This window comes from Helianthus annuus, chromosome 5 (assembly GCF_002127325.2).
Source record: "Helianthus annuus cultivar XRQ/B chromosome 5, HanXRQr2.0-SUNRISE, whole genome shotgun sequence".
NCBI classification, from domain to species: domain Eukaryota; kingdom Viridiplantae; phylum Streptophyta; class Magnoliopsida; order Asterales; family Asteraceae; genus Helianthus; species Helianthus annuus.
In genome coordinates, this window is record NC_035437.2 from 2,376,569 (window position 1) to 2,448,657 (window position 72,089).

The following is a 72,089-nucleotide window of genomic DNA, read 5'->3' on the forward strand; positions in this document are numbered from 1 at the left end:
CGCCTGTCTCTCTTTTCTTGGCAGGTAAGTGGGGTTCGTTGTCCGGATGACGACATGGTCTGCAACAGACATCGTCACGAGACTCAACACAACGAAATCGAATCTCACCTCACACGTCTACTACTATCTAAAGCTTAGAATCACGTCGAAATACATATCACGTAAACACATAAGCACATAACCACAGATACACGTAATCACAGAAGCACATAAGCACAGAGTCACATAAACACAAAATCACAGAGGCAGTCAGAAAACAGAAACCTATCTTTCAAAGCTCGCGTGTCGCTCGAATAGCGTACCGAATAGCATCGTATAGTATAGCCTATCTTAGTCGTATAGCATATCATATCGTAATATCGTCTAGTTTGCAGCAACTGGAGATCGATTAGGGATAGAATAACAGTGCGAGTCGTGTGTGTCGATTGAAGTGGTAGCAAAATCGAATAACATCCCAAAATATAAACACAAAACAGAGAAAACACACATAAACACATAAAAATCAACGAGTCATCAGAGTACGCGGTTGCGGTTCTCAGAATCGAAACACATAAAATCGAGAGATAGATTGTCTGCGGCTACTAGACATCGACTACCCAAGGCAGCTCGACTATTCACAGTAGACTTGTCGTCACTTTCGACCTTAAGGGTCGTGTTTCTGCCTCGATTCTCGGGCATTCAACACTTATTCCTTAGGTCATACTTGTGAGTTCAGGTCGTTGGAGTCCGTCGAATGCCTTGGTGAGATAAATAAAGTCCAGAACAAACTGCCAAGGTCAGGGTTTCACCCCTTGGCTTAGCAATTTCTTCCTTGTTTTAAGAAAATTTAAGGAGAATTTTCGTCAAAATGAGGGTTTCACTCCTGATTTGGTATAATTCTCCTTATATGTAATTGGAAATATTAGGTTAAGCATGAGTAAATGGATAAAATCGTCATAAGTCAGTCAATTTAGTCGGGAGTTTGCGGTTTTCACACCTATTCCTGACTGAATCTTCTGACTTTAATTGAAAATTCGAGTGCAGTGATAGTGAAGGATTGCAGAATAAGCACATAAACTGGGTCTGTTAGTTCCTAACTATAGTCTAGGTCTCTAAGACAGCAACCCGGACTAGGTCGTGTCTAACCTAATTCCCTATAGTTATGGCTCTGATACCAATCTGTCACACCCCAACCGATGGCGGAATCATCGGGGCGCGGCACTGAGCGAAACAGATTGTTCAAAGAAATTCCATAACAACTATTATTACCGAATAGTTTAAATATCACGTCCCATGCCGTGACCCATAAGATAAATTTAGTTATTACAGACATAAATATCCTTTAAACAAAACATGTTCCGACAACTCAGATTTAAACATATAAATATAAATTGTCTTGGTTTCTAGACTCTTTCCTAGCCTCGATTTCACAGCAGAGAAAGCAAGTAAGCATCCTAAACACCTGTCACATACGTTAAAATAAAGTCAATACATATAATGTAAAGGTGAGCATACAAGTTTGATATTAGCATATAGAGTTCGAATAGTTTACGCATAACCAGCACGTACACCGAGGGAAAATGATGCACGTTAATTATCGACATGGACCTATCAATACCAACGACTGCGGGTTGACTGTCCGAGACAGTTTGCAATACATGATCACCACCGTAAATCATGCAAGTAATTGTCCTTAACAACCCCCGTGTGAACGGGTGCTGAGTCCAAACTATAGTACTACGTTGCTAAGGCAGGTAGACAGCATTCTACGTGTAAACATAACAACAGGCATACATTTAATCACGTAATACATGCAATCGGTTAGCGTTCAAATAGTTTGAATAGTGTGCTCGATTGTGATTTTGATAAGTAACGTATGTAACACCCAAAAGTGCTAAAGCAAAAAGGGTTCGAGTATATTCACAGTGATTGATTATGGATTGAAGGGAGCGCTGAGAGTAGGGTTAGCCTGAATAGTTCGATAGCACAACAATGAGTAACGTGGAAATGCAAACAAATGTGAATGGATCGAATAGACTGGTCGATCGAACGGCAGGTTCGATCGAACGGTCTGTTCGATCGGCTGGTATATCCGATTGGACAGTCCTGTTCGATCGGCCGGTAGGCTCGATCGGCTGGGCCATTCGAGTGGATTGTTTCTTCCTCTGGTGTGTTTGTGTTTGAGGATTTGAACTTTTGAAGTTTTCGTTGTAGTATATGAGAACACTAAAATGTCCTTACCTTTCAGGTCGATCGATCGAACGGTCCGTTCGATCGGCCGGCTTAACCGATCGGCTGGGAACTTTTGAAGTGGTTCTCAACAGGATGTCGCTCGATCGAACAGACTGTTCGATCGGCTGGCATTCCCTACCACGAACGAGTTGTGGAAACGATTAAGTGTTGAAGCATAGTATCTCATAATCCGAAGAGTAATGTTTACCAATCGAGTAGCGTATTCGATCGAACATCACTTCGTCAATAGCATACTTCCTAAAATTTAAAAAGTGTGGGACCATGTGCTAGCTGATCGGCTGGGATCGGCTGGTATGTCCGATCGGCTGGGCTGTTTGAACAGCCTAGCCGTTCAGCCAGCATTTCTGAGCTGGTCGGCCTTTCGTCTAACACTTGGCTGTTTGTTCACTTGTTGCCATATCGAGGTAGTTTGATAACGAGTTGAACTATGATATCCTCCGTTCCTACTCGTTTCTTCGGCTCGGACAAGAATCACCCAAGTCCGGCCGGTGAACGGTTCGGAACGTCGGTTTAGAGTTTAACCCATCGTCGGTGAACCTTGTATATAGAATCCGAATCTTGAACCCCTTAACTGTTAGAATGATTAGTTAGCCGGTCCAAGCTCTGTTTCTACCGGTTTTAGGGTTTTGAGTGTAAAAGGTTGAAGAAAGTTGGAAATTATTCGTAAAAATGTTAAGATTCTTACAAATCTTAGTTTGTTTATGTGGAAACCGGTCAGATCTAAGCTATTCATGGCTGAATGAGGCCAAAGTTTGGTGTTCTTCAAGAACACCATGATGACATCACCCAAGAACACTTAGATCTTGGTGATTTCACGGTTAGAAATCGAGTTTTGAAAGATAGAAAGGTGTAGAATCATGCGATGATCAAAATCGTACAAGAATTAGAGTGAGAACTTACCGGAGTTGAGAGAAATCTGAGAAAAGGTGAAGAAGAAGGCTGGTTCGGTCAGAGCTTTCCAAAAATGGAAAGTGTGACAATGACAGCCCTATTTATAGGCTCCAAAAGAGGAAAGTGGCAGTCGATCGGCCAGGAGCTCCGATCGAATGGGCTGCTCGATCGGCTAGGAAGATGCTAGCCGATCGGCTGGCCTGTTCGATCAGGATGCCTCCTGTTCGATCCGCGACCCACTTTGAGTATTTCGCGACGATTTTCGATGTTTCGATTTCGATGGACGATGATACGAGTACGATAGAGTTCCTAGTCTAATTACTTTCAGTCCCAACTACTATATCTAACATACAATCTTCTATAATTCACGTTTCGATGTCGGTTTCGATTGAGTTCGATTGCTTTTCGAGTTTCGATTCGATTTTCGATTGATCCACTTGAATACCACACCAAACATATAAGTAAGCACGCACAAGTAACACATAAGGCACACACACACGTATAATAACACCAGAGTTCGCATAATTCGAGTCTCGAGTTCGATTGATTGATCGATTAGCTTGATTATTGATTGATTAATTTTATCGCATTGTTACTTCCTACTATTCACAGTCGTAATTCGGTCGCATTGATTAAACATTCGATCATTTCATTTACACAACACTTACTCCACATAATACAAAAGTAAAAAGAACATTAACAGTCAAAGAAGTCAAAGCTGACTTGGACTTTGACTTTGACTTTGACTTTGACATTCGAAAACACGGGGTGTTACAGTAAGGATCTCGACGTGATGAAAGTCGCTTTAAAGGAATTTAAAGATAGATATCCGAACGGTTTTCAACATGTCGAGGCGTGGGAGGTCGTTCGAAAACACGACAAATGGGCCCAAGTCCCATTGTTGGGTGAGGAAGGTGAAGGTTCGGCACATAAAAGAAAGCCCGTTGACGTGGACCCTTCGATACCGGATATGAACGAAGACCCCTCGCCACAAAGAACACAACGGCGAGACAAGCGTCAAGCGACATCATCCGAGGGAAGCTCGGCCGAATTGGCGGCACAATTCAAAGAGTACACCGCCATGAAAGAAGCGAAGCACGCGATGGAATTGTAGGCGATCGAATTGAGGAAGAAAAGAGAGTCGGAGGCTCGCGAGCTCATATCGGAACAACGCGAGACGATGAAAAACTACAATTACGATCGAGATATGAAAACATTCCTCAAGCCGCACGACGATGCTCCGCCAAATATGTTGCCGTTCATCCTCGCCCGAAAGCGCGACATCGCTAACAAGTACGGGTGGCCATACGATTTCTAAAATTTTTATTTTCTAGTTTTAATGTAATTTTTATTTTCTAGTTTGAATGTAATTTTAATTTTCTAGTTTGAATTTAATTTTTATTTTCTACTTTGAAATGTCTTTTATTAAATTTTATTTAATTTTTATTAATATTTTTTTATAAACATGCATAATTTCAACAAATAAAAAAACAAAAATAAAATAATAAAAAACCAAGTCACCTAAGAGGGGAGTGCCGCCATCAATTTAGGGTGTTAGGGGAGTTTAAGAGGGGAGTTGACGTGGCACACGAGGATTGGTGGTGCGTAAGAGAGGGGAGTGCCCCTTACACCCTTAGTATAGAAAGAAAAGATTATTATTTCAATTAATGTTTTAATTATTATTTTTCATAACGGTACTGAACAGAATATAGCAAGCACAAGGTAACTAATCTTGTGGATATTGTCATATTGTGTACGTGAATGGGGATCAGAGGTTATTGGTCTATGAATACATGACAAACGGTTCATTGCAAGAACATTTGTTTGGTCATATTATATTAATTCATTTCAACCAGAGCAAATATTTTTGTATCATTTGACTTGGAATTTCTTTTTAACTTTTCCTAAGATTTGGATGAGAAGAAGATGCCGTTGGATTGGCGTACGAGGATGACGATAGCTAAAGGAGTGGCCAAAGGACTCCCAACACTTGCATGATGTGGCCGACCCTCCAATCATCTATCAACACCTAAGATCGTTAAACGTATCACTTGACGATGACATGAATCCTAAGATCTTGGAATTTGGTCCAACTAAGTTTGGCCGAAAAAAGGAGATGATCATATCTCGACTAGAGTGGTAGAGACTTAAGGTTATTCTTCTCCTGAATATGCGATCACTGGAGAATTAACAACAAAATCAGATGTTTATAGCTTTGCGGTTGTATCCCTAGAGTTGATCTCTGGAAGAAGAGTGATGGATAACACAAGACTTACCGAAGAGCAAAACCTTATTACATGGGTAAGTTTTTTATTAAAACAATACGACATACATGTGGAGCCCACTAAATATGACTCGTATGGTTTTCTCGATTGTAGGCAAGACCCTTGTTTAAAGAACATAGAAAGATCCCAATGGTGGTTGATCCTTTGCTAAATGGTAATTACACGATAAAGTGTTTACATCAAGCCGTTACGATAGCATCAATGCGTCTACAAGAAGCTGTCACGAGGCCATACATGAGGGATGTCGTTGTGGCTCTTGAGTACCTAGCCACGGCTCAAGATGAAGCCGAACCAAGTAACGTTGATGAATAAAGCACACTTTTGATGCATAAAGCACACTTTAGTGTAGCATACAGCTAATTTTGTTTCCTGTGTGGCAAAGAATGAGCATATAAAAGATAAGGGCATATATTCATATTCTTTACAAGGTGAATATTTGCAAACATAGATTTTAAAACCAAAAATAAATGTGTGGCATGTCACATTGTGCCATCTCTTTCTAAAACATTGATTGATTAAACCTCGACTTGGTTAATGTCATCTTTAAGGTTCCGGTAACTGAAGCTAGGAATCTTGGTCAGCCTATGGTGGCGGCTGTCAGCAACATCTACCATGGTGCACATTCTAGGCAAAAATCTACCACTTTCGCCGCCCTTCCTCTTCCCCCTCCGCCATGTAATGGTCAAGAAACCGAAAGCAGGCCAAAATTTAGAACCGACACCATCTCCACGATGCTTCTTGTCAGGATTTACGGAGTTTTTGATCGAACATTTGCCTTGATCACTAGTTCCGGACTCAAGTCTTGTGAAGTACTCTATCTCCTTCATCACGAGGTTTCCGACCGTACCGCGCGTCCCTATCTCAATTGGAAGAGGATCACCAGCAGCCACCTTTGTCGGCAAGATGGTGGTGGTGTTCATGGTGGTTCTGTAGGTGTGGGAAAAGGTTGCTTTTGGTGGTGTATGCTTTGGACATGAGATGCAATATATTCCATTCCATTTCTATTATTATTAAAGTTGATAAAGTGCATAATGAGATGGTTTTTCCCTTTTGGCATAATTTCTTCACTTTTCAACTATGTTCACGGAAAGACTTTTCACAAAGTATGAAAACATTTTGTATAAAAAAAGTTTTTTTTTTTTTTATTTCAACTTAAAAGCATAAAAAAATGCAAAGGGTATTCACGGTCTAGATTTTTAGGTTGAACCGACCAAACAAAAAAAAATGACAAAATGGTCTGAGTTTGGTCACTTCAGTCCAAAAATAATTTTTTTTGTATATAGTTTTCTAAGGTTTCACTTTTATTGTCATTTTCCTCCAATTAGCAAACTAAATTAGAATTTTCTGTTAACTTCTCTTTTTTTTTTGTCGTTTTACTCATTTAAATGAAAGGTATAATCGTCATTTATGTCATAATATGTTTTAATTAAATGAGGAAAACGACAAATAGGGGAGAAGATAACAAAAATTATAACCCAGTTTGCCAAATGGATGAAAATAGCCACATTAATGAAACCTTAGGGAGCCAGATACAAAAAGTTTAATTTTTTACTAGAAGTGGCAAAAGTGGCCTAAACTCTTGAGAATTTCCAAAATCTAAAGAACTAATTTAAAACAACCCTAAAGCCAACAGGATGAACGGTTTAGACGATTTCAAACCAAACCATAAACACCGGTAATAAAATAGAAGGCAACTAGAGAATACCAGTGACCTGTTGATCTATTATTCTTATAGATGTAATACTCTAGTTTGTAAGCGATAATATTACTAAAAAAGTCAAATGAGATAATCAGAAGGGTAGTTAGGGATTGCCAAAAGTGATGTTTATGCAAAAAATACTTAATCATGAAACTGCTTTTAATCATGACAATCAATTCTCTGCCATACCTTTTCTCATGTTTTGATAATTAACTTATGTGGAAAGTAAATTGACTACTAATTTATGTCAAACTCCAATCAAAACCAATATACTAACTACAAAAAAGAAACTGAATCATAGTCACAGGAAACGTAGATCCCCCCTCGAATCTCGAATCGGTTCGGCCGTACCAGAATCGGGTACAGAATCGTACCATTCGGCCTGGGTTCGCGAACCAGATCGGAAAAAAGACCGTACCCGATTAACACAATACTCGTTCCGAATCACTGAAAAACGTGTTTCCGATTGAAAAAATCGCCGTTTCGGAACGATTCGATTCGCGTACCAGGCTATAGATGCACGAATTGCAAACCTGTGTAGACATCTTTCCCGCCTTTTTAATGCAACCTATACGCCGACCTATAATAATGTAACTGATTGCATTATTTTAGGAGATATATTTGTATTTGATATTATTATTTAGAAGATATATCTGACAGATTTTAGAATAGGTATTAGGGATTATAATTATACACTATATATTATTATTAATATATATTGTAAACTATATTGTAATAATTGTTTTGTATACGATACGACGTACCAAACTATATGGTACGCCATACCGCGTACCGAATTGGCGTTCCGAATGAACCTACCCCCCTCGTACCGAATTTTAAAATTTCACGAACTACGTACCCGTTTTCGTTCCCCGTACCGGACCGAACCGCGATCCATGTGACTATGAACTGAATATTAGGCAAGTGTGTGTGTGTGTTAATACAAGTGACCAAAATGTAAACATCAAGTACAATTCATTATGCATGGGGTATTACTATCTTAAAGAAAATACACCTTTAAAGGTGTATATAAACAAGATGAGTATATAAGTTTACAACTAACATCTTCAGTATAATTATAACCCTCAAAATTGCAGTGTACCTCTTCATTATTCTATTCTCTACATACTCAGAGCCACAAAAACAGTCTCTTTGAAAATCTCATGGCCAATCCTTTTATCTATATAGTTCCTGTTGTGTAATCTTCTTTTTTCTAAACTTATGTCTTGTATTTGTATTACAAGGTTAAGGTACAGCAGGGAAATGACATGAATACCGTATGCTCGGGTGAGATGCAAGAGCTTGTTGTAAAGCAACATTAACTCGAGCTCCACTCATAAATATCAAATCGTACAGCTGGCACACGAATCTTGACAGTTCATCTTCGTCATCATCCCAAACTAACATCCCTTTATCAGTGTTTTTATCGGTCTCACTATCTTCCCAGTCGCTTGCTGGGCTGGCAGGTTCTGTATATTCATCGTCTCCTTCATCTACCCCAATTTCAAACTTCCCGTTTTCCAGATCGTTGAAGTCAGTTGACCCATTAAACGTGGTCAACTGCATTTCTTGGGGTTCTGATGATGGACATATGACGGCTTTAGCACCAGAGTCTAGGAATGCCTTTATTAGAGCCGGTGAAGGACCGTATAAACATGTGCATATTATTATCCTATCCCTCCAAGCACCAACCTGCAAAAATTCCAGCAATAAAACAAACAAATATAAGTAAATTAAGCCAGCTTAGACCTAAACTTTTTTTTAAAAAAAATCAAGTATGATTATTTAAAAACATACCATCCAACGCACGTCTTCAGGAGTTAAGTGCATAGAAGGAACTGTCCTACGGAACATGTAGGCCCCGATTTCTTGGTCGTCTTCCATCACCTGCATATTTAATTGACACAAAACAGTTGCTGAATCATATTGACATTAAATTATTAAAACAGGTAAATAAACAACCATAAGCTACATAAGCATACTTGGGTCTGGCGTCCTATATAACGATGTACGACACCGCCTATTTGAAAATAAGGCCGACATGCAACCAAATCAGAAACGCTAGAGATGTTGGTAATTGCTGACGTGTACTTTCTACGTCGGCCTTTTAACAACGATAGCAGACTATATTTGACACTCTGTAGAAACTTCTCAGCCAATTCTCCTGGTTCCGCCACTACAAATACATCATTTTGCCAACTATAACAGAAAAAACACAGCAACTTAGAACCAAGACTTAATTAAAAGTTAAAAACAATACTCAAAATAAGCAATTGCAAAATCTTTCTTAAGTGCCAAATTGGGCAGGTTGGGTAATGCATCTGGGTCAACATGGATATTTTAGGTTTGGGTCGGGTTGGGTTGACCTGAAACACTTTTTATCCATTTTAAAAATAAAAATCTGTTAATAAATGCGTTAAATATAATTTATATTATTAAAATAAGAGTAAAATGCACGGATAGTCCCTGTGGTTTGGTGAAATTTCACCTTTAGTCCCCAACTTTTCAGAATTACACTCTTAGTCCCTGTGGGTTGACAAGTTGTTACTCAGATAGTCCTTAAAGCGGATGAAGGTTACTCGGATAGTCCCTGTGGTTTGACAAGTTGTTACTCAAATAGTCCCTGTGGTTTGACAAGTTGTTACTCGTATGGTCCTTGTCATTTCACACCCACTTAACCAGAAAAACTAACCTCCATCCGCTTTGGGGACTATCCGAGTAATAACTTGTCAAACCACAGGGACTAAGAGTGTAATTTTGAAAAGTTGGGGACTAAAGGTGAAATTTCATCAAACCATAGGGACTATCCGTGCATTTTACTCTTAAAATAATAATCTACATTTCTTAAAGAGACAATTTAGGAAGTTGTAAGCCTTGAATACACCATGGGCAATTTCAACCCGTTTGAATCATTTGACCCGTTTTCTTTTAAGCTTTATCCAATGCACATTGGAGATAAAAAGATAAATTAACTCGTTTACAAGTAAGACGGTTTATGGGCAATCTTCAACCCGTCTGAATCATTTGACCCGTTTTCATTTAAGCTTTACCCATTGACCATTGGAGACAAAAAGATAAACCAAATCAACTCGTTTACAAGTAAGACAGTTGAAATTGCCACTTCGAGTTTTCTAAAAGGAAAATCTTTTTTTTGCAAACTATTTGGAAAAACATGTTTCTAATACTTATAGCTAATTAGACCTGGCAAACGGGTCGGGTCGGGTCATGGGTCAAAACGGGTTCGGGTCAGAACGGGTTCGGGTCAAAACGGGTCAATTAAAAAAAGGGTTGTTTTGGTTCGGGTTGGAACGGGTTCGGGTCGGAACGGGTTCGGGTCAGAACGGGTTCGGGTTGAAATGGGTCCGGGTCAGAACGGGTTTCGGGTCGGGTCGGGTCAGTTTTGTTAAAAAAATGCTTTTTTTTTTTTAAAAAAAAGAGAGAGATTGTACATCAAGGGGCAATTTTATCGGGTTGAAACTTATTCAAGAATATGTTATAGCATTAACCCCGAGTAACAATGGCACCAACTGATGGTCCTTCAAGAAAAAAGGAAAACGAACACCAACGGAAAAAAGACCCCAAAAACAACTCCCATCTTTCCTGCTCTAACAACTGCAGAAGCATCAAACTGCTCCTATAGTTGTATTAACTCTATACTAACATCATCTTGAAAAAGTTTCACTAAACCCATATAGCATTAGCCCCGAGTAACAATGGCACCAACTGACCCTTCAAATGAAGTGCCATTATCTCGTTGGCCCCACCAATCAGCTTCTGTCCTATGAACACAGCGGGACACTAGGCTTAAACCCTAACCCCTTGAGTTCTTTCTCTATCTGATGCCCCTTTGGATGCTCATCTAACTCATAAACAGTGGGATTTGCTCCAAAACTGCTTATCAAGAGATTGTACATCCTGTATAAGTTATAGTTAACAAAGTTGAATGTTCTTTTTACATGGTTTCAGAAAGATCGATCCCGAAAGATGGGAATTCGCGAACTAAGAATTTATAAAAGAAAAAAAGAACCTTCTGAAGAACATTCATCGTAGAAAACCGATTCATCGCGAAACGGTAATGGTCGAAACGGTACGGGTCGAAACGGTACGCGTCGAAACGGTTTGCGTCGAAACGGTTCGCGTCGAAACGGTTCGATTCGAAACGGTACTGGTTGAAACGGTACGGGTCGAAACGGTACTGGTTGAAACGGCACGGGTCGAAACGGTTTGATTCGAAACGGTACTGGTCGAAACGGTTCCCGTGGAAACGGTTCGATTCGAAACGGTACTGGTCGAAACGGTACGGGTCGAAACGGTACGGGTCGAAACGGTACGGGTCGAAACGGTTCGTGTCGAAACGGTACCGGTCGAAACGGTTCGTGTCGAAACGGTACCGGTCGAAACGGCACGGGTCGAAACGGTACGGGTCAAAACGGTACGCGTCGAAACGGTACGAAACTCGTCCCGACCCGAAACTCGTCTCGTGCGGAAACTCGTGCCGGCCCAAAACCTGTTGCGATCCGAAACCCGTCCGTGCAGAAACCCGTGTCGGCCCAAAACCCGACCCGAACCGACCCGTTTCTTTAAGACACTAACCCACATCGACCCATTTCTTTAATGTTGTCGACCCGCTTTGACCCGAAAATAACAAGATGGAATTTCAAGTGACCCATTATGACCCAATTAGTTAAAATATCTTACCCAAATCAACCCATATAATTTTAAAAGCAACCCAAATTGACCCATTTGGAAGGCTTTGGGTCAAGATTGCCCCCTCTATAGCTAATAATTTTCATTAGGGCTGTAAACGAACACGAACAAGGCCATGTTCTTGTTCGTTCGTTAAGGAAATTAACATGTTCGCGAACTGTTCACGAACGCATACCGAACATAAGTTTATGTTCATGTTCGTTCGTTAAGGAAATTCAGTTGTTCACGAACAGTTCGTGAACGCTGGTCTTGAACACAAACGAACACAAGCAAATAACATAGAACGCAAACGAACATTTAACTTGAAAAAAAATATATTATTATCCTTAAACATTAGATATAAATAGTTAAATACAACCATCAAATGATAAATCAAAACAAATACCACCAAATGATGAATCAACTTTAACTAACTTAAACATAATTATCCCCAAAAATGTCTTAGCATATTCAAATTTTAGCTAACTCAGAAATAATAGGGTTTCAAATTTTCAATATGTTTACATAGAAGGTTTATTATTTGTAATTTTTTAATATAATCAAACGAACACGGACGAATGTAACCGAACATATTACCGAACGTTCACGAACGCAGTCGAACGAACGAGACCTATGTTCGTGTCCGTTCGCTAAGCTAACCGAACGGAATTTTTTGTTCGTGTTCGTTCATTAAGCTAATCGAACGAACATAAACGAACTTCCCGCCGAACGGTTCACGAACTGTTCGCTGAACGTTCGGTTCGTTTACAGCCCTAATTTTCATCAAAGTAAGGAGGGTAATAAAGGAATTAAGTAAATGACCTTAAAATTGAACCGGTGGTATCATTTTGGAGAGCCAAGTGTACAACTCCAACTTGTGGTGAATTCTGCAACTTTTCGTGTAATAATCGAACAGGAGCCGACAGCTGTCTGGGTACTGTTGGTGAATCCGGAGGAGAAGAAGTTCTTCCGGAATGGAATCCATCAAGGCTTAAATGTGGTACTGTTTCAATTCTGCCAACCCTATGAAGCCCAAGATCAGGACTGTAAAGAAGTGGGCTTGATGGAAAGCTACCGGTGAATAATGGTGATGTGAAGGGTGTTGGGAAAGACGTCCCTGGGTCGGGCTTATTATTAGTAAGTGGTCTCGATGCAGCATTCAGAAGTGATAATCTTATATTGTGATCAGAACAGAATGTTTGTAGTGAACGCGCATGGTTATAAACTCTTCCAGAATCTGGATTGTGAGAAGCTTCCACTAGTAAAACATTACGTCTCCACCCTAAAGATGGACTGTTTTCACCTGTATTGGGCCCGTTGGCCTTGAGAAACTGCTGAGAGTTGAGATTATCCAGTAGCTTTTCGTCACTATGGTTCAGAAGCAATCTCTCACAGACCTTTTTAAACGCAGGAGAATTATTCTGGATATACTCATCTGTTGCTGCCTCTAACTTTAGCCAGACTGTGGGGTCCGTTTCATCCAACTCCATATCACACCGATCATCAACTGTAAAAATTAAAATTCAAAAAAAAAACATAACATTTTTAAAAAGGTGCATAAATCAACTAATTGTGATATCAAAAATTAGGATGTTATTATTAATATTTCACCTGGATTGAACCGGAAATAGTTTATTTCAGGAACCATCGGTAACAATGTGCTCAATGCTTCTTCAACCCGTTCAACTGAGCATGCACTCTCAATCAACACTTGACCAGTGTCCAAATAACGCCATCCACCTTTACGAGCCTAGATTCGATATTAAATAATGTTTAGGATTTCATATATTTGTATCACTAAAGAAATTTACGCGCAATTTACCTTTGTTGGAACAGAACAGCAACCAACCGAAACCAAAGTGTCAATTTTTGCATCGGGCCATAGAAGCTGAGCTTCTCGTATTGCGAATATAGTAGGGTTATTTGCAACAATAGCACCATCTTGCCAGCGAAGAACACCTACATAGATACAGCTAGGTTTTAATTACTAAAATGATATAGAATTATATTATACACCACAACTAAATAACTATATGGTACCATCAGAGTAATCATCAAGATAATACGGAGCTGCTGACGATGCTCTTATAGCTTGCCATAAATCATGTCTACAACTTCCCATATAAGCACTCCTTTTATACCCAACTTGAGCACCAGTAGTTGCTGTTCCTGGTCCATTCGTAGAAACATTTTCTGACATCATCAAAGGGACTTCTGGTGTGCCAGCTGGATACTATAATACAAACATGTAATTATATTAAGATAAAAATGACACATGAAAGCTATAATAATTAGGTAAATCACAAACCTGATAATTACGAAATATAAATGGCTGTGCTGGTGCCACATTGACTAATGTTGATACCACAAAAACTTTGGGAATCCGTTTTACCGATGAATCTATTAGCAAATCTCCATCCTCGTCAGCACACATCTCCTTTAACAACCGCTCAAACTGATCGGCACTGTGCTGGACAAATTCGAAACTGGTAGTTTTAGAATTTATTTTCTTGAAACATTAGTAATTGTAAAGTTAGTGTACTAATGGCTTTTGCTAAGTTTAAGAAGAGTTCGAAAAGGAAAACAACATACTTTAGACCCATGCACGACGACTCGAAAACTTTGTGACGAGCTCTTGTAAAGCTGGTCCAACTTTTCTCTCCAAGTTGCTGCTTCGTTATCCTTAGGAACAGGTTCAGCGAAAACAAGTTTTCCTGTGAAATTGTAAAGCAAAATATTACACACTCTTTACGACATTTTTTGAGATGATTTCTATGGATATAACGCATTTAAATTACCAAGATTTTTGTATATATCTTCACATTGTTCCAAAGACATTAGCTTTATTCCAAGAGCAACCGCCAGCATGCCGCCAGTTGATGTGCCGCATATTAGGTCAAACATCTCATGTATCCGTTTCCCGGTACCATTTTCAATTTCCTTAAGAATCCTAACAGTGGCAAGGCCTTTCATCCCGCCACCATCCATCGCAAGTATCCTTAATCCTTGCTTTGGGACCTGCCTTCCTTTGATAGCACGTCTTAGATTCTCATTCTCCCCTATATTAGAACAAAGAATGACCCACATTTAACAAATTTTACACACTAGTTTGTTTTTGAAAGAGTAAAATGCCATTTCCGTCCCCGAGGTTTGGCCAGTTTTGCGACTTTCGTCCAAGGGTTTGTTTTTCCGCATATGGATCCAAAAGGTCTGAAATCTTGCCATTTTCATCCGGCTCGTTAACTCCATCCGTTTTTCTCCGTTAAGTCAAGGGTATTTCCGTCTTTTTTGTTAACTTAAAGGGCAATCCGGGCCCTGAAAAAGACCGAATTGCCCTTTAAGTTAACAAAAAAGACGGAAATACCCTTGACTTAACAGAGAAAAATGGATTGAGTTAACGAGCAGGATGAAAATGGCAAGATTTCAGACCTTTTGGATCCAGATGCGGAGAAACAAACCTTTGTACGAAAGTCGCAAAACTGGGTAAACCTCAGGGACAAGAAATGGTATTTTACTCTTGTAGAAATTTCTAACACTCAAACCAACCAAGAATTGCTAGAGCACGAGCTGCAGATTTGCTCACACGTTGCTCAGATGAAAGTGTAAGCCTCAAAAGAAGATCTCTTAAACTTTCAGAAGCAACAAGGACTCGCCGATTCTCCAGACAAAAAGCTAAATTCCCAACTGCTATTAAAGCTAACCTTTGTACCTAATAATAGATTGATAATTGTAAAGATCTCATCACATCATTGCTACGACTTTTTGGAAAACATATTGGAACGTATAAAACATACCTCCGGATCCTTATGAGCACATAATACTTTTAACGATTTCATCACATCCTTGCTAAGCATTTTTTGGGCCACTGTATCAGAGACGAAACCCAACTTGCCCACAACTTGCAAAACCGATTTCAGTTCTTGAGTGCCAACAGATGTAAGTACTCTTTTAATGGGTTGCATGATGTCACATTTCATCAATTGAAGTGCCACAGATACATCTGAGGCAAGAGAAGTAAGTGCAGAGCAAGCCTCCACAACCTTAATAAAAAAAATAAAAAACATAAGTAATTGGAGCAAGAATTTAACGGCATAAACAAACAAAAAATCATAAAATGCCTCATCTCATTTACCACATGTTGGTCTTCACTGCTTATCATGCTTATGAGCTGTCTGATAGCGTTTTCATCTTTACCAATAACTACACGGTTTCCTTCATCCTGCATCATCTTCGCTAAAGCGGATGCTAGTAAAGGATGGTGACATGAAGAGAAACGAAATATAAGAGAGAGAAATGCACTCAGTTTGTGCCTTGATGCAACAAAGTAAGAACTGTTCTCCATCTGCAATCTCATGAAAAGGAAGTTACTTCTCAGAGTCATTTACAATTGAATAAAATATAGTACTTACTACCTCAATCTGAACATTGACTGATCTAAGATAATCATCTGCCACGATACGAATATTTGCAAGAGAGAGGTGGCGGAGTTGATGCAAAGGCAAAATTTCAGGTAGAAATTCAAGTGGATTACCAAATAGCCTAAGAATGCGTAATTCAGCCATGGCCCTGAATGAAAGATTATGAAAATCAACAAAATTAGGTCTAGCTGTCACTATGAGATGATAACAACAAAGGAAAACCAGTTACAATTTAGGTAAGAGTAAATTACAAAAATCGTCCTTTATGTATGTCACTTATTGCAAACTGTGTCCTTTATCTTCAATAATTACAGAAAACGTACTCGATGTTTGCAAACCCTTACAAGTTATGTCCTTTAGCCCTAACTCAGTTAATTTTTTATGGTTAAATCTGACCAAATGGACCCTACATGAGGGTATTTTGGTCATTTTACTCTCATGTGGGGTCCATTTGGTCAGATTTAACCACAAAAATCAACTGAGTTAGGGCTAAAGGACATAACTTGCAAGGGTTTGCAAACATCGAGTACGTTTTCTGTAATTATTGAAGACAAAGGACACAGTTTGCAATAAGTGACATACATAAAGGATGATTTTTTGTAATTTACTCTTTAGGTAAAGAGTGAATGACCTGAAATCAAGAAGAGGACGAATTAGCTTATTATGTTCAAGTGATAATTCCACAAGTCCAACACACTGCCTCAGTTCCACTGTGTAATGTTCAAACAAGAAACAAAAGGTGAATCACAAACTGTAGAAATGTTCTAAACTTACATAAACAGCAAGTGTCTTCTCATAAATCTAAAGAATATGAATATCGTTTAAAGATAGAAAAAAATCAACTGTATAAAGAAAAGCACAAGCTCCAACCTTACCTGGTACAGAAACTAACATATTGTAGTCAGCTGTGAGCACTTTCAGGTTTTTCAGAACACCAAGCTCAGGTGGCAAAACCGTTAACTTATTGTTATCAAGGAATAGCTTTTCAAGAAGCGGCAGTTTGGTCAACTCTACTGGAAACGTCTGCAGATAGGTTCAACATTTAAAATTCTATAAGAAGACAGCCACACCATTAACTTTAACTGTTAACAAAATACAAATTTCATATCTTTCACATAGAGATCCTTTAAACCGCCACACATACAGCTTCTAGCAATATCTAGATTGTTTACTGTTAAAACCTAGTTCTTCTAAACTCCACCATCTTTGCAGTTCTAGTTAAATATTTATATGAATTGGTTTGCTATTGTAATCTATTTAGCACAAGCAACATTGGGAAAAAACCTACTAATTTCATAAACTTGAAACAAAAAGAAACAACTTACTAACAACCCACAGTTGTAAAGACTGACAACGGTAACATTCATCCAATGATCAGGACAAGACTCCACCCGCGGCCCCTCAGCATGACCCGAATCCGCAGCAAAATCCGACTTCAACATCTTAACAAGGACGCCCGTCCCATCGTTCTGCGGAGCCGACACCCCAACTCGTGACATAGCCAACCCCCTAAGTGGTTCCCTCTGCTTCACAACCTTCATCTCCACAGCCACCACATTTCCACCCCCATTCCTTTCCGGTGACTCGTCAACCTCCTCACCAGGTCTATCATCATCACACTCAAGCAACCGGATCACAACCGTGTCTTGTGGCAATGGCAACGCCACCATAACCTGAGACTGAAGCTTCAAAGTGACCTGATCTTCGTCATCTCCTACGTTCCATTCCAGATCGATCCGAAACCCTAATTCTTGATCATTATTATTATCCCGATGATCACAACCGTGTCTTGTGGCAATGGCAGACGATGATCCCGATGATACCTGTGGTGGTGGTGGTGAAGATGAACGTGACTGATCATCTAGTGCTTCATCAGAACCATAATACAGAGACAAATGAAACACATCAGATGGTCGCTTCCACCCTAATCCCCACGACATTATAAGCTAGGGTTCTTCCAGATCATCTAACAACAATCATCGGTCAAATTATCAATTGTTCAAACAATTTCAAGTTCCTCAGCGTACGAATTGAAAAAATTAGGGTTTAAGGAAGGTATTGTTGCAATGTGTGATTGCAATTGGAACAAAATATGGGGGAATTGAAGGGGATCAATGGATTGGATGTAAGAGAGGTTGCGTAGGCAATAATAAACGCGTGTGTACAGTAATTGGTATGTGAGTGTGTTATGCATTCATGGATCTGGAGGATTCTTCGTGTTTGTAAGAAAAAATTGAGGTTTTTATTTTGCGGTTGTTTGAAGGAAGAAGACGGACAATACGACGTCGCATGAGATTGCTTACCGACTTCGACTTGTAATTTCATTAGACCACCCGTAGTGGGGCGTGTTTTTTAAAAAAAATTCAAAAAAAACGCCTCAAAACGCCGTCCCCCCACTACACCGGGCGTTTTTGGGCGTTATAATTGACAATTTTGAATGTTGGCGTTTTTATTTAAACGCCCGAATTTGGTTTCATTCTCTGACATGCATTTGACTTTTTGGCCCACCCTCACTTTTCACCTTGGTTCCTTCAATCACTTTTGCCTCTTTTGTCTGACATGCATTTGACTCTTTTTTTTTCTCATTAAAAATAATATGGGCATTATAATTCTTCACAACTACACCACTTTATGCTATAATGCTCCATGCTGACTGGGATGACACGTGTCGGATAATGCCCCATGGTGGGGGCATTATAATTTTTCACCACTACACATGGTCTTACAAGACTTTTAAAATAAAATCCAAATATTTTTTATTGGACTTTAGAAAAATTATTGGACTTTAGGAAAAGTAAATATTGAAGCATACAACAGTTTTTGTTGCACTTTAGAAAAATTATTAGACTTATAGAACAGTTTTTATTAGAATATTGAAGCATACTAGAAAAATTATTAGCCTTTAGGAAAAGTAAATATTGAAGCATACAAGAGTAACTTGGCAAGACGGAATGGCTTTCCCATATGGTTTGGAAATCAAAGTTTGAGAGAAATTGAGAGAACACTATCGGATATTATGCAAGGTGTTCTAGAGAAAGTCTTAAACTAAAGGCATCTTCGTGAGCTACTGAGCATCCACCGCTTTATCCTTCAATCAAAAATTGTCACCTTACATTTAATTGTATTAAAAGTTGTATTAAATTAATGAATTTTCCAAACCAAAAGATTTCCAATATTAATTCGGCACCAAATTTTGACGTTTTATTACTAGGGTCGGTTTTTACATTCATGTATCGATATCGAACAGGACTGTACCGGTATTTTCGATACCAGTACTGGCTCGATACCGGTTGACACCAAACTTATCCTAACCCGTAACATTAAAAAAATAATTAAAGTTAAAAAGTAAATAAAATAACTATTATTATAATAATAAATAATAAAAGTATTAAAAAGCTATATATTATTATAATATTAAAATTACTATTCATTAGGTTATCTAATCTAAATATTAATAAAAGACTACAATTAATGCCATGTGGCAATTTCTCCTTTAACTTTACAATTATATTTTTATTTTTATTTAAAAATATTTTGTTATTCTTATCCTTATTATTACTATTATTATTATTATTATTATTATTATTATTATTATTATTATTATTATTATCTAAAAATCTCTTAATTTCAATTTTAATATTATATATAAAAATATTTTGTTATCCTTATTATTATTATTATTATTATTATTATTAAATCTCTCAATTTTAATTTTAATAACATACGGAGGAATGGTATATTTTTTGTCTTCTTCTTTTTTCTTTTTTTTGGGCATTAGGATTTTTCATTTTATAACAATACTTTAGTTTTTATAACTTGTGTCACAAAGGTTAAATAATTTTAGTTTTTTTATTAGTTTTTGTTTTACGTTTTTCTCGGAATTGTTCATCGTCTGTTACTATTTAGCACAGTGTTTGATAGTCACATTTGGCCCCTTAGGGTTTTTTTTTTTCATTCGTATTTGGTGGTCACATTTGAGTCTTTTAAGGTTTTTTACCCCCTCCACTTTCTAATATGCATCGTTGTAAATTCGACTTCTTCTACATTTTACGTCACGTAAGTCACTTTGTGTTGGAAATTCGTGTTTTTTTATGCTTTACCCAGTTTTTGTTTTCGTTTGATGCTACTTTGCATGGTTTTACGTCCCATCTCCTCAACGTTGGTAGCACGTTTTTATGCCCACTGACCCGCAACGCGGGTAGCTTAAGACTAGTAATTTTAATATATGTAGTATAATATAATATAATTGTTAGGAAAAATACCATGATAATTACTATATATTAAAAAAGCAAATGAAAAATTATAATATATTATAATCATATATTAGAGTAAACTGCAATTTTATCTCCTAGGGTTTAGGGTGATTGGCACCCTTACCCCCCTAACGAAATAATTGCAATTTTACCCCCCAACATTTGCTGTTATGTCGCAACCTTATCCCCCGGCTTCAAATTTGTTGACTGGTCTGTTGACTTGGGGGTGAAATGACTATTTTACCCTTTTATTTTACCCCCCAATGTTTGCTGTTATGTCGCAAGTTTACCCCCTGACATCAAATATGTTGACTGATCTGTTGACTTGGGGTAAATTACTAAAATGACATTTCTTATTACCCCCTATACTTTGTGTTACGAAGCAATATTACCCCCCTGCAACTTCCAAAACCTTTCCCGTCACCACCCATATTGGATTCCACCAGCCATATAAACCCTCTGGCATCAAATATGTTGACTGATCTGTTGACTTGGGATAACTCAAATATTGATTCAATTCAATTACCCATATATTAAAAACAAAAGCTATTGAACAGTAACAACATATTATATATATATATATATATATATATATATATATATATAGGGTGGGAGTTGGCTACAAAGTCCATTTTTCCTACAAAGTGTAAAAAGTCATAAGACACTATAAAGTCAACCATAAAACACACTTAAAACCCACAAAATAACAAAGTGAAGATTACTAAAACGCCATATTTGTGGGTTTTGTGTTGTGTTTTGGATGATAAGCCTTTGATTATCGAATAACTAATATTAGTGTGTTTTATGTTGGTTATCATGTTGTTTTTATATTCATAGTTCTAGGATGGTATGTTTGAAGTTTTTATGGACTGTTATGGTTTGGATAGTGTGTTTTAGTGTTCTTCACTCTGTTATTTGTGGTTTTAATGTGTTTTATGGCTGAAATTGTGGTGTTTTATGACTTTGTACACTTTGTAGGAAAAATGGACTTTGTAGCCGAACCCCACCCTATATATATATATATATATATATATATATATATATATATTATATGTTAATTTATTCAACTTTTAATGATTCCTTTTTTTCCGTTTCACGTGTAGGATGAACTCGGTGCCAACCGATACCGATATCGAAAATACCGGCTACGGTACCGGTATATGAAGGTTGTAACACCTCGAATTTTTGTGTCCAATGATGTGTTAACACGTGTCATTTGATTACACGTGGCATCATTATTAAATAAAGGACTAAATTTGACAAACCTTGAAAGTATGTAAATTCGAGGGTTATAAATGTCAACAAGGGTAAATATACTGTATAGTAACCCTAAATAATGCTTGTACCTTCAAACGAATAAATCATAGATCGTACGGAAGCGAAACGCGGAAGAAAGTGAGAGATTACAAACCACAGGGGTTAACTGTGTCAACATGTTTAATTATACCTCTGAGTGACCCTTTAACGTTCCTGAGGCTTTGTAGCAGTATAATACACTCACTAGAATGCAATATATAAATTTCGCGAAGTTCCGTTTTAAAACGAGAAAGTTACGATCGAATTCATGTGAGAAGGGTTAAAAGCGTCAATAATATAATTTAAGGCTTTCCGAATAATAAATAAACTAATCGGGGGCTTAACAATACGGGTAAATAGCGCGAGGTCCTTAACTGTAATTAATCAAGTGCCATATCGCAAAGTTACCCATTCAAACCCGAAAGGTCAGGTAATTAATTACCAAGATTTTATAATCATTACTAAAAGATTTAAAAAGATTTATTTTTAACCCCTTACGGACCGTAAAGGGTATGCCTTACGGACCGTAAGGAGGGGGAATGATTGCTGATGATCCGCCTATGGCTTACGGACCGCAAGGCCGAAGCCATACGGTCCGTAAGCAACGCCCAGCGACAGATTGTTGGCTGTTGGCTGTTTTAAGCGGCAAAACATGAATTTATGGGTTTCTCAGGGTCATGGGCGCCCCCTACTCGACCCATACCTCTCTAGGACACATGCCACTGATCCACATTCATTTATAGGATGTGTTGTAATGATCTAAGGGTTTGTCTTTGACTATAAATAGACCTCTTGTGCTCATAAGTTTCATCACAACCCAACAACACTTCTCTGGTCATTCTAAGAGCTCTCAAGCATTCTTCTCTGTTCTCTAAGCAAGTCTCAACTGCTGTAAGTCCATTAGATCCTTGGTAGTTTGATTTATACTTAGTAAATAGCTAAAAACCAAACCGTCGTAAATACGGTTTGACTTCAAAATAAATCCGTAATGGCTCAGGCTTATGACGGATCAAAAGTAGTTATGAGTTGGTATTCATGTGGGTAATAAACCTCTAACAGGGCTCCCTCTGATCACCACTCTAACTAGCTCAAATGTCAAGTCAAACGAATGCTTAAAAAGTCAACAGAAAGTTATTTTTGCGATTTGTGCATAATCTGTAATGTACATGCTATGGAACCTGTTTAGACACTCATAAAACATGATATTAAGTATATAAACTTGTTTGCGCTCGTTTGAATCGACCATTTGCCATATCGACCCGGTTCGGAGCCGAATGTCGCAAAAGTTTGACTTTTGCTTTGACTTCAGTTCTGACCCGTTTTAGTGAGGTATAGATATGCCTTAGGACTCTCTTAGGACCAGGTTACATGATGGTATAACCCTCTGTGACCGGTTCATTGTTTGTCCGAGTCTTTTACGCATTTCCGTTAATCGCCTAAAAATTGACCGTAACGGCCTTTTTAAAAATAAAACGGGTATTTCGGACACGTGAACGGGCCATAACCTTGCTTACTAAATTATAAGCATGTCCTTAAAGTTTCACGTCAATCCGAGATCTAGAATGAGAGTTATGCTAAAAAGCGCAATTAAAGTAAACTTTTGTAATAAACGGCGCAATTAGCATAACGCCTATCTAAACCAAGATTTCGTCACCAAAACTTTTACCCACTGTAGTAAAATAATATTTTTAGAATTTTAAAGATTTTTAATAAATTTTACCTTGCTCATAACCTGCGGTTATGGCTACGGTTCGGTAAATACCGAATATGCCCTTTTCGGCCAAAACTTGAGTTCTACAAGGTCTTTTGATCCGATTCCAGTTGCTACTGATTTTAAAAAATAAATAAAGTATTTTAGACTTTATAAACTGCTCGGGAAACTCAGATTTCCTGTAGAACTCGAAAAGCTCTTTAAAAGTCTTTAAAATGACCGAAAAACCCCTACGGGGCGATATATTAACTAAAACTCGTTACGGACATCACGGAAGGTATCCTACTGATACCACAACCTCTTTAAGGCATATTAACTTAGGAAATAAGCGTAAGACTCTCATGGTTAACCGTTTCGCCTATTGCGCGCACGGTTCGGCTTATGAAACTAGTTTTCATAAAATAGCCGATACGAGTCAAATTATATGATTTGGACCCCAAAATCCAGAGTGTGAACCTTAAACCCATCTAAAACAAGTCTCTGAACTTGTTGGGTCAGAATCACACTCCATTCTCGGTTTTCGCCTTTTCACGCGATTAAACCATATCTATATTTCGGAACCAACCGGTCTAGGCTACGGCCAATATAAAGACTCGTTAGGATTCTAATAGGTTAATTAAAACCTTCGTTCCAGAATAGGAGCCCCAGTAAAAGCTATCGGTGATTTAATCAAATTAAGGAATATACTTGCAAAGGTAAATACTTTTAACTTATTCTCCCTATAAGGGCTTGGGATACGGTATAATATTTACCGCTTGATTGAGCATCATATCTTCCATCGCTTAGGTGGTTAATTGAATAATGTGATCGGCTTATTTAAACAGTTTTGTTTCTTAAAAGCCTTTGGGGGGTTAATGACCGTTGTCCCGGATATCCTTGGCATCATTTTACGAAATGGCCACGACCTCGACATCCCGGTGTAGGCGTACACCCGGTATATTATGTCGACATTATTATTAAAAGACGTAGCCGTTGGTTTTTACACTACGGTTTTACGCAATGTGGTGTGTCTATTAATCTTTAACCCGGACAGGATCCGGGCTACTGAACGCATAAAAGGACATGTAATTCGTTCACAAGATTTTAATAATTTTCCCAAGTTATAAAAGAGTTTGTGCCTCGTGCATTCAAATCAATTTTAAATAAACATTTTCAAATGTGTCAGTTGAACGTATTTACCAGTGTAAACTGACGTATTTTCCCAAAAAGATTAAGTGCAGGTACTACACGAAATTGGCTGGTAGTAGCTTCCTAGCATCGTGATAAGTCTCGCAAGCTTGATGTTGTATCTGACTGAACAATACTTTACTATTATTTTGATCCCCTGTGGATACAATTCGACTTCTGTAATACACTTGATATTACATTCAAAAGGTTGAATTATATTTATCTTTTTGCTTCCGCTGTGCATTTATATAATTGTGTGGTTTGACTACATTGTTGCCAACTACGTCACGGTAATCCCCCACCGGGCCCACCGGTGAGACACGTGGAAGTCGGGGTGTGACAAAGGTAAAAATTGGTAGGCGCCAAAAGTCGGTACCGAATTTGTACTTAAGATCTTTCGGTTCGGGAAATTCAGTACCGGTACCCAGTACCATTTGCTTATCTCTGACTACGGGTTTCATACGAACAACATCATTAGCATAAAACTTTTTTGGTTTATCTTCTTTCGGTTATCTTTTAGTGCTTTTTCTATATTTTCTTTTTATTCTTGTCAGTGGTTTCGTGCGCAACACTGTCATAGTGATTTCAAAACACATGTAAACACATACTAAATAACAAAAGAGGTTCGCCGCAACGCGGCGCTTGTGAAAAAACCTAGTTCATTTAAAAGTTGTAACAGAATTCTTACTTTGAACCAAACATGAATTGATTGTAGTTTTGTGTATATATACCCTCAAGGCCTCAACCATGAAGAACCTTCAGCCACAGCTTAAAACCACAGCCACAGTCAAACACACAGCTTAACTAAAGGAATTCATGGCATGTTATTGTTTAGTCACTTTAATCTCATATTACACACAATTCCAGTATTTGGCTACTCTGTATCAGAAGCATTAGTTCATTTGCATTTACCAGAGTAACCAAACACACATGTTCAAGAACAAACACACAATTCCAGTAACATGTAATGCAACTTAACAGCAGCAACTTAACAGACACATTAACAGACACATTAACCCAGTAATCATAGATGCAAATATAACCTGTACAAGCTTTTAACAGTCAATCTTAGATGCAAATATAACCCGCATTAACAGTCAATCTTCATATAACCAAATATAACCTGTACAATCATAGATGCAAATATAACCCACATACCAAAAGATCCTAATATATAATTAGAGTTCAACTACACTACATATTAACCCAAAAGATCCTAGAAGATTATAGTTTAAGTAAACTACACAACCATTTCCTGTTGAGGGGGAAATTGGAAATGCAGGAAAGGGCGGCCTTGCATCTTGACAACCAATGAGACCACAATCGATCGTAGTGAAACATGAATCCTCATGTCCACTGCAAACACAGAAACATCCATTACTAGTTCTGACCTGATATTACTAGTTCTGACCTGATTTTACCCCACAATCAAAATACTTGTTTGATTTTACCTTAAAACTGTGAGAAAAGGGAGGATCGCTGGACCACAGCTGGATCAACGGTGGCTGGTGGTGTGGTCGCCGGCCCTGGCTCTGCCGGTGGAGGTGGATGCATCATTGCATTCTATTCGCTCATTCTCTGCTCGTGTGGTGAAGAAGAAGGAGTGGTGAAGAAGATGGAGTGGAGGTCGCCGGTGGGTGATGAAGAACACGGAATGGTGGTCGCCGGTGGGGAGGATCGCTGGAGAAGACGGAAGTGAATAAGAGAGAATGGAGGAGTGGAGGTGAAACTTAGAGGGTAAGGTTGAGATATAATGTTGAGTTAAGGGGTTATTATAATATATAAGGTACTATTAACTTGAATTTACATATTTACCCTTTGACCCACCCATGGTTTTGTTGACCGGTCCACAAATTTGAAGTCGGGGGGTAAGGTTGCGACATAACAACAAACGTTGGGGGGTAAAAAATGCAATTGTTTCGTTAGGGGGGGGGGTAAGGGTGCCAATCACCCTAAACCCCAGGGGGGTAAAATTGCAGTTTACTCCATATATTAATATACTAATTATTATTATTATTTTCTTTACTTTCTAAGTTGGATAAGTTTGGTGTCAATCAATATTGGTATCGAAAATACCGGTACGGTCCGGTTTATTATCGGTACATGAAGGTAAAAATTGGTACCAGCCTGATACAGAAAATGCCAAAAGTCGGTACCGGATTGAGTTTGAAAATCTTTAAGTTCGGGAAATTCGGTACTGCTACACGGTACCATTTTCTCATCCCTGATCAGAGCTCTGTGGCAACCGATACCGAAAATACCGGTTACGGTACCGGTACATGAAGGTAAAAATCGGTAGCGGAACTATATATTAAAAAAGCAAATGAAATGAACAGTTATTATAATATATTATAATCATATATTAATATATTAATAATAATAATTATTTTCTTTACTTTCTAAGTTGGATAAGATTGGTGTCAATCAATACTAATCAATACTGGTATAAAAAATACCGGTACGGTCCGGTTCATTATCGGTACATGAAGGTAAAAATCGGTACCAGCCTGATACAAAAAACGCCAAAAGTCGGTATCGGATTGAGTTTTAAAATCTTTTAGTTCGTGAAATTCAGTACTGCTACACGGTATCATTTGCTCATCTCTGATTGGAGCTCCGTGGCAACCGATACCTATATATAATCAATTTACCAAATTCTCTATAATGTAATATTATTTATAAGTTCATGGCTCACTAAATTTTTCTAATCATTTAGTCTAATTGAGGATCCATTAGTTTTTGTTTTATTATGTACGTAAGGCCCATTAATAATATGCATGTGGCATCTATATAATTTTGTAAGTTTTATATTTATGAGTTTATATTTTAAGTTTTATGTATCTGTTAATTAACTGAAATTAACCGAAACTTATCCAGAACCAATGGTTAACCGAACATCAATTATGATTACGGTTAACACTTCTTAATAGGTCTGTAAACGAACTGAACGTTCATGAACTGTTCGTGAACTTGTTCGGCGGGAAGTTCGTTTATGTTCGTTTATTTAATAAACGAACAAACGCTAACAAAAAGTTTTGTTCACTTAATTAAATGAACGAACATGAACACACCTTGTGCTCGTTCATTTATGTTCGTGAACGTTAGTTTAAGTTCGTTCATTTATGTTCATGAACGATCGTTTAAGTTCGTTTAAATTTTAGTAAATACATAAATAGTTATATTTACGTAAATATTAGGTTTTATAACTATTTATATAAATATAACTAATTAGTAATTGGGTTTTCTCGTAATAAAAAAAATGAAATTTTATAAAAAAAATTAGATCGTAACTGATCAATTACTTAATATTTATATAAAAAACTACTTATTAGATGTTTTTTCAGATGAACTATAATATATTAGACTTGTTTGTTTGTGTTCGCTAATGTTAAATTGTGTTTGTTTATATTTGTTCATTTGTGTTCGCTTATGTTTGTTCAATCATTTTAATTTATGTTTGTATATGTTTTTTCAATTATGTTCAGTTATATTTTTTGTTTGTTTATGTTCGTGAACTGTTCGTTTAAGCTTTAAACGAACGAACATAAACGAACATGAATATTCCCGATTTCTTAATGAACGAACACGAACAAAAAAATGTGTTCGATTATATGTTCGTGTTCATGTTCATGTTCATATTCGGTTAAAGTTAAATGAACAAACAGAAACACGTCTATGTTAGTGTTCGTTCAGTTCATTTACAGGGCTACTTCTTAATTAACCAAACCTTGAGTTAACCAAACCCACGATTAACCGACTTTCCACACCCCTACTCGTAATAGATAGGCCCAGCATATAAAACCGTGAAAGCGACCCACTATTACAGGTCCGGTTCGTGGTTCTGGATATCCATCCACCCCTCCTCCCTCTGTATGTATGTATGTAACCCTCCGCATTCATTCTTTCTTTCATTCCCTTTCCCTCCCCTCGCACAACATGAACACACTCAAATCTCATTCTAAACCCTAACCCTAACCCCAACCCCAACCCCAATCTGATGCACCATTCAACCAGCATCGATTCCACCACCACAGCACACAAACCCAATCTCTATGGAGGATGCGACTTTCTTCAGTGGTAGAAGCATGGGCTACCGGCCAACACCGAACGATTCCGTCGTCCCGTTGGGGAATAACGCCAATCAGAAGTCGTTAACTCCGATTCTTGATCGGTTCAAGGCTTTGTTGAAGGAACGAGAGGAAGAAGCTAGGGTTTCTAACGATGATTTGGATGTTCCGTTGCTTGGTACCGGAGAAATTGTTGAGTTGTATGAAGTTGTTTTGTCTGAGTTGGTTATCAATTCGAAGCCGATTATTACTGATCTTACGATAATTGCTGGAGAGCAGAGGGAACATGGTGAGGGTATTGCTGATGCTATTTGTGCTCGAATTATTGAGGTAATTGTGTTGTTTTTTACTTGTGGAATTCATGTTTTGATGATTATGTTAGGCATGGATATTAAAGTTTTCTGCTTTTATCGAATCATTGTATGCACACTCAGGATGGGATTTGGTATTAGTTATTAGGCATGGAAGAAATAGACATTGTTGTTCGTTTAAACCGAACAAAGTGCACGTAATTTTGTCGTTTAAGCTGAAGGGTGGTTTGGTTTTTAGTGATTATGCTTTATTGCTTTAGGCATCAAGGATTATCATCCAAAAGAGGAACTTGAAGTTACTATATATAAAGAAGTTTTTGATTTTTCAGCATTCGCTTCTTTGCCTACGAGTTTAGGTAGTCTCGTAACTGGAATTTTGGATTGTCAACTTGACTCGACAAGGTTGTGGCTGATCGGTATCTCTTTAAGTTGTAAGATGGAAAGATGGAAACCGTATAACTTGTTTTGTTACTGCTTTGTTTTTATGTGTCAATTTAATTAAGTTTTTGGGTAATAAACTAGTTGAAAAGTTGTTCGTGGGGTAGTTGTTTGGTAACTAGTTCCTGGACACAGTAATGTGGCTTTAAAATTGATTTAAGTTGCATTTGGATAGACGAAACAACAGTTGATTTGTTAGACGTATTATTCCAAATAATCTGAAGTAGAGTTGAAGGTAAAGATGGAAGATGGAATTCAGTAGAAAACAAAAAAGAGTTGAACCCTGGTTGTATAACTTAATAACAAGTTCTGTGTCATAGATGAAAAAGGAGGTTATTTTAGGGATAATCCAAACAAATTTGGCATGTCCAGTAAGTGGCTGATCGACCTAAGTGTTGTTTCTCTTGTTTTATATAAATTCTTGTTTTATGCTTGCCGATTTTTCATTATATAGCTTTCACATTAGCTTATTTATCTTGGTGACTCCAATAGTTTACCTCTTTTAAGACGTATATCAAATTTTGTATGTACACTAAATAGCTTGTGACAAACCTAGCTTGCACTTTCAGTCAACAGTTTGAATCTGCCTTCATAAGCCTTAAGTTTGTACTTTCGTTTGGTGTTTTGTTAATTATATTGTCATCATAACTCTTCAACTCTTAGTGCTTGCTATACCTGCATCCATATCAGTCACTTTTTTCGTTGTCTGCTCATAACCTTGGACATTTTGCACTTTTTGAAGTTTATCTGACCTTATTTGTTCACTTTGCCATATAGGTTCCCGTTGAACAAAAACTTCCTTCCTTATATCTTTTGGATAGCATTGTCAAAAATATTGGTAGGGACTACATAAGGCACTTTTCTGCTCGTTTGCCTGAGGTTAGTGGCTTAAAATACATATACATTTACACTACAAAACACATTACCGTTTCAGAATTTTGGTTGTATTAGTTTCACTTTTTGACGAGTTATTCTTCTAGGTCTTTTGTGCGGCATACAGGCAGGTCCATCCAAGTCTACATCCTTCCATGCGCCATCTTTTTGGTACTTGGTCAACCGTATTCCCATCTTCTGTTCTTCGCAAGATCGAAAGTCAACTACAGTTTTCCCCTTCGTCAAGTTATCAACCTTCTACTTTAAGAGATTCCGAATCTCCAAGACCAGCTCATGGTATACATGTCAATCCAAAATACTTGGAGGTAAGACGGCTACCGGAAATTGATTTATATTGTTCAAATTAATTTATGTGATAATATGCATCTCTTCTATTTTTCCAAGTATAAAATATCTTGTAATCATTTCAGAAAATACAACATGCAAGAGCGGCTTCAGCTCCAAAGATCCTTGATGAGTATGAATCTGATAACGGGGACGTGGCCTCTTCACATATTGGAGCAAAGTCATTGGGGCCAACTAGTCATGTGGGCCGTACCCCTTTTAGTCTCGGTCATCCACGACCTCGATCACCGGCACTTGAAGAATATTCTATGGCCGATTCTCCTAAAAGGGTTGTTGAAGGAGCATCGCCATCTCGTCATGGATATGATTATAGAACAGGTTCCGTGACAGCCGGTGACGAAGATCTACGTGACTGGCGGAGATCCCATGTCGTAAGTAATGGATATGATGTTCAGAGACCCAGAGATCTAATTAATGCATATGGGACAGATGAAAGGAATAAAACGACAACCCAAAAATCTCAACATGGGAAAAACTTAACTATAAATGGGTTAGGGTTAGGCAGTAAGGCTGGTGGTATGACATGGCAGAATGCTGAAGAAGAGGAATTCGAGTGGGAAAATATGAGTCCCACTTTAGCGGACCGTGGTCGTGGCACTGATTTGTTTTCATCTGTTCCGTTACCTGGTAGCTCTAAAATGGGTCAACCCCTTCAAGTCAACCGGTCAATGCCTACAAAGACTGATTTTGGCAGAGGTGATTGGTCTAATCACGAGCTGATTTCTTCAGCTAACCACAACAGTGCAGTTTCATTGGTTAGTGTATTGTTTTGATGTTCCTTTCTTATATCTACTCTTTCAATAATTTATTAAGAAAATTGAGTTTATTTTAGTGCATGTGGCGAATTGGGTCGGTCAGACAGGCTGGGTAAGAGTTAAAACGGGTAATTTTTGGTACAGATCAACACGGCTTTTGACACGTTTGGCCTACTTGATCCATATTTCTTGTAGTTTTTTTTTTTTTTTTTTTTGTATCATACCCATTTGACACGTTACAGAGAAAAGTGAATTTAGATTAGTCAGTTCATAAGTAAATGGGTCGAAAAGCATCGGATAAACATTTATGATAGAATGATAAATTAGTTTTAAAGACGATGCTACACAGAAATTAATATTTGTCTTTTTCCAGTCTGATCGTGGATTAAAGCGGAAAATGACTGGATTCCAAGGCGAGCCTTCAGATATTCCCGTTTCTCATTATCCACAAGAATCATTGAATCTTCCCCATGAACAGGCTTGGGCTGCTCACCATCACTACAATCCTCACGGTCAAAGGCCTCATCTCATCGATAGCTTCCCAGGTGGTAATTTACCACACCACTTATCCTCGTCATCGAAAGGAACTTGGCGGCCTCCACTAAATCTGCAAATGCCTTCTCACCCATTCCAAAAACAAGTAAGGACTCAATTTGACGTGTTGAATGCAGTAAACGACACCGTGTCATTTACTGAAAGGAGAGAAACTAGTCAGCAAATCGCGGTACAGAACACGAGGTTCCCGCAACAGTTATCACTGCCTCAAGAGGTTAGACCAAATATGATACCACCACCTACTTTAGGTTATAATCCGTCTCATTTAGTAACTCGACCTGTCATTCGTGGGTATACACCTCAAAGATTCGATCCCTCTGTGGGTCTTTCCTTGCATCCAGTTTCCGGCATGCAATCATCCATGCCTTTCCATTTAGGTTTACCTCCTTTACCCCCGGGCCCACCTCCCGTTCCTCAACTCCCGTCAATTTCTTCCGGCCCTCCACCGGGCGGTCCACTTTCTGGTTTATTCGATCCAAGTTTACTTACTTCTCTTATGGCCCAAGGTCTCGTTTCACTCAATAAACTGCCTCAAGAGCAGGTACGTATAGTTTACCCGAATACAAAAATATTATAATTTACTTTACAAGGTTTAATTTGTCATTTAATTATATGTATAGGATTCAGTTGGGGATGGGTTTGATCTTGATGTTCTCAAGACACGTCACGAGTCAGCAATAACTGCTTTATATGCTGATCTGCCGAGACAATGCAAAACATGTGGGCTGCGTTTCAAATCGCAAGAAGAGCATAGTAATCATATGGACTGGCATGTGACGAAGAACCGGGTATCGAAAAACCGTAAGCAAAAACCGTCTCAGAAGTGGTTTGCTAATGTTAATGTGTGGCTTAGTAGTGCGGAGGCATTGGGAACCGATCCAGTTCCAGGGTTTCTTCTTCCGTCTGAGAATGTTGTGGAAAAGAAAGACGATGATGACATGGCTGTCCCTGCTGACGAGGATCAGAATATTTGTGCACTTTGTGGAGAGCCGTTTGATGATTTCTACAGTGATGAAACGGAAGAATGGATGTATAGAGGTGCTGTGTACATGAATGCTCCATCTGGAGCAACTGTAGGCATGGATAGATCTCAGTTAGGCCCCATAGTTCATGCTAAATGCAGATCTGAATCTACCGTTGACCCTCCTGATGATTCTGGCAACAATGGACGGGTATGCAACATTTTTGCGTTTATTTACGAAATCATAAAATAGTACTCTTGTTATGTTTATTGTAAAAGCTAAATAATTTCCAATTTAAACGTGTGATTTTTCAGGCTTTTATCGAAGAGAGGATGCGTAGTTAGCTGAACTGTTTCCGGCTTTTAGGTCCATTTCTGTAACCTAGAAACGAGTTTCTTCATTTTAATCTTTGTTCTCACATCTGCTCGAATGTATGCAGTGGCAGTCTTGTACATGTATAGTTGGATTAAATGGATTTCCCTTCACATTTACCCCGCATCAAAATGACTGTACTACCCCTTTGCAGACTTTCCATTTTTGCTTTTTTTTTCGTCTTCGTATGCTTTCATGGCAGGATTCTTTATCCTTAGACAACGCGTGTCGTAATTTGCGCTGTTATAGGTTTTCAGTACTTATGGTTATATTTTTCCCTAGATGTATGCATATTGTTGCTAAGTGTTCTATGCAGGAGGATAACAGTGCTGATAAAACTGCACCATTGATGAAGTTCCCGTCGAAGAACGCTAGTCAACTTGATCTCTTAACATATGTTGACTTGAAGTCGTTATGATTTGTTACAGCAGTTTTGACTGTTTTTCTAAGTTTATTCTCAATTTTATATTTCTAAAACATGCAATCTATATGTTTTTTTTCTATTTGTTACTCACAGTTGTGTTTTTATTTCATAGGTTGATTGTTCATATCAACAATAATGAATTGAGGAAAAATATAGTAAAATCATTTATGAAAAGAAATTTGAATTAAACGCCAAAATGACGCTAAACGTATTTTTTATGTGGTGACAATGTTATATTTTCAAGAAATAACCATGTTGTGAAATAATAGAAAAACAAAAACCACAAAAATGTCTTTATTTATCTTAAAAATGTGTTATTAAATCTGAAAAATCTAGTGTATCGTATCTACCGTATCTAATATGTTAGTCACCTAAGCTTGTGATTTGTAAAAATTCACAAATAAAAAACACTAAATTGCAATTAAATTGAGTAAAACAAGAATTTACTCGCTGATTACAACTTTATGAGATATAATATTGTAATTGCTAAGTTTAATGTATTTCTCAGATGATATAAATATAAGCTTTTCAAGTTTATGGTTTGAATTTTGATACAAAGTATTGGACTTGAGCCCAAAAATTCAATATGTTTAAACGACTCTTGAGTTGATCCAATATACCATATGGTTTAGCCCAAATTATAAAACAGGCTTATATTTTTAATCAAAAGAAAACTAATATTTTTCATTCTTCATGTATTATACTAGATAATTTGACTAAACGACCTTGACCCAATACATTATTGTATGGGTGTAACCCAAATAATATACCCAGGCGGCCAGGCTCATAATTACATTTCACATTATGTCAAATAAAAAGTATAAAACCCTTAAATGGCTTCAATTTGCATTAGCCTATATACATTATGATGATGAAAAAAAAAATATGTTTAGCGATTCTGCGGTGGTGCAGCATAATCGCGAGAACCTTATACTAATACATTATATTACAGTTAGTTTAGTTTTCAATAGAGAAATGGATAATCTATACATAAATCAATCGAGTGATAGTGGTAAAAATTTTGGAACATAAAACAACTTCAAATATAAAATTTTGGAACTTTTAGAAGATCTTTATATGATTATTTTTATTTTAGGTAAATTGAATAAAAGTTGGTGTCTCACTCTCAAGCAATAATTTTAGGAGATTGAATAAAAGTGGGTGTCTTGACTCTCAAGCAATAAAGCTCAACTAATTTTATATATTAACTAGTTTCAAAAACCCGCACGTTGCAGCGGGTATATAATCAATGCACAGGACCGTAATTGTATACATAATTTAGATAGACTGCGGAATCATAATCGTATATGTAATTTAGATAGACCAGGGGATTGTAATTGTATACGTAATTTAGATAGAGCACATGTACCATTCGTGTAATTAGTTATAAAAATTAAGTTAAAAACAAATATGAACATCTTTTATATAAAATAAACAGAGAAACAAATATTTACATTTTATATATAAAATATATAACTCTCTATATATACATTGTAGATGATCTTGTACTAATCAAATTTTAAAATTTTTTATAAACTAGTTGATTTTCCACCCGCGTGTTGCGGCGGGGACCCAATGACTACAAAACGCATATCGGCAATGGCAAGCAGATACAGAATATCAAAACATAAATAAAAATTACGTGGTAAGGATAGTCATTTCGTCCTAAAAAACGATTTTAAATAACCTAATATATAATAATAGGACCCACACGTCCTAAACGTTGGAAATTCGGTTGTTTTCAGTTAAGTTATTACGGTACTAACGCATTAAAATATGGATGATCTCGGTACCTGTAACGGCACCGAAAGTACCGATCCGGAAAATCATCGAAATTAGACACCGACAACGAAAATACTCGGTACAATATGGTATTTGAAGGTAAAAATCAATAAATACAGGTATGGTGCTAGACCGGTGTCGAACCGAAAGTAACGATTCTGAAAATGCCAAAAGGTGGGTACCAAATTGGTACCGAAAATGATTTGGTATAGTAAATTTGGTACCGATATGATACCAGTTTGATTACAGGATTCGACACGATTTGCTCATCAATAATTTAAATATCCAAGTTAATTTTACATACTACTCATTACAGAAAAAGACAAAAAAGAAAGCAAAATAAGTTGTTGTATATATATAAAACCTCATTCAAACGAATACAGTTTACTTACTGTGTGTATGAAAATTTATCTAAACGGTGCAATTACTTGCATTGGTACGTTGCTACAGGATTTGATGAGATCGGTACCAACCGGTACTAAAAATACCGTTACCAAAACCCTCAAAAGTGGGTACCGGTACCGAATATATTTGGTACGGTATGGTTCGGTACCAATCGTTACTGATACGGCATCGGTATTTGAAGGTAAAAACCGATGAATACCGGTGCCGAACCGGTACCGAAAATACACCCGGTTTGATAAATTTGATACCGGTAACGATACCCGATACCATTTGCTCATTATTTAGTTAGTTACTATTCATTCAAGTTGTTTTATTAAGTGAGTTACTATTCTTTCAAGTTGTCTTTTAATATACAGGTAATACACACGTGGAAACTGTTTAATAGTATTCACTTTTAATTGGTTTTATTTAAAATGTTTGAGTGAATTAGAATTTGTTTCTTTTAAAATGCTCTTCGTGAAGTAGGTGGAAAGTAATTTTATTAATGCCGTTCAAAAAAAAAATATTATTCTTTATTTCATCAACCCATTTATATCTTGCAAACCAGCGGACTCAATTCAAAACCATCAAAATTTAGTGAAACTTAGAATCATCTCTTTTCAATTCTTACTCACTACCGACATCGACGTACAACACCATTACACCAACATATAGACCTCCTAAGACCATGCGTAGTGGTTTGATAAATAATGCCTCCACCCCGAGGCGTTTTCTGCCATGTGACAGTCCAGTCAGCATGGGGCATTATTGGGCGTTTTTGCTAAAGTGGCGTAATGGAATAATGCCCAATAACGCCCCATCCAATCATTACACAATTATTATTTTTTTTTAAAATTAAAAACTTAAAATACTTCATTAAATTAAAAAAAAATTACAATACTAAAAAATTACATTGCAAAATTTGAAGTTTTATAAAAGATCCAAACGAGACAATTAATAAACAAAACTTTAGGGACTGATATAAAATTTTTTGAAACTTGAAATATTAAAGATATTGAAGTTTAAAACCACATGGCCTAATGTGACATGTGACCAAAGTTTTAAATCAAACAACCAGCCTCCATCCCTTCTCCTTCTTCTCTGGTTCAACATGCAACATCTCTGGCGGACCCAACCCAAAAATTTCATCTCCATCTCTCTAAACCACATGGCCTTATCTGATTGGCCAACAAATTGCCCAAATAGCGTGATTTAAATAACGCTGAATGCAATTTCGACACACATCACGCCAGAAAACGCCGCAGGGGGCGGAGGAGGGGCTTGATCGGGCGTTATTGGGCATTTTGTTTGGTGGATCACGCCCGAGTACGGGTGGTCTAACACTAACTCTCTGTCTCCTCTCTTTCTCTCTCAAGTAGGCACCGCTTTTGACTACTTCAACTAAACCCGTCACTGTTGCGGTCACCAGAAAACTCCTCGTACGGACATTGGAGATGGCTGTCATCAACAAACCCCACAGTCCGAAGCTTCTTCTCTCTATCTCTGACGCCACCAGCCGTCCCACACCTCACTAAAAGTCTCCTCAAACCATCGTTACAACCGGTACCGGCGATCTCATCGTTGACACTCTAACCATTCTCTCTTTCTCTAATGCCCGGATGCTTCTCAACGCCGCCACTGTGCATCCGTCAGTAGTGTTGTAGTACCCTGGTTCAACCAATACATCGACGGCTCAAGCGAGTGTCAGGATCGGTGTCCCTCTTTAGGGTTTGTAGCCGGCGGTGGTACGTGACTATGTGGACTCCACGATACTGGCTTGCTGAAAAGAAAACAAATTGTGATCTAGAAAACAAGTTGTGATCTAGAAAGAGAAAGAGAAGGGGATGAGTAGAGAGTCGGAGAGATAAAGGGAGAGAGTGATGGTGTTGTAGACGAATCAAAAAAGAAGAACATACATTAATGCATTATGTAGTTGTAGAGTAAGCTTTAATATTGATAAAAAATTAAACAGTAATTTTTTCTCACAAACCAAATTTAAATTTGATGATTAATATAGGGGAAATTAAGTTAGACTTTTCCATTTGGAATTGAATTGAATCTACCAAAGATAGTTTTGCCCTGTTGTATATAATTAATGGTCATGTTTTACACAATTATATATTTTCATAGACTTTTTGTACTTACGTCACTCTCATTCGTTTACGTGAAAGTGACATTGAGAAATGCAATGAATTATTTGACATGCCTTGACAAGATGTGCTCCTTTTGTTGTTAAAAAGAATAAAACAACAAACTAAAATTTTACATGGAATCTTAACTAATATTTTGCAAACCATTTATTCTTTGTATTAAAGTGCATTAAATGAGTTATGTGTTAACATGTTAACCTAATGTTAGAGATTGAATTAATTATTATTTTCTTACTTAGACAAAAACCCAATATTAAAGTGCATTAAATGAGTTATCTGTTAACATGTTAAACCATTTCTTTAAGAGTGGGACAAAGTGAAATGAGTAAAAAAAAGTTGATGTGTCACTTAGGTGAAGTTAAGTTTGGTTAAAGTATACCCCAATGCCTAAGGCCACCTGGTATACTCTAACATCCATTGGTGTTAATCCTAGTTGGCATCCGTTAACACTTGTTAAACCGCTCCTGAAGGGTGTTAAGAGGCATTAAAAACTTCACATGTTAAGATGTTAACTAGGAGAGAGAGGGAGAGAATCAAGCATTGCAAAATTTGTACACACACAACAACATGCTATATATATGTATTTTAATTAATTTTAAGGGGAGTTAATGAGGTTAAACCATTTCCTTAGTGTGTGGTGAAGGTGAAAGAGGGTCAAGTAGGTGATGTGGTGCCTACATGTAGTTAAGAGGCGTGAAAGTATACCCAATAGCCTAAGAAACAGTAACAAGGTTTATTAATAATAATATTAGGTTTAGTTACATAAAGGTTTCCTTACGTGTTCACACAAAAACATATGTAAAAAGAACAAAAATCAATAAAAGGCTTTTTTTTTTTTTTTTTTTTTGAAATGTACACTTCATAAACAGGGACACTGACCCAAAACAGGCCGACCCAAAGAAAACAGAACAAAATTACATATTCACAGCTTTGCACCAATTATCCCAATACACAACCTTTTGTTTCGATCTAGCTTTGACCATAAAAAGCCTAACACCTTAATATCAGCGAAGATTTTGTCAATCTTGATTGGGGTCGAATCAAAAACCAGAGCGTTCCTAGCTTTCCAAATACACCAACAACTGATTAACACCAAGCCATGGACCAATTCACGTCTACTATCCAGGATACCGTTCCCTTTGTGAAGCTCGAGAAGATCACGAAACGAAAAAGCGAAAAAAGGAGGAACATTGCACCATTGGGAGATCAAGTGCCAAATATTCGAGGCCACCCAACAGCTTGAGAAAAGGCTAAAGCATTGTTAAATAAGGACACACAAATATAAATGAATTGTGAAAATTATAATTTTGTTTGTAAACAAACCCACACACATATACACACGCACACGTAGACATGTTATGCATTAAAAAAGAATTCTTAAAATGCCAAATTATTGTAGAAAATATTGTTGAATAAACACAAATAAATATAAGAATTTAATAAATTATAATAAAAAGTTAAAAACTATAGTTTTGTTTGTTAACATTGTAAAAAAGATATACGTACATAAGCATATATATATGAAGAAAATCTTACAATGAAAACGAATTGTAGAGAGGAATTTGTTATGTCTTGAGGTAAGATGGTTTTTACGAGTTGTTTAAGGAGGTAAGCGTTAAGACTAGATTCTTGAAGGTGTAATTCTGGCAGGTAGGATTCATGAAGGACTAGAAAGAAAAAAATGAAACAAAAACAAAGGAATGAGGTGGTGCGAAGATTCAAATCCAAAATCTCCCGTATAAAACACCTAGTCGCTTAACCAACTGATCTGCTAATTCCATTTTGGTCATTCGTTCTGAAAAAGAAAATATATAACTAAATGCAACTTAGAGCATTCACATTCAACCCCTTAAATTATGTGAGGGGGGTTTTATCAAAATGTGGTTGTTTGTGGTTGTGAATAGTAGTGATAGAAAATGTTACTGTTCATTTATAATTTAAATGAACATTGTTCATCCCTTATGATTTTTTTAATATATTTTGAAAATGGTTGTGAATGGAAAAAGAGAAAATATAATGATGAAGGTATTAAAAAATATTATTTTATTGAAAATAAGAGAAAACGATAGTGATTTTTAGTGTAATTTAGGGTAAAAAATAGGGGGGGGGGAGAGGGTTGGATGTGAATGTTGTAAGAGAGGTATAAATGTTGTTGACGAAGGACGATGAATAATAACTTTATTTTTATAATAATATATAGTTTTTTATTTAATATATTATAATAATTTATTATTATATTTACTTTTAATAACATATTTTTATTTTTCCTTTTTTTAAAACCATATATTTCTTATACTACTTTTTTAATAATTCTTTTTTTTTCTTTTTTAAGAACATATATTGATTTATCAATTAATTTGATATTTCTTTAATAATTTACGTTTATAACTTTTTTCTAAAAACTTAATTACGTAGTTATGCTTGATTTTCCCCCCGATATTCTGTTATAAGTTTTGTTAAAAACAAAGTTGTACTCTAAATAAAGTATTTATTTGGTATCATAATATGATACGATGATGAACTAAACCGTTTTAATGGTTTAACTTTCTAAACAACATGTTTTATTTTCAAATCACATTTATTTTACATTATCATTTGCTCAGTTTCGGCGCAACATGCGACGTAAAAAAAACTAGTTACCATTGATGGCGATACTTCTAGCTAGAAATCTCACCTGAAGGTAAGAAATTATTTTTATATACCGTATATATTCTTTTTAGAGTAAACTGTAATTTTACCCCCTGTGGTTTGGGGTGATTGGCACCCTTACCCCCCCTAACGAAATAATTGCAATTTTACCCCCCAATGTTTGCTGTTATGTCGCAACCTTACCCCCGACCTCAAATTTGTTGACTGATCTGTTGACTTGGTGGTGAAATGACTATTTTACCCTTTTATTTTACCCCCCAACATTCCTGTTATGTTGCATAATTACCTCCACAGGTAAATTACTAAAATGCCCTTTCTTCTTCCCCCCTATACTTTCTGTTAAGAAGCAATTTTACCCCCTGGTTTGTTGTACTCAGCAATATTACCCCCCCCCCCCCCCCCCCCCCCCGGTTTGATGAATGCTGCATACCACCACCACCACCACATCCTTCCACCACCACCTGTAAATTACCGTGCAAACATCCAATTCAAAGTAACAACCAATTGCTATAGCATTCCAATACAATATACAAAAACATTCCAAAAGGTATATCAATCCAGTGGTGGTGCGCGATTTAAAATCAAAGCAACCTAACTCCAACACTAACAAAGAACCATAAACACCACTCATCCCAAACCCTAACTTACAAGTTTCAATAAATTCATACAAATAAAGTAAAAGAAAATTAACATACACAGTAACTCATAGAAACCTCACACAAAGAAGGGGAGCAACAAGTGGATGTCGATGCTTTTTTACACTACAGCAACCGATCAACGCAAACAACTGATCACATTGTGAATGAAATCTGCAAGCAAATGGGCTTTCGTTTTCGCAAGATTGCAAAGCATCTGTATTACTCCATTCTCGCATCTCAGTTTCTTTGTTAGGATCATTCTTAGAGTGACTTGAAGAAACAATTGGTGATGAGGATGAAGTATCTTCTCTGTTTGTTTTCTTAACAAACCAGTCTAGTGTACCTGGTTCTGTTTCATCTTTTTTGATGAATCATTTTCATTCTCATTCATTGTCTAGTGAAATCGAAAACAAAAATGCATACACAGTAAAACTTCATGTAAAACTTCAATCGCATAGTAGAATTCAATCAAAATCCTACCAAATATCACCTCTATAAATGCTAAATCAAATTCGCAAAGATGTGAATGAATACAAATTTAGTGCAAAAACAACAGTAATTAGGTTTGGGAAGAACCTCCAGTTGATACCGTCGTCTTCTAGTGCATACTTGAGTCGGCCGGCAGTTGCGGTGGTTGTGGTGGTGAATGGCGGTGGCAGTGGTGGTGCCCGGTGGTGATTATTGTGGTGGATGAGAGAGAGAGACAAGAAAGCAACCGGTGGTCATCACACTGTAATGAGGGGTTTTCTAGCAATTTTGGGTAGTGTTAATGATGATGATGAAAGGTAAGGTTGATTGAAGATCGCTGAAGCCATGCCCAACATCATCCTCGTTTTCTTCTTAAATCTTTTCAATATATATTTTTGTGGTGTGCGTATCCATACATATATATTTAGGGTTTCAGGGATATTGAAGAAGAAGAGAGAGATAGGTATTTTATATATAATAATAATAATAATAAATAAATAAATAAATAAATAAATAATTGGTAAATTACCAAAATACCCTTACCTATAAGGGTCAAACGACCGTTGACTGAGGCCGGGGGGTAAGGTTACGACATAACAGCAAACGTTGGGGGGGGGTAAAATTGCAATTATTTCGTTAGGGGGAGTAAGGGTGCCAATCACCCCAAACCACAAGGTGTAAAATTGCAGTCTACTCTTCTTTTTATTGTCAATAAACTACTAACAATTTATTTTAATGTTATTGCCTTATAAGAAAAATTGGAGGTGGTGGAGAAGGATCAACATGCACGAGACGTGTAGATGCAGGCGAAACAGAGGGATGTGGAGGTACGAGACCAGACACAAGATACAATATTTCAAACTGAGCAGATAACATTGCACATTCTAGTGTTGTCCCGAAAGGAGTCACAATTGCCCAGCCGATGACCCTCCCCTACCTAATCTATCTTTTAAGTATTTTCATTTTGCAAGTTTTCCACTTACAAGGATTGTAATAATATAAGCAGAGCCGTCATTGAAAACTCTCGAAAAAATTTAGGTCCCGGGTGACAAAAAAATTAGGCCCAAAATTGTGGTTCATGGGAAATGAATTAAAAAAAATAAACCTTAGTGGTGAAGCAAGACTTGACCTTAGGACTTTTACATTATATTGAGATGATTTTTTCCATTACACTACCAACATTTTTTTGCATAATAAATGGATGAATATATTAAATATATAATTTAATAAATATATAAAAACTTACAGGGCCGGCTCTGGGCATTAAATTTTAGTATTTTAAAATTCCAGTTTTATTGGGCATTAAATTTTCGGTTATTACAAGTAGAGAAGGATCAACATGCACGAGACGCGAAGGTGTAGGTGACACAAAGGGTTGTGGAGGTACGATATCAAACATAGGATGCAACATTGCAAGGTGAGAAGACAACGGTGCAAAAACGCAGGGCCGTCTCCGAAAATAACAAAAAAAAAAAAAATTGGCTCTGTGCGAGATAAAAATTTTGAGCCCTATTAGCAAATTTCCATGTATTATAAACCCATCAATTATTTAATCACTAAAATTTATATGAAAGTAATTTAAATAGTTATTTTTAGCTAAGCGTAGTTAGTAATTTATCAATTAAAGTAAAAGATGTAGTTGACAAAATTAGACATTAAATGTCATATATAGCTAAAAAAATCTAAAAAAAATGAAGCTAAAATAGAGAATTTGTAGACGCCGAGATTAGAACCAGCGTCTCCTTGTTATCTAAGCAAGGCAATAACCACCATGACAAGAGCTTGTTTGTGTCATCTTTCGATTCAGTATATATATATATATATATATATATATACATACACACACACAAATATATATATATATATATATATATATATATATATATATATATATATATATATATATATATTCTAGCTTATACAACGTAAATTCTATACAAAATTAAAAAGATTTGGGCCCCCGAAAGGTTTGGGCCCTGTGCCGTCGCCCACCCCGCACCCCTCAAAGACGGCCTTGCAAAAATGAGTCACAACCGCCATTACCCACCCTCTCCCTACTCAGGGGCGGATGTCTATTGTTGTTAGGTGTAGCACGGGCTACGGCTCAACCCCGTCTTCATAGTGTAATTATTTTATTATTTTTTTCGGTTTTATACAAAGGATACCCTTGAATAAATACGATGACACCCCTAAAAAATAGGATACATGAGTTTATTAAAATCCCTAATTTTTTTTAAGCCCAAACATTTTATAATCCCATACTAGTATAATTAATTAGCCCAAATGATAAAGTTAGTCCACATTAATAATAGTTTAATTAAAAGGAGACCCATTTGACAAACTTAACCCGCCCAAAAGTCCAAACCAATAAAATATCCATTTTTGAATAAGGGTGACAATCGAATGGGCCCGTAATATTTGAACAGTGGTCGGAAAAGAAAATTTTGATAAAGTTAAAGATGACGATATGATGGAACGATTTCAAGCTATGAAAACAAGAAAGGGACAAACACATTAGATATTTGTTTTATTTTATTTATTTTCATATTTATTATTGTATGATTGAACATTAATTTTATTTTTTGGATACCCTTAAATTAATGTTCTAGTTCCGTGTCACTATCCCTACTTATCTAGTTTTCTCCCTTGCATATAATATTTACTGTTTTTGTTTAAATATATATATTTTTTTTTCTAATGAGATATTTTTTGGTTTCCAAAACCTTTCTATTATCTATTAATTTCGTTTACGCGAAAGAGACATGAGATATTTTTTGGTTTCCAAAACCTTTCTGTTATCTATTAATTTCGTTTACGCGAAAGAGACATAGAGGAATGCAATGAATTGTGTGAGATATCTTCACAACATGTTCTTTTATTGTTAAAAAGATATCAACATATTTTGAAATACTATACATTGTTTATAGAGTAAATTACAAGTTTTGTCCTTTATGTTTACACCAAATTTCAGGCGCTGTCCTTTTGGCCAAAATCTTGCAGGCGGTGTCCTTTACATTTCAAAATATTGCACGTTTTGTCCTTTAGACCAAACCCAGTTAGATTTTTTTGGTTAAATCTGACCTTGCAAGGGTATTTTAGTCTTTTATAAATGTTTATAATAAAAAAACTAATTTCAAAAAATAATATATTAAATAAATACATTAATGTATAAGCATTTCTCAAACACTCAAACACCCAGTTTCTTCACAGTTCCCAAACACCAACTACCAACTTTACTTTCTTCCAAATGGTCTTCAATGGTGGACTTGAATAACCAGAGGCCGGAGCTCCCGCGAAGACCAGGTTGGCAACCCTCAACTTCAACCATCGCCGATGATGGTCTAACATATTTTGATGATGTTCACCACCGTTCCCTAAATCATGTCGGTTTAGGTGTCAGCGACGCTAGGTATCACCACCACTGACTAATAAAATGTTGTTGATGGATGTGAAATGTGGGATGATGATTGATGCCCAGATGTTGTCCGATGAAATGCCGGTTCAGGTGCCGGTGATGCTAGGTGATGGTCAATTTCCCTCAACTCACCTGCAAAACAGTTAAACATAACCTCGATCTGTTAACGGAATCAACGACGTCGTTTCCTCCCCAAAATTCAGCTCAAAAACCCCACACTCCATCTCTAATTCTGATTCTTTCAGTTCCACTGCGTGTGGCGTTGGCGGCGAAGTCAGTGGTGAAGTCGGTGGCGGTGGTGATAACTTTCCCAATGGTACCGGTTGAGTATGGAAGTGTGTCGATAGCCATTTCGATCTCATGTAGTCTAATTTCCGCCACTGGGGTTTTCACTTCATCTTCTTTAGGGTTTGTTCACTGTTTGTTCTTGATTAATTGAACAATTTGTTAACCGATCGATGGAGAAGATGATTACAGATGAGTGGGATGATGAAGACGATCGGAACATGATGATTGGATTGTCGTCCAGTGATGGAAAGATGGTGATAAAGCTCAAGATTCTGATTTGGTGATCTGGTTTGGTGGGTTGTTTGGGGGAAGCAGGAGAAGGTATATTGAAATGTTAAGAGGGAAATTACCATTTTACCCTCATGTGCATTGCACATGATAGTTTTTAACTGAGATTCCTAACCAGGTTTGGCTTAAAGGACAAAACGTGCAAGATTTTGAAAGGTTAAGGACACCGCCTGTAAACTTTTGGCCAAAAGGACAGCGCTTGCAATTTGATGTAAACATAAAGGACAAAACTTGTAATTTACTCTTGTTTATATCATCATTCTTAGACATGTTTTATGATAAATCATGAAAACTTTTTATTTTGCTATTGTCTTTAGTGTATAATTACAGTGAAGATGGACAAAATAAATAAGGACACAAATTTATTAAACAACTAAATATTAATAAGTAAATAAATTTTTTATGTCTACAGGTAAGATGGTCTTTACCATTTGTATCAGGAGTTTACCGTAAAGACTGGATTCTTGTTTGCAGTGGCGGACCCAATAATCATTTGTTAGGGGTGCGGATGTGACGTTCAACCATATTTTCAAGTGGTGCGGTCAAGTTTTTTGCCTAACATATACACTAATTTTTTTAAAGGGTACGCCCGTCTACCCACAACTATGGATTGGTCCGCCCCTGCTTGAAGGACCAGACAAAAAAATTAAAACAAAAATGAAGGAATGAGGTGAGGTGCTGAAACTCGAATCCTGGACATTCACATCCCCTCTAAACACCTAGTTGCTTAACATGCTCATTGTAACTTTTTTAGTGTCTTTCCTGAGGAAAGAAAACATTTAGGGTCTGTTTGGTATGGGGTAATGGAATGGACGAAGGAATGGAATGGACGAGGTAATGGAATGACGAGGGAATGCAATGGATCATTACCATTCCATGTCTTGTTTGGTTACCATGTGAATGGAATGAATTATTATTGTGTATTGTTCGGTAGGCAAGAAAAACGGAGTAATAAAATTAGCGGTGAGTGGTGGTGGTGGTTGGTGGTAGTGATTGTGGGTGGTTATAGGTGGCGGTGGTGGGTGTCGGCAGCGGCGATGGGTGGTGGTGGTGGCGGCGAGTGGCGGTGCGGCGGTGACGACAAGGTGGCCGTTGGTGGTGGGTGGCAGCAAAGGTGGCGGTTGGTGGCGGCGGTGGTGGTTGGTGGTGGCGGTGGTGATGGCGTTGACGATGGTGGTGGGCGGCGGCGGCGAGTGGCATTGGCGGTTGCTCGCAGCTGTGGGTGATAACGGTGGCGAGTGGGTGGCGGCGGTGGCGGTGGCTGTCGGGGTGAGGTGGCGGCGATGGCGTCGGTGGTGGGTGGGGGTGGTGGTGGGTTGTGGCAAAGGTCGTGGGTTGTGGTGTTGTTGAATGGTGCAAGAGGGGATGGAATGGAAAAAAACATGGGGGGTGGAAGGAATGATTATGAGGGAATTGAATGCCTTTTGGAATGAGTGATTCCATTCCATTGACCAACCAAACACTCTTTTCTTCATTCCCTCGTAATCACTCATTCCATTCCACCTTTCATTCCTGCATACCAAACACTACCTTATATTCATAACATAGTTATTAAAGGCGTTAGGCGCATAGGTCTTGCCTGCGACCTAGGCGCAAAACGTAAAAAAAAGCAAGGGTCTGAGAAAAATAAAGTGATAATGAAAAAAAATTAATATATATTATGTATTTGAAAAAAATACTATTCTTTAAATAAAATATTCAAAATCTATTATATAACATTTTATATCATCTATATTTAGTACCAAAAAGTTTTAAAATATTAGTGTAGAAAAGTAAGAAGAAATCTGGCTAGAATCTTGTCGGAATTTAGAGAATTTGGCCGGAAACTCTCCGGAATCTGGGAATCTCACCGAAATGTGCGCCTAAACCATCACCTGGAGAATTAAAGCGCAATTTTTTCGACTTAAAGCACTACTAACTTGCCTCGCCTGAAAAATAGGTCTAGGCACAAGAAATGATGACTTTTAACAACTTTTAAGAACTATGCTGATAACTCAAGTTAAAAAATTATCAAAATATCTTAAAAGAGTAAGATATTTTTAGTGGTCCTTAACTCCCTTTTTCATCTCATTTCAAATATATTTGGATTCTTTCCTCTCACACCACATTCAAATATATTTGGATTCTTTCCTCCTTACATCACATGGATTAAAGTAGATAAACTGGAAGTAATTATAATTACCACATGATCAAAAAAAAGTAAAAGATCTTGAGAAGAAAATCTCTACTGGGTTCCATATTGGTTATTTACTCTAAAACAAAAAAAAAATATGAAAATTGTATTAATCCATGACCCTCCACATCAGCGCGATGTCGTCCACTTCTAATCCATCATCTAAAACCACTACCCTAAAGGTGTGGTCATGACCTAAACCACTATTTTCTAATTTATTTTTATGAAAAGGAAAAAGAAATACTGAAAAAGGAAAGGAGGCTCATGGTTGCTATGGTTTAATCCATGCCAACCATGGTGGATGATTCAAGGGGGTGGTGTAGTAATCCAATAATGGTCCTATGTGATATTAATGACCCAAACCATGCTCCCCACACCCTTTAGCCTTAAACGTCGCTTAGTATGACTGGATAAAAAAAGGCATGGGGACGTTGTTAATTAGACAAATTATAATTGCTTTTTTCTCTAAATGAAGCTAAAAAAAGGCATGTGGAGATTGTTAATTAGACATATTATAACTGCTTTTTCTCTAAACGAAACTAAGAGGGGTATAATCTCTCACATCCCAACCGCTAGCAGAAATATCGGAGTGAGATGAATGAGATTGCTCAAGACTTCATAACACTATTGTGACATTATTTAATTCAAAAACTGATTTCACTCATTGAATTTGTCACATTACAACATATGAAATCAAATACAACATTGTTTACAAAATACAACAACAATACATGAAGTAAAATACAACATTGTTCAAAGATGATACATCAATACAACAATCTAATCTAGTATTGCAAAATGGGTATCTAAAGTATCTCTACTAGATTTCATCATCTCCACAATATCAACCTGCAATATGTTTAAAATACATGGTTCAAATACAAAAGTATTGGCGAGTATACAAATTTAATACATAGCATAAGTATAAAAAGATTTAAACGAATCCACATAGCAAACTTAGTTATCAAGATTAACGTAAAACTGACATGCGAATATTCAAGTCAATCATCTGATTACCGCATAAAATAAACTTAACATGACCACAAGACTACGGGCGGTGCGTTACTTCTATAGCGCTATACATGTCAAGGGGAGGCTCGTACGAAGTTAATGACCAGTTTATCACATAAGATTGCTCCAGATAGCACGAATCAGTATAACATATTATCATGCATATATTGGATTGTTTGTGCGTTTGAATAAAAGTCTAAGTGTAACTGTGTAGGTTAATACGTGAACATATTGCATCCACTGTGTAAAAATAGAAAAAGGGCGTTCGAGTATACTCACGGTTTTGCAAATCTTCGATTAGAAATCCCGTGAGTTGTTGAGTAGAGGATGAAAGCGCTTGGACACCGAGGTTACCCTACATGTGTAAATGAAGGTGTGAGTGTTGGAGTTGGACGGATGAGTTGGATTCGGAATTAAAGTACGTAACATATAAAGTAAGATTAAAACATAAAATATATTCTGTTCAGGCACTCGTTAAGACACTGAGTTTCTATGATTTCACAGGTCCTGATTTTCCCGTCAGAATCAATAATGAGGAAGGCGGAATAGATAAACGAAAACTGAATGACACAAATTGTTCGTGCGACAGGACAGTTCGCATGGCAGGGACCTTTCGCGCGAAAGGGAGCATCCTTTCGTGCAACTAGGTTCTGTTTGGTGCGACCCGAACTTTGTTCGAACGTTTTAACCATTATTAGCTATGTCTATGAGTCCAGTTGTGTTATATGATATAGATGTAATATAGTAATAGTTCAGAATGCCATAGAATTCATAGAAGTCATGCATGGAGGTAACAACCTCGTTATAGTTCACCAAAGCACAAGTTAGTTAACTAAGTTAACCAACCGGTTGGTCATGAATACAGAATGTAAAAGACAGAATGTAAATAACCAAACAACCGAACAAGAACAACCCGGGTGTGCCGTCTCAACATGGAAGGTGTGAACCAAGTGTTGGAGGCTGGACGGGGTTAACTTATTCTAGGTCTAGAAGATTGTTTGGGTGTTCGTTTTACAAGTTCAGATGAGGTGGTGGAACTAGATTGTAAGCCAAGGCTTCCACGATTCACATACTGTTATCTCAGAATCGTTCATATCGAAAATGAGGATCCGACTAACATTCAACACTTTGAAAATGTCGGAACAAGGTGAAACAGCACCTTTCATGCGAGAGGATGTCCCTGTCGCGCAAAATGGGCATCCTTTCGTGCGACTAGACTGCCTTTCGTGCGAGTGGACTGCCTTTTGTGCGAGAGGCTCTGTTTCAAGATGAAAACAGTTCGATTTTGTTTAAATTGTTCATCTTCTTGGATGGAATCGATCGTAATGCTAACCCACAGCTATGAACTTAGCTTGTGAGCTCGAGGGTCCATTATTCTGCCAAGTTCGAATACAGCAAGTCATTTGTTTCATAAAAGTTTCAAAGTTTAACTTCACTCTTTCAGCTTGGTCCTCATTATTGAGAGTTATCATCAGATTTCCAAGGCAAATCTGTGCAACAAAGTGAAATGTGAAGAATGTATAAAAGTTTAGAAAAGTAGAATGAATTAGAAGGAATTAAAGTGTTTGAGAGTTGTAAACTCACTTAGAATGTTGCTGGAAGTAGCTCAGCTGAATAGTGTGCAATCAGTAAGTGAGAGAGAATTTCGGAGTTGTGGAAGGTGAGAAATGAGGATGGAGGTGTGTATTTATAGGCGGGAAGATGTTTAGAACGACAGGGATGTTCGGACGGAAGGCCCTTTCGCACGACAGGGGGTGCCTGTCGCACGAAGGGTGCCTGTCGTTTGGAATGTGGGGTTTTGGTCAGTTCCACGTATAATTATCCCGTTTTAAGCGTTTTAAATGTGCAAGTGCAATGAATAAAGGTAATGTATGTATAAATGAATATATAAGTGAATTTTGCATGTAAGAACGAGTATGGATTCGTGTATAACTGTATCAAGTATGCACGTATAATGTATATATAACAAGTATGTAACGAACAATTATCAAATTTGTATGAAATATGTATAATAAAATGTATAAAAAAGTTCGAGTGTTCATTATGATTCAAATCTTGGATTACAATGATTTGAAATGAAAGACGAATACAAGGAGAGTACAAGTTTCTATAAATATAATTATAAACAAAGGTTCTAAATAAGGAAAGTTACAAAAAACAAGGCGTTACATAATCAACTACATAATTAAAAATATTCTGACGCCTATTAATGAATTATAATTGTTTAACGAGAACGATGGATTATGAAAGACGGAAAACATTTTCGGTTTCAGGATGACTCAAAATCCTTATTATGCCATTACTGTTGATGGTGATACTTCCAGCAAGAAATTTCAGCTGCCTTATTCTCCTCCTAAGGTAAGCATTTATTTTTATATACTGTAGATATATTTCATGATGATGATGATGATACTCAGTGATCCCACCAATAGCAAAGCTAAGAAACTACTAATCATATTTTTAATATTATTGCCTTATAAGAAAGATTGGAGGCGGTGGAGAATGATCAATGTCACAACCCCCGACCCCACCCTGGGAGCGGGAGCCGTGAACCAGTCAAGTGGTACCAGTGTTTATTAAATACACAACGGAAAATTTTTCATCAGGATCGTAGTTAGGAAATAATTTTAGAGTTTGCAAAACACCAAAATTTTAATATTAAACAAATGGGCTAAAACCCATGTAGGATCGACCTGTGACCCAAACGAGTCAATCCGAAGAGCTCTTATCCGTTTCAGAGGCGGAAACTAAGAAACGGACTAGAAAAACAGCTTGATTCACTTAAAATTGCCTTGTATATTGATTTCACAACAATTACAGTCAAACGACACTTCGGCAGCACTTCGGTATCGGAAATTCAGAATCATTACTAAAGATCTCGCTTGAAAGTATTTATAGGCGGCTGATTCCGCTTGAAAGTGGATGTGATCATTTCAAGCGGAATCACTAATATTGTGATTTCGCTTGAAATTGCACAAAAACACTATCAAGCGAAATAGCTTGCTTCAAGCAGAATCAGATTACAAACACATTAAAACCTCCTATTTTCTCATTCAATGCGCCCCCATCTAAGAATTCTAATACTAGACTCGATACAAGATGAAGTCGACAGACGTATGCACCAACAGACTCCCCCTCGGATGTTGACGAGTCTTAAGTGTCGAGTCTTCAACGTCTTCAGTCTTTATCAGTCTTCGGGCTTCCAGAATCTCTATATGGCTCTTATCTCACTCTAATTCTCTTGATCAGATCTCTTGATATCTTTAAATTCATCAGTATCAGCAATCTCAGGGTCAGAACCTGGCTCTTTGTCATTCAGACTCCCCCTCAACTTATGCTGGGATCTTAGTCTGGCTATTTTCAGATTCAAGCAACGCAACCAGGCTTTCCTGCAAATCCTCTACCCAAAACATAAGTTTTCATAAAATATAACAAATATAGAAACCCTGCTAACCACTTATAGACATAATCTGAACAAAAAGATTTAACATGTAAGTCACTGATGAACCACTTGTATGAATATCATTTTCTTTCAAAACACACTCACTCCCAAACCTGTTCGTCATGTTTAACACTCGGAATTTTGAAAATCAGCTCTTCAATATTAGTTGACTAAAATATTTTTGGATTTTTCAAAATTTATGCTAAAACACACTAAAAATCTTTTTGGATTTTTTATATGAAATGCAAAGTAGAAATATTTACATACCATATTTTTGTGAGTTTGTGTAAGAGGATCATATCAGTTTTTGAGACAAATCACCAACACCATTAAGCTTTAAACATTTTAAGTTCTAAACGATTCACGTAGATTGTCAGTATACTGGTCCACTTAAATTTTCACACAAAGTTCAACTGTTTCGAGATACGAGATTAATGTTTTAATGACATAAACCTATTCATGTGTCTCACCTCTTGAATATACTCCTGTATCCAGATCCCAATATTCAGTCTTACAGGTGAGTATACCTAGATGATATCTGTAAGGGGTTATATGCGAAACCGTGAGAGCTCAGGTCAGAACTTCCGTTCAGCAGAGAGATGACGGCTCGACTTTAGGTGTGTCCCCTTTAGAGGATCTTTTTACAACAGCACATGATTTGCATTTTGCAATGTTATATTTCAAGCAAACGAAAAGTATTCTCCGGGGACTAGGCCATTGCTTCCGCAAGAAACTCCTGGTTTGATTGTTTCCAGAAAGGTTTCTTCTGTTCATCCTCTGAACTTCCACCTGCAACAAATTTTGTATTTGGTTTATAAGTTTTCTGATTTTTATAATTTTCTGATGAAATGAAACCAAGACCTTTCTTTTTGAAGTTACCATTATGATTTGGTTTCTTTTGAAAACCATAACCACAACCGTAACCCATTTTTCTGTTTACTCTTTGATGAATTCTTGAAGAAGTGTACTTGTTAGGTTTTCCTTCAAGATTTAAATCTTTTATTTCAGAAATGTTAATTTCTGTTAATTTGAAAACCTGTTTAATCATTTCTGGTTTAACACTTCTTATTGGAAATTCATTATCAGAATATAATTTGTTTGAATCATTCAAAATATAAGCCACTTTGATTGATTCATCATTCAAATTAGATTTTGATAGTAAAAATTTCCTTATTGTAAACCCTTTTAACCGGTGAACTCGGACTCTTCTCAGACAAACTCGAACTATCTGACTTAGACTCCAACTTTGACCCTTCATCCATATCCAACACCTGATCGACAACTTTCTTTACTAACTCAGACTCATGATTAGTGTCAGACGCTGTGAATGTGACATCAATATTGTCTGGCAATTCATCAATGATTTCAGACTTTAACTTGATGTTGAGAGCCTTATTAACACGTTCCTCATTTGGATTTCTGGGAGAATAACTTTCAAAGATTGGGGGCGGACATCTGTTATACTTGACACTTGGTTTCTTACCAGCATCAGTATCTTCAGTCTTTTCCTTCTTGAAAGCTTCAAGACCTGCAACAATAGGATAAACACGATCAGTCAAATAATCACAAGTAGTATAACTCAATAGTAATCGTTTAATCCTTTCACTCTCAATCTTCTCAAGTTCCAACTCCTGCTTCAACTTAGCACAGTCTTCAATATACTCATTGATAACGCTTTGCTTTGTCATTAATGTTGCGCTCATTTTCTCCATTGCATTTTCAATTTCTGAATTCGTCTTTTTCAGACTATCAACTGTCCTGTTCAGCACATCATATGACTCCTTCACATACTTCACATCAGACAGTAAATCTTCTTTAATCTTCTCTAATTCAGCAATTTTCTTATCTTTCTCCTCACAAGCTTTGCAAGATTCTGAACATTTCAAACATGGTTTTTCAATTTCAACCACTTTTTCAATTATCTTTTCAACTTCGACAGTCTTTTCAATTTCAACGAGTTTCTCAACTTCAACAATTTTTTCTATTTCAACAATCATCTCCACTTCGACAACTTTTTCAACTTCAACTATTTTCTCTACCACTTTCTCCACTTTGACAATTTTTTCTATTGCATTCTCAGTCACTGCTTCAACTTTTGTTACTCCAGCTTCTGTCTTTGCCTTTTCATTAGTGAGTAACTTTGCTGCTTCCAGCTCTCTCTTCAATCTGACAATCTTCTTTTGATTCAGCATCTCAACTTTATCTGCATAGAAAAAATTAAAGCTGGCAGGATCAATGCTTTTTCTACATTTGTTAAGATATTCTTCCTCATCATCAGTATCAACATCACTTCCTAAATCTGGAAAAATTGGAATTCTTTTCTGATTAGCCTCATTTTCACTGTACACAATTTTAGCAGCTGTAACTGGAGCAACAGGTGTAACGAACGCATTGTAGAATTCCTCAGCCATGTTTTAAAATTTTCAAACTTTACTATTCAAGCGGAATACCAAACTACCTTTTCAAGCGAAATATCCAAACAACAATTTCAAGCGGAATATCAATCCACACTTTCAAGCGGAATACTGGTTGAAGCGGAATCACGACCAACTTTCAAGCGAAATCTATTTGGAGCGAAATTACAAATTTCGCTTGAACCTTTTCAAGCGGAATATCACTTTTGAAACAAAAAACACTGATTTCGCTTGAAACTTTCAAGCGGGATAACAAGTTTGAAGCGGAATCAGAAGTTGTTCGTTCGAGCAGAAGCAGGTATTTGGTCCATTTTAGTCACTTTTATGCCGAATTTTAAGTTGAAACTTTCAAGGGTTTGTTACAATGCAGTTTTACACAATATATGAGAAATTTAGCCGATTTTAACCGTTAAATCTTGTTCAGATGATAAAAGAAGGTGTAGAAGAAAGAAAAATGGCTGTTTTTGGCAAGAACTCTTCTTCCTGAGCTCTAATACCACTTGTAGGATCGACCTGTGACCCAAACGAGTCAATCGGAAGAGCTCTTATCCGTTTCAGAGGCGGAAACTAAGAAACGGACTAGAAAAACAGCTTGATTCACTTAAAATTGCCTTGTATATTGATTTCACAACAATTACAGTCAAACAGCACTTCGGCAGCACTTCGGTACCGGAAAAATCAGAATCATTACTAAATATCTCGCTTGAAAGTATTTATAGGCGGCTGATTCCGCTTGAAAGTGGATGTGATCATTTCAAGCGGAATCACTAATATTGTGATTTCGCTTGAAATTGCACAAAAACACTTTCAAGCGAAATAGCTTGCTTCAAGCGGAATCAGATTACAAACACATTAAAACCTCCTATTTTCTCATATAATGCGCCCTGATCTAACAATTCTAATACTAGACTCGATACAAGACGAAGTCGACAGACGTATGCACCAACAACCCATATTCCATTCAAACGTTTTTATAGGGATAAACCCAAATAATTAAAACATAAATTTCTTCTTTTATTCAGGTATTTATAGCCACTTTATTTAAGTCTTTAGTGCTCCATAGCTGGCTTCTGTTATCTTTACAGCAAATTATCTGAAACGCGCTTTGAAAACATTTTATCAGTAATAAATATTGGCGAGTTCATTCCATTTTTATAAAATATATTATTATACTTTACAGCAACAAGGTTTTTATATTTGTTTATATTTACCCAAAAACTCAATCAGTATTTGTCACATGGTGGCAGTTCCGATATGACGGTGGTCATATAACTCATTGGCTAACTTTCGTCTAATAATGCAGTTTATCAAGTAGTAGATATATAGTATATCTTACTATTATTCAAAAGTATCTGTCACCAGGCGATTCCCGTGTCGGTGGTCAAATCACTGTTGATCATTCTTTCAACTAGTGACTGGGGTCGTATCACTGTTGATTGTTCTTTCAACTAGTGTCTCTGGTCATATCACTGTTGATCATTCTCTCAACTAGTGACTCTGGTCATATCACTGTTGATCATCCTCTCAACTAGTGACGTTGGTCGTATCACTGTTGATCATTCTCTCAACTAGTGATGCTGAACTAGTAGTGTATACATTTATATATAAAGTATATACTATAAACCCATGATATCATTTTGTCAAATATATTTTCTATGGCACAGAACAAATTTGCCAGAAAATGAAATATATCATTTTCTGTCAAACTAGTAGCTCTAACTTTATTAAATACAATATATTAACTAAATAATTATGATATTATTATTTAATATATTTCGACTAGAAGTTTACAATTTCAGTATATTAAATACCTAAATTATATACATGGTGTAATTAAAGATATACTCGTATGGGATACCATTAATTAAATGGTACAATCTCTTATATATAAGTATAACTTTTTATCTTGACCCATAGGATATGCTGTATATAGATTAACTAAATACAAGTTAAAGTCTATGTTAATTTATATTAACACCCCATTAAATATCTTTCAAGTATTACAGAAGTTTAAGCGATTTTAGGTGTTAAATCATTACAAAGTCATATGGAAATTTTATATATATTAAAGTTGTTTCGACTAGAGCACAATACCAAAAAGAGTTGATAAATATAAGGTTTTTTAGGGTAAATATAAGTTTATAATAATCATGGTTTTTGCAAAACATTTTTAAATATAAATGTATCACAAAAAGGTGATAAAAAGGAGAATGATTCACTTTGTAACTTTAGGGTTCAACTAAAAGCCTCCTGGTATAATCTTGGGTATAACTCTTGAGCTATTTAATAAAATATATAATTCACTCGTGTTAAATATAATAACCCAATTCAACTTTATCAATACGTCACGAGACAGAACCCCAACGTATTTAGTCAGGCAGAGCCTTGACATGCGTTGCTGGGTTCTAGATCAATCAGACAGGGTATCGACTCAGTGATCAGGGGTTAAAACACTTAAAACGGGGCAGGGCTATATTATTATTATAGGTGAAAAAAAAAACAAAAATACAAATATAGAATTTTAGAGAGAGAGAGAGAGGGCGAGAAAAGGGATGAGCAGCTTTAGAATACTCTTATAACTTCTTTTTATAGTGAACTTGAAACTTGGTGGACAAGTTCAACATTAAATTCCTTCTAATTTTTTAGATTCACGTACTCACATACATAAGTGAGATTTACACTTCAATTGTAGTAAAATTTTATTTATTTTATTATTTATATATTATAATAATTCAGCTACTTCACTCATTTATCGTTTATAACTTCTAAAATATGACGTATTATGAAACGATGAATATGTCATTAGAACGAGAATATTTTTATCTACATTTCGACCTAAGTTTCATTAAAAACGGAGTAAGGTCAAATATAATGTATTTTAATTATTAAATAATTAAACGGTTCCTAGATCCGTCTAGGTACTTCATATTTCTAACAATCAACTTACCCGTAATCTACCCGTTTAATAATATAAGTTTTTTATATACTTTATTTTAATATAAAAAAATGGAAATGTTACATCCTCCCTTTGTTTTAAATCTCGTCCTCGAGATTTGAGCTATGATGTCTCCTCTAGAGTTATGTTATGTCTTAGTCAATAAGAATAGTTATGGAGGTAAATGACACCGAATTAAGATATGTTCAAATGAATGGGGGTATCATATAACAATTTAGAAATCAATCGTTTAATTGAATTAGATCTAGAAATCGATGTCGAACGAGATGAAATGATATAATTTCCAAGATGACTAGGTTTAAGCCAAAAGAGATATATGATCAATAGATGTTTAATGTCACACCCCAACAGATGGCGGAATCATCGAGGCGCGACACTGAGCGAAACAGATGGTCCAAGAGAATCTATGACACTATTAATAACAATATATTAATTGTTAACGTCCCACACCATCAACATATAAAGCAAAAATAGTTATTACAGACATTGTTCTCAAAGACAAATAAATTGTTATGACAACTCAGATTTTATTGAATGACGTTTCTAGACCACCCACTTCGTTCATCAAGCAAAGCATAGCATCCTAAACACCTGTCACATACGTTAAAATAAAGTCAATACACAGGGTGTAGGTGAGTACACAAGTTTAATAACATATAGTATAGCGAAAACGTTTACGCATAACCAGCATGTAACACGTAGAAATGTGAAGCAAGTAAGCTATCTATTGACAATGACATATGCAACCGACATGACTGCGAGTTGTAGAATGTGAAACACATTATCACCACTATGACCATGTGAAGTAAAACCCTTAACAACCCCTGTCCACGATAGGTGCTGAGTCCAAACTTTAGTACTATCATTGCTAAGGTGTCAGGCAACAATCACTGTGTAAGCATAACATACAAGCATTCATCGTGACACGTGTAACATGCAAGAGCGGTCAGTGTTTGCGTCGTGTGTTCGATGTGATTTGATATAAGTACCGTATGTAACACCCAAAAGTGCTTTAAGCAAAAAGGGTTCGAGTATACTCACAGTATGTGTTTAGTAAATAAACACAACCTTGGATTGAAGGGAGCGCGTGGGAGATTAGCCTGATCACAGAACGATAGTGTAAGCATTGAACAGCGTGTAACAGCGAGACGAATGATCGGATGATGAGTCGATCGGATGATCATCCGGACGGATTGTCATCCGGACGGATGACCATTCGGTCTGCTGATCATTCGAGTGGGATGCGAGTGTTTGTAAATTGTTTGAACTTTTGAAGTTTTCATTGTAGTATAAATTAAAGTCATGCGTTCGAATGGTCATCCGGACGCATGGCCATTCGATCGGATGGCTATTCGATTGAAGTGATATTCTTTGAAGTTTTGTAAAATTGTTTAAGTGTTGAACTTATTGAAAAAGGGCAAGTCACCTGTCGAATAGTCATTCGATCGAATGGTCTTCCGATTGGATGGCTATTCGATCGGCGAACTGATGTTTTGAAAAATCTTTTGTAAAATTTCCTAAGTTAGAAGTTTTGCGGTTTAACGGAGACGGCGTGACGACGTGCTAAACAACGGAAACCACACCAAGTCCAACTCAGTCGATCGGATGGGAATCACCCCATTCGATCAGACTTAACTGTTCTTGACGGAATCTCATGTTCAACCCGTGAGTCGATCATCTCTTCGGTAGAAATCCGTTCTCAGACCGGTTCTCTACTAGAGATTGAGTAGAGGGCCTGAACGAGTCCAGATTCTAACGAATTTTAGTAAAAAGTAAAGGATGTTGAAGAAAAGTTTGAAAACAGTTGAAAAATGCTTAGATCTTGTCGAAAATGTGTGTTAAATTGTGTAGAAATCCTTTAGATCTGGATAAAATTTGGTGAGATGATGTCACACTTCAGTGCTCATAAGAACCCTGAGATGACGTCACCTTAAAGCAGTCTAAATCAGGCGATTTCATGGTGAAAATGTAAGATTTGATGGAGAAAATGATGAGAAAGTGTGTGCTGATGATAGAAGTACAAGATTTAGGTGAAATACTTATGGAATCGCTAAGAATCGAGAGAAAAGTGCCTTAGAACAAGTTGGGACGAGTTTGTCGGATAGAGCTGTCACATCAGTGAACAGTTGATGTGACAAGTGAGTATTTATACGTGAAAGGAAGAAAAGCGGTGTAGATTAGTGGGTCGGATGTCCATCTGTAACACCCCGTGTTTTCGAATGTCAAAGTCAAAGTCCAAGTCAACTTTGACTGTTAATGTCCTTTTTACTTTTGTATTATGTGGAGTAAGTGTTGTATAAACGAAATGATCGAATGTTTAATCAATGCGACCGATTTACGACTGTGAATAGTAGGAAGTAACAATGCGATAAAGTTAATCAATCTATAATCAAGTTAATCAATTCATCAATCGAACTCGAGACTCGAATTACACGAACTCTGGTATTGTTATACGTGTGTGTGTGCCTTATGTGTTACTTGTGCGTGTTTACTTACATGTTGGTGTGGTATTCAAGTGAATCAATCGAAAATCGAATCGAAACTCGAAAAGCAATCGAACTCAATCAAAACCGACATCGAAACGTGAAATGTAAATGCTTGTATGTAGATATAGTGATTGGGACTGAAAGTAATTTGAATAGGAACCCCATCGTATTCATACCATAGTCCATCGAAATCGAAACATCGAAAATCGAATCGAAATACTCAAAGTGTGTCGCGGGTCGAACAGGAGACATCCGGATCGAACAGGCCAGCCGATCGGATAGCATCTTCCTAGCCGATCGAGCAGTTCATTCGATCGGAGTTCCTGGCCGATCGGCTGCCACTTTCCCCTTTTGGAGCCTATAAATAGGGCTGTCATTGTCACACTTTCTATTTTTGGAAAGCTCTGACCGAACCAGCCTTCTTCTTCACCTTTTCTCAGATTTCTCTCAATTCCGGTAAGTTTTCACTCTAATTCTTGTACGATTTTGATCATTGCATGATTCTACACCTTTCTATCTTTCAAAACTTGATTTCTAACCATGAAATCACCAAGATCTAAGTGTTCTTGAGTGATGTCATCATGGTGTTCTTGAAGAACACCAAACTTTGGCCTCATTCAACCATGAATAGCTTAGATCTGACCGATTTCCACATAAACAAACTAAGATTCTCACAAATCTTAACATTTTTATGAACAATTTCCAACTTTCTTCAACCTTTTACACTCAAAACCTTAAAACCGGTAGAAACGGAGCTTGAACCGGCTAACTAATCATTCTAACAGTTAAGAGGTTCAAGATTCGGATTCTATGAACAAGGTTCACCGATTTCGGGTTAAACTCTAAACCGACGCTCAAAACCGTTCACCGGCCGGACTTGGGTGATTCCTGTCCGAGTCGAAGAAACGAGTAGGAACGAAGGATATCGTAGTTCAACTGTCACACCCCAATTTCCACGTGTATCACCGGTGGGCCCGGTGGGGGATTACCGTGACGTAGTTGGCAACAATATAGTCAAACCACAATATATAAATGCACAGTGGAAGCATAAAGAATAATATAATTCAACCATTTACTGTAATATCAAATGTATCACAAGTAGTTGAATAGTATCCACAGGAGGGATCAAATAAATAAAAATGTTGTTCAACAGATAAGACATCAAGCTTGCGAGACTTCTTAAGATGCTAAGGAGCTATTGCCAGCCGATTACGTGTAGTACCTGCACTTAATCTTTTTGGGAAAATACGTCAGTTTACACTGGTAAATACGTTCAACCGACACTTTTGAAAAATGTTTATTAAAATTGATTTGAATGCACGAGGCACAAATTCTTTTATAACTTGGGAGAATTATTTAAAATTATAATCTTGTGAACGATTTACATGTTACTTCTTTGCGTTCAGTAGCCCGGATCTATCACGGGTTAAAGATCAATAGACACACCACATTGCGTAAAACCGAGGTGGGTAAACCATCGGCTACGTCTTTTAATAGTATAGACATCATACCGGGTGTACGCCTACACCCGGGTGTCGAGGTCGTGGCCATTTCGTAAAATGATGCCAAGGATATCCGGGACATGGTCATTAACCCCCCAAAGGCTTTTAAGTAACAAGACTGTTTAAATGAGCCGATCAAATTATTCAATTAACCACCTAAGCGATGGAAGATTTGATGCTCAATCAAGCGGTATTTTATATACCGTAACCCAAGCCCGTATAAGGGAAAATAAGTTAAAAGTATTTACCTTTGCAAGTATTGTCCTTAATCAGTTAAATCACAGATATCTTTTACTGGGGCTCCTTATTCTGGAACGAAGGTTTTAAAATAACCTATTAGAATCCTAATGGGTCTTTATATTAGCCGTAGCCTAGACCGGTTAGTTTCGAGGGATAGATACAGTTTAATCGCGTGAAAGGCGAAAACCGAGAATGGAATGTGATTCTGACCCAACAAGTTCGGAGACTTGTTTTATATGGGTTTAATATTCACACTCTGGATTTTGGGGTCAAAATGATATGGTTTGACCCGTATCGGCTAATTTATGTAAACTAGTTACATAAGCCGAACCGTGCGCGCAATAGGCGCAACGGGTAACCGTAGGAGTCCTACACTGTTTTCCTAAGTCAATATACTTTAAAGAGGTTGTGGTATCAACAGGATACCTTCCATAATGCCCGTAACGAGTTTTAGTTCATTATACGCCCCGTAGGGGTTTTCCGGTCATTTTAAAGATTTTTAAAGGGATTTCTGAGTTCTATAGGAAACCTGAGTTTCCCGATCAGTTTAAGAAGTCTAAAATATCTTATTTATTATTTAAAATCAGTAGCAACTGGAATCGGGTCAAAAGACCTTGTAGAACTCAAGTTTTGGCCGAAAAGGGCATATTCGGTATTTACCGAACCGTAGCCATAACCGCAGGTTATGAGCAGGTTAAAATTAATTAAAAATCTTTAAAAATCCCAAAATATTATTTTACTACAGTGGGTAAAAGTTTTGGTGATCAAAATCTTGGTTTAGGTAGGCGTTATGCTAATTGCGCCGTTTATTACAAAAGTTTCTTATAAATGCGCTATTTAGCATAACTCCCATTCTAGACCTCGGATTGGCGTGAAACTTTAGGGACATGCTTAGAATTTAGTAAGCAAGGTTATGGTCCCTTCACGTGTCCGAAATACTCGTTTTATTTTAAAAAGGGCGTTACGATCAACTTTTAAGTAATTAACGGAAATGCGTAAAAGACTCGGATAAACAACGAACCGGTCACAGAGGGTGATACTATCACGTGACCTGGTCCTAAGAGAGTCCTAAGGCATATCTACATTGTACTAAGACGGGTCAGAACTGAAGTCAAAGCAAAAGTCAAACTTTTGCGACATTCGGCTCTGAACCGGGTCAATATAGCAAATGGTCGGATCAAACATGCTTAGACGAGTTTATATACTTATTATCATGTTTTATGATCATCAAAACAGGTTTCATAGCATATACATTACAGATTATGTACAAAATCGCAAAACGGCTTTCTGTTGACTTTTTAAGCATACGTTTGACTCGATATTTGAACTAGTTAGAGTGGTGATCAGGGGGAACCCTTTTAGAGGTTTATTACCCACATAATTACCAACGCATAACTACTTTTGATTCGACAACTCACTGAACCATTCGTGATTTATCGCAAAGTCAATCGTTAGTTACGACGGATTGACTTTTAGGCTAAACTAAGCAAAAACAAGGCCATAGAAGGTTTGGCATACTTACAGAGACTTGTGCACGACTTAGGAATCTTAGAAGAAAGCTTGGGAGCTTGAGAAATGAGCAGAAGGTGTGTTTTGAAGTGTGATTTAGTTGTGAACCAAGCATGCTTATTTATAGTGCACAACTTGCCTCTAGATCATTACAACACACACTACAAAGGAGTATGGATGATGGGCAGGTGGCCTAAGGTGCTATGGGTCGAGTAGGGGACGCCCATACCTCTGGGAAACCCATTCATAATTGTTTTACCGTTTTAAACAGCCAACAGCCAAGTTTCTGTCGCTGGGCATCGCTTACGGACCGTATGGCTTGGGCCTTGCGGTCCGTAAGCCTGTGGCGGAGACAAACTTAATCATTCACCCCTTTACGGTCCGTAAGGCAGGACCCTTGCGGTCCGTAAAGGATGTTTTTAAATCTTTTTCAATCTTTTGAAATGATTAATAAAATCTTTGTAATTAGTAACGAAATTTTTGGTAATTAATAAACTGACCTTTCGGGTTTGAAGGGGTAACTTTGCGGTTTGGCCCTTGATTATTTACAACTAAGGCCTCGTGTTATTTACCCGTACTGTTAAGTCCCCGGTTATCTTTATTAATTATTCTAACAGCCTTAACTTTCATTGTTGACACTTTTAACCCCTCTCGTACGAACTTGATCATAATTTTCTCGTTTTAAAACGGAACTTCGCGGAATTTATACAGTATATTCTAGTGAGTGTATTTTACTGTTACAAAGCCTCGGGTACGTCAAAGGGTCACTCAGAGGTATAATTAAACATGTCGACACAGTTAACCCCTGTAGCTTGTAATCTCTCACTTTCATCTGCGTTTCGCTTCCGTACGATCCATGATTTATTTGTTTGAAGGTACTAGCATCCTTTAGGGTTACTATACAGTGTATTTACCCTTGTTTGACATTTATAACCCTCGAATTTACGTACTTTCAAGGTTTGTCAACATTAGTCCTTTATTTAATATGAAACGCCACGTGTAAACTTAAGACACGTGTCAATACATTATTGGACACAAAATTTCGAGGTGTTACATCCTCACCCCCTTAAAATAAACCTCGACCCGAGATTTACTCAAACAAATAGAAATATTTCTCCTTCATCGTGGATTCAACTTCCCACGTGAATTCGGGACCTCTCCGGGCATCCCATTTAACCTTAACTATCGGCGCATGTTTTCTTCGGAGCTTTTTCACCTGTCGGTCTTCAATCGACAAAGGTTTCTCCACGAACTTCAAGCTCTCATCGATATGCACATCTGTGTGTGGGATCACCAATGATTCATCAGCGAAGCACTTCTTTAGATTGCAGATGTGGAACACATTGTGAATTCCATTGAGCTCTTCTGGAAGTTCAATTTATAGGCAACCGACCCGACGCGTTCGATAACTTCAAAAGGTCCTATGTATCTCGGGCTCAGTTTGCCCTTCTTACCAAAACGCATCATCCCCTTCCAGGGTGATACCTTTAGTAGTACTTTTTCACCTACCTCGAAGTGAAAATCCTTACGCTTTGGGTCAGCGTAGCTTTTCTGCCTATCACGGGCAGCTTTGAGACGTTCCCGAATCTGGACAATCTTGTCCGTTGTCTCGAAAACTATCTCTGGTCCTGACAATTGGATCTCTCCCACTTCCGCCCAACAAACAGGCGATCTACATTTCCTACCGTATAATGCCTCGAAAGGCGTAGCCTTTATGCTGGTATGGTAGCTATTGTTGTAGGAGAATTCGATTAGGGGTAGGTTCTTATCCCAACTACCACCTAAATCGATAGCACATGCCCGCAGCATGTCTTCTAACGTTTGAATAGTACGCTCACTCTGACCGTCTGTCTGAGGATGGTAAGCCGTACTAAAGTTCAAACGTGTGCCCAAAGATTGTTGGAAACTCTTCCAAAAATGAGACGTGTATCTAGTATCTCGATCAGAGATAATAGACACAGGTATGCCATGTAAAGCGACAATCTTATCAACGTATAACTGGGCCAATGTATCGGAGCTATAGGTCTCCTTGATGGGTAAGAAATGAGCTGACTTAGTCAGTCGATCGACTATAACCCATATTGTGTCGTTTCCTTTGCTCGTTTTTGGTAACTTGGTGATAAAATCCATAGTTACACACTCCCATTTCCATTCAGGAAGTTCAGGCTGTTGTAGCAAGCCAGATGGTTTTTGATGCTCAGCCTTGACTTGCGCACAAGTTAAGCATTTTGCTACATAGGCGGCTACAGACTTTTTCAAGCCTATCCACCAATAATTTGTCTTTAAATCCTGATACATCTTATCTGCTCCAGGATGGACAGAATATTTGGAACTATGGGCTTCCTGGAGGATAACATCTCGTAGTCCTCCATAAATAGGAACCCATATCCGTCCATTCAATCTCAAAAGTCCATCCTTGTGAAGAGTTAACTGCTCCTCAGTTACTCCTAACTTTTCCTTATGATAATTAGCTTCCAACACAGCCTCTCGCTGTGCAGCTAATATCTTTTCAATCAAGTTATTCTTTACTTCCATTATCCTAGCATTGATTCGGATGGGTTTCATCCTTTCTTTCCGGCTCAGGGCATCAGCGACTACATTCGCCTTGCCGGGATGGTACCTGATCTCACAATCATAATCATTCAAGGTCTCCATCCAACGGCGTTGCCTCATGTTTAGCTCCTTCTGATTGAACAAATGTTGAAGGCTTTTGTGATCTGAATAGATCACAAACTTGATTCCATATAGATAATGCCTCCATAGTTTTAGTGCGAATACAACGGCACCCAGCTCCAAGTCATGGGTGGTGTAATTCTTTTCGTGCACCTTCAACTGTCTTGAAGCATAGGCAATCACTTTGCCTTTCTGCATGAGCACGCACCCCATGCCAGTGTGTGACGCGTCGCAGTAAACTACGAACTCTTCGGTACCTTCTGGTAGCGTCAACACAGGAGCGTTGCTCAGCCTTTGTTTCAAAATATCAAAGGATTCTTGCTGCTTAGGGCCCCAAATAAACTTTTCCTTCTTCTTGGTTAGAGAAGTTAAGGGCGCAGCAATCCTTGAGAAATTCTCAATGAATCTCCTGTAGTATCCTGCCAATCCCAGGAAACTACGGATCTCTGTGGGCGTCTTTGGCTCTTGCCAATTCATGACCGCCTCTATCTTAGCGGGATCCACCTGGATACCACTCTCACTTACGACATGTCCAAGAAATTGGACTTCTCGTAGCCAGAATTCACATTTAGAGAATTTGGCATAGAGTTTCTCGCGGTGCAGCAATTCGAGAATACATCGTAGGTGTTTCTCATGGTCGGCTTTATTCCTTGAATAGATAAGAATGTCGTCGATGAATACGATGACAAATTTGTCCAAGTACGGCTTGCAGACGCGATTCATGAGATCCATGAACGCAGTCGGTGCATTTGTGAGCCCAAAAGGCATCACTAGGAACTCGTAGTGACCGTAGCGAGTCCTAAATGCTGTTTTGTGTACGTCTTCATCTCTGACCTTCAACTGATGGTAGCCCGACCTCAAGTCGATCTTTGAGAAATAGCTAGCCCCTTGCAATTGATCAAACAAATCGTCGATCCTTGGCAATGGGTACCTATTCTTTATCGTGACTTTATTGAGTTCACGATAATCGATGCACAGACACATCGATCCGTCCTTTTTCTTCACAAATAGGACAGGTGCTCCCCAGGGAGACGAACTAGGCTTGATGAAACCTTTTGCTAACAGTTCATCCAGCTGGGTCCTCAATTCCTTCATTTCAGTCGGCGCTAGTCTGTAGGGTGCTCTAGCAATAGGAGCTGCCCCAGGGATGATATCTATTCTGAATTCCACCTGCCTATCTGGTGGCAACCCAGGTAGGTCTTCGGGGAAAACTTCTGGATACTCCGAAATGACAGGAATGTCTTCTATTCTTGATTTGGGTTCTTCAATAATCACTTGTGCCATGTAGATGACACAGCCTCTTTTTAAGCATCTTGAAGCTTTGAGCATGGTTACGTTCTCGGGCAATCCATACTGCGTATCCCCTCGAACGGTGAGTGATTCACCAGTCGGGGCCTTTAGCACAATTTGTTTTCTATTGCAGACTATCTGGGCCTGGTTGCGCGCTAACCAGTCCATGCCCAGAACGATGTCAAAACCAGCTAGATTAAAGGGAAGTAGAGATAGAGGAAAAGAATGGTTCTTAATGGATATCATACATCCCTCTAATATAGTGGAGACGGTTTCTATAGTGCCGTCTGCTAGCTCTACTTCGTATTTCACATTTAGGGTTTTGATAGACATGTTTAGCAATTTGCAAAATTTTTGGTCTACAAAGGATTTATCAGCGCCTGAATCGAAAAGTACTCTTGCAAATATATTATTCACGAGAAAAGTACCTGTGATTACGTTGTCGTCCTGCAACGCTTCCTTCACATCCATTTTGAAGACTCTAGCGTTATTCTTTTTGGTTTCCTCAGTCTTCTTGGCGAGCTTGGGGCAGTTGCTCCTGATGTGCCCCTTCTCACTACAGTTGTAGCAGGTCGCGTCTTTAATCTTCTTACAGTCCACAGTCTTGTGGTCTTTGGACTTGCACAGTCCACAAGTATGCGTCTTTGACTGGGATTGTGAGTTTGGCCCAAACCTGCACTTCCCAAAGTGGAATTTTTGGCAGTTTTTGCATTTGGGCTTCTCTCCGGTTTGTTGCCCATCTTTTCTCGACTCTGTTCCTCTCTTGCCATCACCGTTCCCATGGTGCTTCTTTCCCGACCTTCGCGAGGTATCATCCTCACGCTTCCTCTTTTCGGCCTCTTTGTTCCTCTGCGATCTCAGTCGGACCGCGTCCATCGTGAGGGACAAAGAGAGGTCAGTCACAGACCTGAAGGTCGTTGGCCGAGAGGCCTTCACACTAGCGTTTATCGCGGGTTCTAACCCCCCGATAAAACGAGCAATCCTCCTTGGTTCCGGGGTGACTAGATAAGGAACCAAGCGAGACATCGTATTGAAGCTCGTCAAGTAGGCCTGGCAGTCCAGATTTGTCATCACCAATGAAACAAAATCGGACTCTATCTTCTCCACCTCATGCTGAGGGCAGTAATTTTCTTTGATGAGAGAAACGAATTCCTCCCACGTCATGCTGTAAAGCACAACTTTTCCCGAGGCTTGAACCAGCGCCCTCCCCCAAGCTAGGGCCTCGCCCTTAAACGACTGCGACACAAACTTCACTACATCCCTTTCAGCGCAGCCACTGATGTCCACCACTGTGTCCATCTCATCCAACCATGTCATACATTCGACGGCACCCTTCTCCCCCGTAAAGTCTCGGGGTTTACAAGATACGAAGTACTTGTATGTGCAGCCCCTGGCACGGGAAGCATCAGTATACTCCCTTTCGCGACGAACACTATTTTCATTCGACGAGTGATTGTCGTCGTCCTTTTTGGGCTTGGACGAGTGGTTATCGTCGTCCTTCTTGGGTTTGGATAGTGGTTTGCTGTGGGTTTTTGAGTGTGTCTTTGGCTTTGATGGTGGTTTGGAAACTGTTCTGCTTCGAGATTCTGTATATTGTCGATCTAGAGCTGCTTGCACAGCGTTGTCGACAAGAGCCTTGAGTTGAGCGCCCGTTAGATTTATTTGGGCATTATCATAATCATCTTCATTGGTATGACTACTTCCTCCATTAGGATTCGCCATAGTAGCTTGTATCTGTTGCAGAAGATAATGAAAATTCTATTTAGTAGTTTATCATTGAATTGTCTTTTATGGCAATTCATTAACCATGGTAACGAAGACCATATCCGGTTAATTTGTTACTCACTTTATATTTAGGATTTGAACATACTTATCCTAATCACAATTAATATTGCTAGCGGCATAAAAGCCTAGTCTCGAGGACGTTATTATAATATTTAGCCGAGATTTCGGAGAATCAAGGTATGAAGGTTTGAACCGTAGTCCTTTTACTCCTTCTGACAGGGAGTCCTAAACCACCACTGTCCTTTGCCTCATTATGACAATATGTTTGACCCGTAGGCACTACATCGCTTATGGATGTTTAACAAGTGATCATCTTTATTGATGATTTAACCCATGATTTATTATATCATTAATTTGGGCTTTGGAATCCTTTTAGAGGACTCTTGTATAAGAATGGCGTGTGTAATTTTAACGAATCACATCTGCCATGATTGTTAACATGCTTACAGAGGTTAACAGGGAATTTGAATCTTTTAATTAGGTCTTACCATCTTGGCCGGATCTTAAAAGACACCTGGCTAGGTTTCACTCTTAAGATTCTTTATTTAGGCAGATCAAATTAAAAGGAATGATTTTGATTTATTTCATATATAGTAATAACAAAATGAAATTCATAATATAACATTCCATAATTTTAATACGATTACACACCGCCCTAAACGGGACTTTTAAATAGTACATACCTACATAGAGGTTTAAAATAAATGACAAGTCCACACAGGGACTAATACAAGATAAGTGTCCACGCAGGGACTAACAGATAAGTCCACGTAGGGACTGAGATACGATAAACGTCCACGCAGGGACTTATTTAAAATAAACATTACATTAGAACATACATAAGGACTAATGGTCACGTTTCTTCTTCTTGCCCTTCAGTAGGTTTGCTAAGCCCTTGAGGAATCCTCGGTGGCTCCTACGTTCTTCCTCGAAGTCTCTTTTCACACGGCTTAAACGGTGGAGTATTTCTTCTTGTTCAGGAGGAGAAAAACGTGGTTGTGGCGCCTGTTGCGGAACTGGAGGTCTGGGAGGTGCTGGATACCCATGAGCCGAGTAGTCCGGTACTCCCATGTCTCCATGGGCTCCGTCGGGATAGCGAGCATTATACCTAGCCGCTACCACATATGGGTCGCGCTCGTAGTTGTAGTTGTAATGTGCTTGCGATGACGGTTCGAACGGGTTGTAAGCCGTTGGACCCGTGTAAGCAGGTATTGGGTGGTCATACCCAAATGGTGGCGAAGTTGGTGCAGCTGGTGCGGAGTTCGCCTCCTGTACAGGACTTGAAGGTCCTTCTTCTTGTAGTGGCGGGTAGTGGCTACTACTGGAGTGTCGAGGGGTGCTGAAGTGGAAATCCCCTCCTCCTCGTGTGGACATACGGGCATTTGTCCTCCTACGCCTTGGCGGATCAGGCATTACTGGCTGTACCGATGGCGGAGGTGGTGGCGTAACTGCCACGAAACGTGGATCCTCGGAGGGATCTCGCGGATGTTGCGGCTGTTGTGATGTCTGTGGCGTGTGGTACCACTCGTGCTGATTAAACAATGCCATGAAGCTATCTGGTCCCTGATAGGGTGTACCATGAAAGGATGACCCATCAGAGATTTCTATTGGATGCGTGGGCGTACCACGAGCAGGTTCTGTCGGATCAGTATCCTCGTCCATGTGATCTTCGGAGAAGTGATCCTGTGGTCCTAACGGAACAAAGACTGAAGGTTCCTGGATGTAGTCAGCTGGATTAAACTGACCTCTGAAGTATGGAGTAGGGTCGTCAAAATTTCAGTGTGATACCGAACGCTGTAGAGGTATGTAGGAGGGTTGCGGGTTGTGGGGGTCATTCACGGAATTTGGCCCGAATGAGTGCCGGTATGATGGCGTCGAGCTGTGCGAGGTGGAATGCCTCGCAGGTTCATAAAGGTCTCTTCGCCTTTGCGGTTCTTCACTCCTTGTGGTCGAAGGAGCTCGCGTATTTGAAGGTCCGGCTTCGTGATCGTGATGAGTAACGATCTCTCCTCTGCCTCTTCTTCCCCTTCCTCTTCCTCGGAAAATCACTGGCGGCATATTTCCTGCTTTATAAAACTTTAAATACCATAATAAAAGAAAAAGACAAAATTGGAATAACAATTCGAATTTGTCCTATGTTCTTGTCTAGACTCAAGTATGTGCAATTGTGTCACTGAGATTAAACACGTTAGGATAGTGTTTAATTCACTCAATGTTGGCTCTGATACCAACCTGTCACACCCCAATTTCCACGTGTATCACCGGTGGGCCCGGTGGGGGATTACCGTGACGTAGTTGGCAACAATATAGTCAAACCACAATATATAAATGCACAGCGGAAGCATAAAGAATAATATAATTCAACCATTTACTGTAATATCAAATGTATCACAAGTAGTTGAATAGTATCCACAGGAGGGATCAAATAAATAAAAATGTTGTTCAACAGATAAGACATCAAGCTTGCGAGACTTCTTAAGATGCTAAGGAGCTATTGCTAGCCGATTACGTGTAGTACCTGCACTTAATCTTTTTGGGAAAATACGTCAGTTTACACTGGTAAATACGTTCAACCGACACTTTTGAAAAATGTTTATTAAAATTGATTTGAATGCACGAGGCACAAATTCTTTTATAACTTGGGAGAATTATTTAAAATTATAATCTTGTGAACGATTTACATGTTCCTTCTTTGCGTTCAGTAGCCCGGATCTATCCCGGGTTAAAGATCAATAGACACACCACATTGCGTAAAACCGAGGTGGGTAAACCATCGGCTACGTCT

General features: G+C 37.8%; 3 protein-coding genes and 1 long non-coding RNA gene across 5 annotated transcripts; 1 reads left to right on the plus strand and 3 right to left on the minus strand.

Annotated features, from left to right (window-relative positions):
* Window positions 1-5,800: 5,800 nt before the first annotated feature.
* Window positions 5,801-6,346, minus strand: LOC110939657. The gene has a single exon (XM_022181231.2). It carries the CDS (start codon window positions 6,326-6,328, stop codon window positions 5,924-5,926), a length of 405 nt encoding a protein of 134 aa, XP_022036923.1. The 5' UTR covers window positions 6,329-6,346; the 3' UTR covers window positions 5,801-5,923.
* A 1,719-nt stretch (window positions 6,347-8,065) lies between these two features.
* LOC110939659 (phospholipase A I) lies at window positions 8,066-18,470 on the minus strand. The gene is made up of 17 exons (XM_022181232.2): window positions 17,537-18,470; window positions 17,087-17,234; window positions 16,843-16,921; window positions 16,206-16,359; window positions 15,926-16,135; window positions 15,588-15,833; window positions 15,340-15,502; window positions 14,592-14,852; window positions 14,386-14,507; window positions 14,102-14,263; window positions 13,834-14,026; window positions 13,616-13,752; window positions 13,405-13,543; window positions 12,616-13,300; window positions 9,090-9,306; window positions 8,905-8,994; window positions 8,066-8,799 (listed from the first exon to the last, which is right to left on the minus strand). Exons 1-17 carry the CDS (start codon window positions 18,149-18,151, stop codon window positions 8,353-8,355), a joined length of 4,068 nt encoding a protein of 1,355 aa, XP_022036924.1. The 5' UTR covers window positions 18,152-18,470; the 3' UTR covers window positions 8,066-8,352.
* Window positions 18,471-28,459: 9,989 nt separating this feature from the next.
* LOC110939660 (polyadenylation and cleavage factor homolog 4) lies at window positions 28,460-33,511 on the plus strand. 2 transcript variants are annotated; one of them, XM_022181235.2, is made up of 8 exons: window positions 28,460-29,035; window positions 30,232-30,333; window positions 30,435-30,653; window positions 30,759-31,448; window positions 31,822-32,544; window positions 32,624-33,175; window positions 33,280-33,331; window positions 33,405-33,511. In XM_022181235.2, the coding sequence occupies exons 1-7, from the start codon at window positions 28,691-28,693 to the stop codon at window positions 33,307-33,309; spliced, it is 2,661 nt and encodes an 886-aa protein (XP_022036927.1). In that variant the 5' UTR covers window positions 28,460-28,690; the 3' UTR covers window positions 33,310-33,331; window positions 33,405-33,511. The 2 variants fall into 2 exon arrangements, with proteins under 2 accessions (XP_022036927.1, XP_022036926.1); XM_022181234.2 differs by having other exon boundaries at window positions 33,280-33,508.
* Window positions 33,512-41,359: 7,848 nt separating this feature from the next.
* Window positions 41,360-42,289, minus strand: LOC110939661. The gene is made up of 2 exons (XR_002592356.2): window positions 41,941-42,289; window positions 41,360-41,758 (listed from the first exon to the last, which is right to left on the minus strand). It is a non-coding gene; the product is annotated as an uncharacterized LOC110939661 (long non-coding RNA).
* Between the last annotated feature and the right edge of the window lie 29,800 nt (window positions 42,290-72,089).

Bases quoted from the DNA above. Each gene is read 5' to 3' on its own strand.
- LOC110939657 (XM_022181231.2), bottom strand. From the start codon at position 6,328: ATGAACACCACCACCATCTTGCCGACAAAGGTGGCTGCTGGTGATCCT.
- LOC110939660 (XM_022181235.2), top strand. From the start codon at position 28,691: ATGGAGGATGCGACTTTCTTCAGTGGTAGAAGCATGGGCTACCGGCCA. The intron at 31,449-31,821 runs GTTAGTGTATTG...GTCTTTTTCCAG, and splicing joins ACAACAGTGCAGTTTCATTG to TCTGATCGTGGATTAAAGCG. The intron at 32,545-32,623 runs GTACGTATAGTT...TTATATGTATAG, and splicing joins ATAAACTGCCTCAAGAGCAG to GATTCAGTTGGGGATGGGTT.
- LOC110939659 (XM_022181232.2), bottom strand. From the start codon at position 18,151: ATGTCGTGGGGATTAGGGTGGAAGCGACCATCTGATGTGTTTCATTTG. The intron at 16,136-16,205 runs GTAGTAAGTACT...ATGAGATTGCAG, and splicing joins CAGTCAATGTTCAGATTGAG to ATGGAGAACAGTTCTTACTT. The intron at 13,301-13,404 runs GTGAAATATTAA...TAATTTTTACAG, and splicing joins CTATTTCCGGTTCAATCCAG to TTGATGATCGGTGTGATATG.